The 60,075-nt window shown below is 33.9% G+C and overlaps 1 protein-coding gene across 2 annotated transcripts; it reads left to right on the top strand.

The window, feature by feature from the left end:
* Positions 1 to 7,153: 7,153 nt before the first annotated feature.
* On the top strand, positions 7,154 to 43,238 carry LOC145693225 (protein timeless-like; the record flags this gene model as incomplete). 2 transcript variants are annotated; one of them, XM_081769017.1, is given in 12 exon segments in its annotated part: positions 7,154 to 7,280; positions 8,956 to 9,055; positions 9,911 to 10,103; positions 15,198 to 15,396; positions 15,637 to 15,776; positions 20,538 to 20,661; positions 21,938 to 22,094; positions 22,808 to 22,954; positions 24,351 to 24,551; positions 27,769 to 27,913; positions 29,026 to 29,127; positions 41,201 to 43,238. In XM_081769017.1, coding segments are annotated over 12 exon segments (1,915 nt in total), but the record flags the coding sequence as incomplete, so codon positions are not given.
* Between the last annotated feature and the right edge of the window lie 16,837 nt (positions 43,239 to 60,075).

The following is a 60,075-nucleotide window of genomic DNA, read 5'->3' as shown; positions in this document are numbered from 1 at the left end:
CTTCCGTTCTGTTTTTCATTTCACATGTTCACATTTTTTTGGAGGATATGTTGTCTCTGTATCCACTATGCACAATTTTTCCAAATCTCAACTCGTGAACTAATATTTCCGTAGCATGATATCTGCAACCAATCTTCTCACACAACTCCTGTAGTAAATGACGATTCTCTCTGTAATAGCTCACAAATTCTCGGTTTTCATCCATCATTGCTGTAGCAAGTGTGCCACTTTGATGTTTATCTATCACTGAGCTTTTATCCTCCCGAAATTTCTTCATCCATTCTTTAAATTTAATTGTGTCTTCTCCATATGTTGTCTATAGCCTGATATGGATCACCAGAGCTGGCAAGAACTGGGCCAAGATCTTCGTTTTTCTCTGCCATCCAAATTGTTTATTTAGTTATCTGCTAATAAAAAAGTGTGCGTATAATAACACATCATATTACATGTGTTGGAAATTTCATTGCATTCTGATTATATGTATATATAAAATCACTATAGTGGACTTATGAATTTCGTGATGGCCTTTGTATATAATCTTTATAACAAACTACATAAATTGTGCCAAAAATGAACGTTCTTATACAGTGCGTAGAACCACACCTTTCCTTATCTTTTTATATGTTTTAATTTTTCCTTGTTTTGTTCTAAATTTCCCTTCGTTTTTTGCTTTCATTTATGCTTTTCTGCCTTTTCCAGCAGGTCCTAAGCACTAGTGGCAGTCACTTGTTTGATCAGAAGTTCCTTGTGGCTGCCACTCGTGAGGCCCTGATCGCGAGAAGCCTCCTTTCAATCAAAGTAAATTTCGATCCAAGCCTCCTCAGCCTGCCGACGTCTCTAGGAAGCAGTCGGCAGCTGTTTAGGTGGCCTTGTCAGTCAGCGATGAGATGCCCTTTGCTTCTAAATTTCCTGATGGAATCAAATTGTAAGAAACATTCTTTTTAAACCAGAAAAAAAAAACTTTTAAAAAATAATAATTTGAAACACAAGAAATAAGCATCAAAATTATAAATAATTTGGTCATCCTTTCGCGTTGAATCAATAAGATCATTATCATAGATTAATGAGGCTCTGTGGTGTAAGTAAAGCATTACTTAATATATGTTGACCCTTATAGGTAGGTATATGTGTCTGAGCATGTACATTGTATGTATATCTTATCTCAGTTTTCTACCTGAAAGCAGATTCTAATCCATGTAGTCAAAGTAGTAGCCAGGTAATCTAGAGTAGGGTGGCCAGTTGCTTTCCCTAAATTATATATATATTTATATATAATGTAAAAACTGTGTACAGTCATGTTCATGGAAACTTGATAACCCACCGTCTTTTTAGTATCTTTTTCGAATTAAAATTCATAGGGAAGATTGCAACAAACTTAAGTGTGTATTTGTTGCGTCTTTGAGGCATTTCTTGAAAGTTTTTATCTGGGCATTTGTGCCTATGTATGACAATGAAAATGTTGCAAAATGGTGTGGTTTTAAGTTCTTTTTCAACATGACTTAATGGTTCTCTTCTTAATACTTCAAGTTCATTGTGTGCTTAAAGCTAGTACTTTTGTTGCGCTTTTTCGAAGTTTATAAGTACATGTAGTACTATTGATTTCTATATTATTTAATGTTAGGGAGTATATGGTATCAAATACAAAATAATTTTAATTAATGTAAAATTATATCCCCCCCCCCCATAGTTTATCATGATACACTGTCTTAATTAAAATGTACATCGATATATATAGCACATGTTAATTAAAGCAAGAGATGGGTTTAGCAAAATCAGATTTTGTAGATAATCATTATATTTTGTAGATAGTAAATATTTATATGACGAATTAGATATTTTAAACTTATAGTGCAGTAAGTAGTACAGAATATCCAGTTTTATGCAGTAAATGAAAAATAAAATAATTTATGTGAGGGAACTGAATCTGGAAAATCCTGCAGATATGGGGACTTAGTCGTTGTATAACGTTGAATGGATAGTAAGCCTTCATGCACGCTGTCAAGAGGGTGAAATTATTTATTACACATAAATTTATTATTTCCCTATAGTTATAGTTATAGATATAAAAGATGCTTTTCTTTTGTATGCATCTTTTACTGGGCCAAGACTTATAGATACAATAAAATAATGGAAACCTGTAATTCTGGTGAAAACATAAGGATGTAAACGTGCAGATAAGCAGGAGGGTTGGAAAGAAAAAGAGCGAAGGAGAATTAAAAAAGCTCTGAATGTTGTATAAGGAAAAGAACATGTTTAGGTTTCAGAAGGGAGGACTGCTGAAGAAGAATTTTACGTTTTTAATGTATGTACAAGTATAAGATTGACTCACAGAAAATTACACGCATAAGAAGAAATTTAAGTTTTTATTGTATCTTCATAAGACCTGACTCAGAGAAATTACACACACAAAAATAATTTCACATTTTTATTGTATCTACACTACTTATAAGACTTGGCTTAGAGAAAATAATAATAATACATTTTTATTGTACCTACAAGACTTGGCTCAGGAAAAATCACACACATAAGAAGAATTTTACGCTTTTATAGTATCTCCATAAGATCTGACTCAGAGAAATTATACACACAAGAAAAGTTTTACGTTTTTATTCTATTTATGTCTTGACTCAGTAAATTCATACATTTACAATTATATGACAGTATTAACACATGGTAAAACCAGTGTGATTTGGATATAATAAAAAAAAATCAGCATTATTGCTTCCGAAATTTTAATAACATGTTAAAATGTATATGCTTATTAATCCAAGGTACTTCTATAATATCTGTTCTAACACCATGAGTGTAATTGAACACTCGCTGTAGAAAACAATGTAAGTGCCAAACACAACAATTCTGTAACAGTAGAGACAAAAGATAGGAAATTGTGCCCAAGCGTCAAAAAATAGAAAATATATTGCTTAGAAATACAACCTAGCATATAACCAAGTATGAGAATCTAAGTAAGGTATAAACATTAAAAAAATAAAATAAGTGAAAGAATTTCAAGGTGGCACTTACATTGTTTTTTACAGCGAGTCTTCAATTAATTATTTATTACGGATATATGTAAACTACAATTGACAGATTTATATAAATACATGCTAACCAACAGATGTGTAACTCAAGTATAAGCAAAGTAGACCAATAGATAAGTGAAGGATATTACTTTCGATATCGTGAACTATTTTTTAAGACGTCATAGTTCGGATATGTATTGTCCATTATTTCAATATTTCACTTTTTTTATTGAAATTTTTCAGTGTAATGAAAATCTGAACTATTTAATTTTATTGATTTACTTTCTCGTAATATAATTTCAACTTCCTACTCACAGTTTTTCTTGAATTTATTTAATTTTGTTTTGATTTATCAGTTATTGATATTTATAGTTTTTCTAATATTCAGCGATATTCTTTGTGTTAGTGCTCTATTTTCATATAATAAAGCCAAACAGCGTTATATTGTATTAATTTATTTTAGTTTTCATTTTATTGATTATTGCTTCGTTTTATTTGAATATTTTTTAGTTTCGTAGTAAATTTTGTCTGTGCTAAGCAAGTAACAGTTCCTAAAATTAAACATTAATTTGTATTTTTTACTTGCTTTATTGAAATTCACATGTATTATATTATTATTATTATTATTATTATTATTATTATTATTATTATTATTATTATTATTATTATTATTATTATTATTATTATTATTATTATTAAACTTAATTTATTAAGTAAGCGCCAATGTATCTATGTAGATTGGACAAACTGAATCATCACCAAGTTTTTCTTTCTTTCTTGCCTTAAAATTGAAATTTATAATAAATTCAAACATAACATTGAAGATAAAAGGACGCCAGTAACTATGATTGCGAATAAACACGAAGTTTAAGAGATTTCACTCGTTTTGATATATATATAGTTCACTCTTATTCTGGTAAAAAAGTTAAGGGCAAATTACTTGTGATTCATCCTATACGTATCTTTCGTAGCATTTACTTACAATATATTCGTACGTAAAACTACAAGTCATGCAAAACAGGAATAAACATATTATTAGCTAAGAAAAAATACTATATGAACATGTGGATCAAGAAACACTTGAGATTTTGATTTAAAAAAAAAAACAGCTAAAATATGTTTTTCAATTATGCAAAATCAAGTTTCTCGCTAATTATTTAGCATGTTTATCAGACAGTAAATTAGGGGTTTGGCCTGTTGTGAAAAATGCTAAATGGTCATTAGTTAGGTTATATCATTTAGTGTTTTTCACAACAGGGCCAGGAAGTAACATTTTATGATTCTGAAGGTCACTTGTAATCTTAGGGCTGCAGGTTTCACACCTTTGCACTAGATTAAATATGAATTGTATTCCAAATTAATCTTTGACATTATTTAGTTAAATACTAACACATTTCTCTGAGAAAATGTTATCTTTCTTCCTTTTTTTATATAATTTTTTAAATGACATTTTCTTGTTAAAACTTGAATTAGGCACTTCTTAGAAAAAATAATTAGTGTTCAATTTAATTTAATATAAGATTATCTACAGCGATTGTGTCAAAATTGTTTCGGAATTCCGTTAGTACTGTTAAAAAAAAGTACAATTAAGTAACAAAATTCATGGGATACCTACCTAATAACATGTGAAACCCGTCGAGCACGGCGAAGTGCACCAATGCGATGTGGCAGGGACATGACAAGTTAGTGGTAAACAGCTGGAAGGGTGTGCAGCTATGCAATTTCTCATATGCATTGCAATACAGTGCTAAATGTATGAAAAAAGGACGAAATAAATACAATACAATACAATACAATTCAGTAGTTATTGCTGGTAGAGGATTGTGGGTACGAATAGCCTGTTGGGTGATATCCCACTATCCTCGATAAGGTTAATGTCCGCAGATGTAGGAGGGCAAATGCGTTGTAACTGGTTAGAATATTTCTCAAACTAGTCGCACACCGTTGCATTCTGGTGACATAACACATTATCATACTGAAAAATTTCATTGTTGGCAAGATACACGAAGTCCATAAAAAGCTGAAAATGATCACCAAGCAGCTGAATATAGTGTTGATTGGTCAATGTGCGGTTCAACTGAACCACAGAATCAAACAGACAATATGAACAAGCCGCAAACCACAAACCATTACGAATTCATCACCAGCTTGGAAAGTGTCTTATTAACGACTTGGATCCATGATTTCAAGAGGTCTGGGCCTACCACTCTACCATCCACTCGAACCAACTGGAGCCGTGACTTATCTGGCCAGACTGCACGTTACCAATCTTCTAAAGCCAAATCCACGTGTTCCCGAGTCCACGTGAGTCGGTGCTATCGATGATCAGTGCTTAGTAACAGCATTAGTGTCAGTTTTTGGTTGCAATACTCCATGGAAGTCTAATTACGCTATATTGACCTCTGAAAGACGTTGGCGAAACGTCTTGCATTGGTTCGTGCTGTAAGTGCATGTACTATTGCATGTCGATTTGCCCAGACGTTGTCGCTTGCGATTATTTAGGACATGTGGGCGGCCATTGTGTTGTTCCTGCTGGACCGTAATGCCTCCAATGGGTACCCACGGTCCACCCTTGATACTATGGCAAGAGAAAAATTCAATGTTCGGAGGACTTCTGAAATCGATGTTTCATTCGTTTAGCACCAACTATCGTCCCGCGCTCAAAGGCCGATAATTCCGTCGGGATGCCATCACCACAGTACACGACGTTTTACTACACTCACAAAAGTTCAACTGAATCAGCTTTGTGCCGTTTGACTGATCTTCCGTGAAGTTATCGCGACGTCAGCTGGATTTCTCTCGCTATCCCACGACTTTTGGCACTTAAGTGTAATTCTCAGTAATAAATAATTGAGTTCCTATTGGGAAAATCTTTCATTTGTTCCAAATGAGTGGCAACCATAAATATTTTAGCTAGGTTGCTAATTGAATAAATCTCACACATACAAAATGAAAAACCTTTACTGTATATTTACAATGTGTTATTAAAGATCATTAAATTTTTCAAATAAAATGTGAAGTGTTCATATATGAATACCGAGAAACTCAATTAATAAGTTCGTTCATTTTAGAAATGAATGTAGAAATTGTATAGCTGTAATTCTACCCACTTGTGGGTTTTGTTGTACAATTATCTGTTCGTAATACCATTACTATCTGTTTTTGAACGTAAATTGAGTATAAATCAATAGTCGCTTATTAGGGGAGTTCAAGCTATTATTGTAAACGAGAAATGATTGTCAAGTGTATGTGTTTGTATATTATTGATTCAAAGACAATACTGTCAGTTCACGGTAAACCTTACCTAGGTATTTTAATAGATAATTATTAAGAATAAATTTGTAACCTACGTTGTCTTCTTTTGGTAATAGAGTTTTACAGCATTATGTAATTAAGACCGACTTGAGGGTTCTTGGTAGAAAAAAAATATGTTTTTAGATTACTTAGAAAGCTTCATTTTGATTTTGATGTTCTTTTTGATCTTCAAAGAACAATCTTGTTTCTGTGTTCTCAGAAATTGTTAACATTTTAAATTTTGTGTTTTATTCATTTCTTGTCTAAAATACAAACATAAGTATAAAAATCAGGGAAGATATGTGAATTTTTACGCAAAAAATATGCAGCAATTCTAGAGTACCAATTGAAAATTGTTGATAATAAAATTCTTCTTTAGTTGAAGTATGTCCGGATAAGAGACAACAGTTGATTTCAATCTTTCAAGTTCAACAAACTACGAATTGATGCTCTAGTATATAGACTCTCTAGCCTTATTAAAATTTCACTATCTTATCTCGTTTTCATCTTTATCTTCATATCTTCGAGCAGGCGAATAAAAGATGAATGAATGTAAGTTCTACGAATTCCGAGAACATCAAGATAAGATCGTTCTTTCATTATTATTTCTTTAAGCTGTATTTTGATGTTATTCCATAGTTATTAATGGCAACCCTTTTGCAGTTATTGTTACTAGACTTGAGTTTGTCTAATATAACATAGAATTTTGGTGATATTTAAATAGCAAAAATTGTGTTGGCTAAGATGACTTCTTATTTTCTAAGCAAGCAAATCATTAAGAATAAATGGATGTCTTTAGTACATGTGTATAATGTTTTCCTGTTTCTTCTATTCCTTAGTCCAGTGCTTTCCTTTGATGTTGTGTCATATCTTACATTTGAGGGAGTGAACTTATGCGAACAATTAGAATTAGCATATCAACAACAAGAAACAGATCTCAAACCATGTTTGCGTAGGATGCATTTGGTAAGTCTTTGTAATCAGTAAATACTTACCTAAGATTTCCATCAGGTCAAGGGTAAGATTTAATTTTTTTCTACAATTAATTAAAAGTTTACTTTCAAATAATTTTTGAATATGTTATTAATTTTAAAAAAATATTTGGAATTTTTTTAACAAGTGTGGATGATAACTAAATGGCTATGACCATATAGAAAATTGTTTTGTTATAGTAAACTTTCGATTATTGTATGAAGTAAGTTGAAAATATCGTAGAAGTCTCAAGATTATTGTATGAAGTAAGTTGAAAATATCGTAGAAGTCTCAATGGGACTTGCAATTTTTCACCATCATTTACCATCGAGTTTTCAGTCACTTCCTTAATTACCATTCTCAAAATTTCAACTGGTTAGATGACTGTCTTTTTAGTGTGTATAAATTGACATGCAAATGCATTGAAGTATATATAGCCAATCCTACAGTCACATCGAAACAAAATGCGAATGCTACACATACTTGAAACAACCAAAAAATTCTTAAATAATGTTCACCAGAAACAGGACAAAATTTGGCTTTAATTCAAATAATACGTATGAGCAGTAGTGATACAGTATTTATAGTAAAGGAGGCAATTGAGACCAAATATGGCCCTATCTACATCAATAAGAAAAGCATACTACAATTCATCGCTATTTGGAATCATCTATTTCGCCTTTACGGGGTTCACCTATTAGTCAACCCAAGCGAAAAATGGTTCATATTCATCAGACAGTTGAAGCCTTGTGAATGGTAACTGAAGAAGTCATCGAAAGATAGAAGGCAAATTATTTTCAAAGACCGCTGAGTTTCCGCAAAGACTAATATAAGTTCATTTGACGTAGAAATGCTAATTTCTTCAATGTATTAAATATAATGTACTTCTTTTCTGAATTAATTTTTAAATATATATTCACGATGAGGCTGCTTAGTTTCCGGAACAATTGACTGGAAATGTGCCGCCGTGTTCAATTTGCTAGAAAGCATAAATATTATCATGTGCAGCTAGAAATGGTGAGGTGGGAGAGCTGAAGGGTACGGTCCTCTAGATTTTCTCTTAGATTTATATATATATATATATATATTAAAAAAAAAAAGTCAAAAGACATGCCCCTCTTCCATTCAATGCTAACTTCAGGTCTAAGTATGAGCGCTCTGTCTTAAAATGTGTCGATTTTTGTGTTAAAATTGTTACAATCAGTTTAACGAAGTTGGGAAATTTTTGGACTGAGTAAATAAAAGTAGACTTAAGTTAGGAAACTTTTGGACTGAGTAAACAAAACTAGACTTAATTAATCTATTTCTACTACTGATGTAACAGTTGTAAGAAAGATAATGAATATTTACACGATTTTCTATGAAATAAAGACGAACTTGACAGGACAGAACTACAGCTAGTAAATAAGCATAATTGTAAATTAAGTCTTAATTATCTAAAAAAAAAATCTTTAATTCTTCTTCTTATTATTAAATCACTGCGAAAAAAACACGATTCCGTTATCTCTTGCGTAGTTTATTGCGTAATTTACTATAAGATTAACGTATTTATTTTGATTGAATTTAACTTTAAAAATTAAGTGATAATAGTAATATCTACTAATTTACGAAAAACATATTATGATTTAACAATACTTTAATACTGATTTCGTTAATTATATTTCCACAGGTTGTAACTGCTATACGGGAATTTGTTCAAGCTGTAGATACTTACAAGAGGATTGCACACTTAAGCAGGGAAGACAAGGAACGCCTTCAGGAATTACAAGGTACGTTTATACACTTGACAGTCACGTTTTCTCACGGCCCTTTATTACCACTGTCTTCTTTTCGTTTTATTGATACCGGAAAAATCTCTGACAAGAAATTAATATTTCCAGTCTTTCATTCTTTTAGTGTACGAGAATAAGGAAAAAGCAATAAAATATGTATTCGAAAAGTACTGTTTTCACTCTGGTAGTATGCCAGAATAAAGAAAGCACGATAATAAACTCTCAGAAAAAAATACCGTTTCCGTTATCACTCTTTCAGTATACCAGAATAAGAAATGAACCAAAAAAAAAAAGTTCTTACAAAAATTTACCATTTTCACTGTGTTTACTATTTTAGTATACCAGAATAAGGAAAGGACCATAAAAAAAAAATTGCAAAAATTAACATTTCCACTGTTTCCATTTTTTGAGATTGGCTAGATTGTGGTAACATCTTTATCACAACATAAGATACGTGCCAACTTAATTGACGTTTGGCGTGAAATAATGGAAGTGTGAAGAGCTGTTGCGATGAGAAATAAGCTTTGTTCGGGGCGATTGCTGAGATATAATTACAAACTTTTCCTCTCACTGAGAACTACAGCAAAAACAATAAATAAAAAACGAACACTGATATCATAACATGTGTGTTATTGGTATAAATCAGTGATGACCAATCTGTAATGTGCTGCAGGCCAGGACAAACTTGATAGGTCAGGCAAATTAAAAATAAATAGGTAAACAAAAATTAAACATGTAATGATGATAGTGTAACAACGGTGTGAATCTTATATTGTGAATTTTCATTTTCTAAGATTTTTTCCTACAACTTATTTATTTTATTTTTTTTTTTTCATTTTATTTTATTTACAGTACAAATTGGAACAACAGAGAATCTACGATGTCTGTTTGTTCTTCTACTAAGGCATTACAATCCTAGATATCAAAGTAAACAGTATCTTCAAGATTTGGTAGCCACGAATCATATTCTTTTGTTATTTTTGGAAGGTGTCAGCAGATTACCTGATTATAAAGGATCCTTTAACATGATGGAACATATCAAACAGTAAGTATAATATGATATTACTTTACCTAGCTATATTAGTAAGGCTAAGATATTTTGTTTTGAGATATTTAAGTCGTATAAATTAGTTGCAATTTCATGTTAACGTAAATATAACAACTGCCAAAGGGATAACTTATACACAAGATGTGAATAATGTGAATTACTGCCTAAACACTAGATATTATGCCCAGCTTGAATGCTTCGTTTTCCCTCTCAACGATTGAAGCCCGATCATTAAAAGGAACACAAGATGTTCTGAGCTAGTAAAAGTAAATATTTACTGTAATATTTGATATAATAATAGAGGATAAAGTTAAACAGTTAAAATCAATTTTTGTGAGAAAATGCTATAAGAAAAGTACAAACGTGATTGTACTCTCAAAAAAGTTAAATACTGTTTTGAAATCAAGAAGGAACATTTTAAATGATAATTTCAGCCTTACTGTGATTTCACGATTTGCGGGGAATATGAGCTCCAATCAATTATTGCATAAAATTGCTTGAATTTGCAAAAGAAAATATTTTAAAATAAATGTAAACTTATTAGATATATTCCATATGTATGATAAATTGCAGTAAAACCACACCTTACGAACAAAGAGGAAATAACTATCAAGTAAACGTTGTTTCTCTTTCCTATTCCAATGTTCTTATGACATTTCCTTCGTAAACTTATATTTAACGAATAGTGATCAACCTTGATTTTTAACCTTTAAATCGCACACGCTTCAAAACCCTGCGTCTCGTAAACTACGAAGCTATTTAAGCCGATTTCATAGGGTTGGAAAAAAATCGTAACTTTTAATATTTGGTTTAGCTGGAGTCAAGTATTTTGGCCTCTTTGTTCTTTCCATTCTTCAAAGGTGATATCAGAAGCCATTCGAGCTCTTTGCGTGCGATAATAAACAGAATTGACAGTAGTACAAAAGTTACTGTGGTCGTATTTCGAAAATGAAATATTCATAATTGGGTGTCTACATTACGAAAACGAAATGTTCGTGATTTAACGGTTAAATAGCTTAATAATATTGAAGATGATGCAAGGAAGAATAAAATAAAAGCTCAATAATTGCAATTTGGACAAAACTGCCAACTTGAACTTTTCCTGATGAGCATATATTTGAATTATCATGTCAATATCTCTGAAATAGATTCTTTAACTAATTTCTGCTGACCGTATGATATTTTGTTTTTTACTTGTGAATTGCAACAATACTTTAATCACCTTCTTTTCAGACAAAAAGTAGCCCTTCATCTTTCTTCTTCTTGTTTGATCATTTGTTAATTTGCATCCTATTTAGAGAAGATGTTTCACAATAACTTTCGCAAATGGATATTACACATCATCGTAAGACGAAAGACGAAAGTTTATCTTGAACTTTGTTCAGAGATATCAGTGATCATCATAATTTAGCTGTATTAATATTTGGGAACTTAATGATTGTAAATACAACCCTTGGTTTATATATTTTCTCAGTTTTATGTTATATAACAGGAACGTTGTGCCTTGATGTAATTGGTATACAAAGGCATTCTACTTCTTCTTTTTGTTATTATTATTTCTATTCATGTGGAAGTGAGAATGCTACCCTGACAAGGTTGTATACCACCATACACCATACATAGATTTTAATGCGACTATATAGGGTGTTTCAAAACAACACCGACAACGTTTGGGAGGTGATTCCTAACACCAAGATAAGACAAAAAGTATAGACCAACCTCGGTGCACAAATGCTTCCTTTCGGAGTTACAGGCTGCCGAAAACATGAAAAAATGAACTTTAAAAGACCATAGCTCCAAAACTATGGGATCTACCGTAGTCGATCAAGACTTCACGTAGGAACTAATATGTGGGCTATCCAAAAATACATGTTTCAGAATCCTAAGGTACTCACGAAGCATTTTTTATAGAGAAAGTTTGGCTACGGGCATATAATTTGAAGTACTCTCCAACTATCTCCATAAAAATTGTTACGCAAGTACCGCAGGATTCTGAAACTTGGATATTTGGATAGGGCACGTACTAGTTCCTCAGTGAAGTCTTGACCCGACTACGGTAGGTCCCATAGTTTTGAAGCTATGGACCTTTAAAGTTCATTTTTCATGTTTTCAGCAGCCTATAACTCCGAAAGGAAGCACTTGTGCACCCAAGATAGTTTGTAGTTTTTGTCTTATCTTGGTGTCAGGAATCATCTCCCAAACGTTGTCGGTGTTGTTTTGAAACACACTGTATATTCTTTATCTACAAACACTAGTATTAGGTATAAGGAGAAGCATTATAATTTAAACCGCTTGTAGAGCAGTCTTATCGATAAACGCAAAAGGTACTCACTTTTGCTCCTTCAAATTATTATCGATTGTCTAAAACATTATATTAAACGTCAGCGCCAGCTGCCAGTTTTGCCAAGACTTAGATAAGGAAAGATATTTAGTAGGGATAGAGTGTAAAGAAATTAAATACTTACACTCATAACCAGAAACATCCTGCTGGTCCATAGAATACCCATCTTTAATCTTTGTTCTTCTTATTCAGTGATTGTTGACGGTGTTGAAGGTGCCAGTGATGTTAATTCCAATCTTTGTCCAAAGTGGCTATGCCCGAATTTTATTTTGATCTCCTCGTTCGAAAGAAAAAAAGTGTCGTGTGCCTTCACTGTCATCACCAACCAGTGAAGAAGAAGGAAGATTTAAGACGAATACTCTGTTGAACTTTAATATGTTTTTATTTATGAGTGTAAACATTTAATTTCCGTACATCCTATCCCTACTAAATTCCTCTTCTTACTTTAACTTTGACACTATTGATACTTGTCAACAAGAATTCGACATTTAATATAAATTGATGTAATACGATTTTCAGTTTTTAGTATTTATAAGTAAAAATTAACTATATCTGATATTTTGGATGTTCTTTTATTCCGACTTATAACCTTCTCCCAAGTATACATCAGAAGTGTTTACAATTTGAAAAAAAAAAAAGTATATCCAAGGAGAAAAGAAATGTCTAATTTTCTCTTATATTACTTTTCTCATTCATTTACTTCAGTGGCGTATTTACGATTTTGTTTCGGGGGGCTTTGCTAACTTTCGAAAGGGGGGGCTTTGCCTGAAAATGTGAAAATTCTGCAAGATATTTCATATAATTTACTATAGTAAGTAAGATTTCGGGGGGGGGGCTTAAGCCCGGAATCCCCCCTAAATACGCCACTGATTTACTTGTTCATTAAGTATGTAGAAGTGTAATATCTGAAATATACTTTGTTTTATATATACTGAAATATCTTTACAAATATACGCTCAACTAATTTTTAAAACTTATTGTTCTCATAACCTAACATTGTTAGGGTCATTAAGTTAAGAAGCTCAGGTGGCCAAGTCATGTAGTCAGAATGGAAAAAAGTAGTAGGAACGCTTTCAAAATTTTAACTGAAAACCCAATTGAAAAAAGATCATTTGGAAGATCTAGGTGCAGATAGAAGGTCAATATTAACCATTTGAAACAGTGGCGTTTTTAAGGGAGAACGTAGTCTTTCAGTTAACTGTTCATCCGAGCATCATGGTTTATACGTCGTTCTTTTAAGAATAAAATAAACTTTCAAGCGGGAGCAATTCCGCGAGTGTATGACGTACACGAAAACAGAGATTTGAGATAATTCAGAAAATCTCTTCTTCAAAATAACCTCTTTCGGAAAGTTTTGTGCCCCCTGGACCGGCCTTGGCTTCACATAACCAGATGCAATCTATCTTGAAATATACTCGTGTCCCTTCGTAACTCATGTGTGAAGTCACATTCCAATATCCTGAACAATTTTGAGGGACAACATATTTCTCAATCCTTCTTATAAATAACCACATCAAGCATTCAAATCAAAATAATTCAAATCACTTTCCCTATTCCAGCTTTCAAATTACAAACAAAACCTCGTGTTGGCAAAAATAAATAAATAACTAAAAATAAAAAAATGTAAAAACAAGCATCAAAAAGTCACAAAAAGAACAATAGAATCTTACAGCGACCACCGAGCACTTATATCTATGAAAACTAACTGGCAATGATTTCTTTCAACATAACTGCACTGCAAAGATAAAAGCTTTCTGACTCCTATGAGTAAATAGGGGGTTGAAGCGAGGAGAGCTGATAAGGGTCATTTTCTCATCTATGGTCATACACTGTGGACCTTATATCTGTCAGGCTTTCTTGGATCCTGCCTTTGATCCTTGCTTGAAAACGAAACAACCTAATATTTTTAGTCGTTTGAGAAACACGTGCAGATCACAAAAAAAAATATTTAACTGTGGCATCACCATCCCGCCCTTGTTTGTCAACAAACAATAGAGACATTTCTAGAAATCTTTAAAAAGTTACAAAAAAAAAAAAAAAAAAAAAAAAGACAGTTTCAATAAAGAACTTTGAGAGAGGGAGAGTAAGAGGCATATGCCCATATCATAACGTATGTGCTATGCCGTGTCAAAGGGTTAAGATGGATATTGGAAAAGTAGAAATACAAAGTAGGAACTGGATCCAGTTAACTAAGAACACAAGTCAATGGAGAGCTTTTGTGAATGCAACATTGAATTCTTTCTGTTACATAAGCCACATATTTAGCTAGTTAATTGTTCTCAGAACAACATATCCAGTTATACTTTCTTGTTAACGTGAACATCCTCAATTAATGTAAATGTAGTTCGGCATAATGGAATTTCTTTGATATAATTGAAATAGAAATGGAAATAGGTTATTAACATGACAGAAATATCTAGTTTTCGGCAAATAGTTAGTCTTATTGTTTTTCGCAAGAGTGACTCGTTCTATTGCTGGCCGGAGTTCGTGGTTTCGATCCCATTTTAAACTCACATCTCATATAACTTAATGCTGAAGAGAATCTCCTAAACACCCAGGTAGTCAATCTTATCTTATCGAACAATCGAAAGTAGCAGAGGTTAGAAAGAAACTTAAGAATACAAAGATATCATCATCGCTGTTGAATTTCCCTAAATCTTTTTACATTATGTGTTTAAGAAAATATTCAGATTATTTTCTAGTACAGTCGTGTGTGTCCTAAAATACGTTTTCATCTTCCCTATTTTCAGATTTGCAACAGCGGAAGTAATGCACCAGTATGGGAGATTACTAGAAGACTTTCAAAATAATGGACAGTTTATCAACGATTGCGTATTTACAATGATGCATCATATAGCTGGAGATTTGAGCCAAGTAGAAACTCTGTTTCAGCCAGTAATTTTGAGAGTTTTTTCTCAAATTTGGGAAATGGAATTTGAAATTTGTGACGTAAGTTTCATTTGTTGTAATTGTACACAGAGTGTATACAAAGTGTAAGATTATAATTTTTACATTAATATTATTTATTAGAGTCACATTTCTGAAATATACATATGTTTTCCAATTTTCTCTTGGTGTATCATTATTATTACTTAATTATTTGTAAACTTACACAAAAGACTAAGGTGAATATTTATTCAATTTGATATTTAAAATGAATCTAAGGAGGATTTATTTGTCGTTTTTCAGGATTGGGCCGATCTAGTAGAGTACGTTATTAACAAATTCATGAGTAGTACAAGGCACACGCCTCTTCCTCCACGTTTGTTCCCAGCCCAATTGAGACCTGAAGAGGTTGAGGATGGAAAGAAAACAAAAGACGCTGGGAGGTGAGTTCGTACATTAGTTGTATTTTTGAAATAAAGTAATTTATACTCTGAAAAAATTAGGTACTAAAGGAGTGATGGGATTCTCTTCTTAATATCACATTCAAAGTTTATAAGATGTATAATGTGGTAACTACTTGCTAATTCTAGAATCGAGTGTTAATTGTCAAATGCAAATTGCTTGCTCGTTTGTGTAAAGGATATTCTACGCTATTTTCGTGATTTGTGATGATTCAATTTTACAGTATTCATGTTTAGATTTCCTTTATGAATATATCGGTTTCTTAATTTACTTCAAAGCACGTACAGGTACTGCAAGCACTTATACTAATCAAAATATTTATTGTACTATATAATAATTCGTTGAATGGCTATTTTACTTTCGTATTATATTATCACTTAACAGTTGTGTTTACTAGATTTCTTTAAAGGTATATGTATTGTAAAAACTGCCTAATTCGGTCTCATTTTTCTTGAGTCTGCGTTTTCAGTAAGATAGGTTTACTTATCACTCTGTATGTTGGCCAACTGAGTATCTTAAAAATTTGCCGCATTGTTCCTATGTGCTTTATATTCATTTATATATGTTGAACATGGAACATTAGACTGCAAAATTAATTTATTCATTTCTTAGAAACCCTTTCAGAGCATATTTTAGTATTGTCAAGAAAGAAAAGGGAAACTTGTCTTTGAGAGTGACTTGTCCAAAAATGCAGGAAATAATTGTATCTATTGATGTTGCTTTTTCTTCTCACTATTTCGGTATGTACAATGAACAGGTTGGCATTATTAAGCTTTCTCATCTTATTTTGTAAATTCAAGATATTTGGTAGTCCAGTCAGGACTGATCTGTGAATGTCATTGATTTACTTCGTATATTTGAAACATTTTCCTTTTGGAGAATACATGTAAGAGATTTCTAACAAATAACGATCATATTCGTGTTACAAAGTGCGAAAACAAAATGAAAGCGTAAGTTCGATCTACTCCCGCTGTTTGCTGGAAGCCTTGATTAGTAGAGAAATGCGGGTGTTTGTAAAATTTGCAACTGAGATTTTCTCAGAGGAGAATGATGAAAATACTGATAGCCCACATTACGCATGAACGGAGATTTGGCATTTGGGGGGCGGGTACATTTTCCTCTGCGATACTCTCTGAAATAATCACTGGACGGAGGGTTAAAGAATATACCGTAGCATTTTGTAAGTAATTGAGGTGCTTGCTACAATAAGGAGTTAGCTCCAAATTCAGTGGTTTGCGGTACTTACCCGTTCTTTCTCCCTCTCCCCCTCTCCAACAGCTGTTATGAAGAAATGATTTGTCCTATTACAGGGTGGCGCGTATTGTATCTACCAACTTCAAATGAAAATACAAAGGTGTGTTATGCAAGTTTTAATGCAAAACTGTTATGGAATATAAGTATATGGACTGGCAATTTGTACACTGTACAACACTTGTCGAAGGAGCTCACTAAACTTTAAAAATAACGTCCTGTAAATGTCCGCCTTTTTCCTGGATGCACTGCTGCAGGCGACGTGGGAAGGCATTCATCACACGCATTAACGTATCCTGTGGAATGGAACTTATCACATGACGAATGGCAGTCTTCAGTTCGTCAATTGTCTTCACGCGATTGGCAAAGACCCTTTCCTTAACATATCCCCAGAGGAAGTAATCAGGAGCTGTTAAATCTGGGGAACGGGATGGCCATGAGACATCGCCAAATCGGGATATCACGCGGTTTGGAAATGTTTCTCTGAGTATAGACATACTTTGGCGTGCCGTGTGTGCCGTAGCACCGTCTTGCTGGAAATAAACGTTATTGATCACACCCCTTTCCTGCAATTCCGGAATGAGAAACGTCTGTAACATATGGCAGTAGCGGTCGGAATTTACAGTTGTTGCATGTCCGGCGTCATCCTCAAAAAAATAGGGACCAATAATGCCACACATTCCAACTGCACACCATACCACAACTTTTGGGCTACCTTGAGGCTTTTCATGTAATGAACGAGGATTCTCCTGAGACCAATACCGGAAGTTTTGCTTATTAACATACCCAGTCAGGTGGAAGATTGCTTCATCGGACATCAAAAGTTGTTGGAGGAACAGTGGATCTCGGTTAATCAACTCAAGAATGTTCTGGCAGTTATTGAGTCTGTTTTCCTTATCAATGGCTCTCAACTCTTGTACCACCTGCAGTTTATACGGATGGAACTTCAAATCACCCAGCAAACGACCCAATGAACGTCGTGTCAAATGTAATGTTCGTGCATGTTGCCGTGCTGAACGTTTGGGACTGCGTTCCATCGCTACGCGCACTCGTTCCAAGTTTACATTTGTTCGAACACTTCGTCCACGACCTGGTGATTTCCGGTTCACAACACTACCTGTGGCCCGCCACTGTCTCACCCATCTCAGAATACTGTGTCTCTCGGGTATAGCAACATGGCGATCATCACTGTTTCGTCGCAGTGCCCGCTGAGCCTCACTGACAGAACCGGTTCGGATAAAGGCTTCCACCGCCGCAATTCGCGTCTGCACAGACCACCGCTCCATGGTAAACTAATTGCCAGAGGCCCTGCTATTCAGTGCCGTAAGCATGCGCAGCATTCGTACGCGCATTTGATCAGGGTTGCCAACTGCAACTGGTAGATACAATACGCGCCACCCTGTAGTTCTTGAAATATCCATTAATTGGAGTAGACTATACTGTCCCAGCTGGAATAAAAATTGAATTTTTAAAACTTTTCTTTTATTTCCCCAAAAATAGTAAAAATGATGCTGATCCTTGTTGCAGCAAGGCCCTCAATTAGCATAACAAATAATTTTCCTGCATATTATTTATAAAATACAAACTAAAGATAGATAATAGTCACCACATTAGAAATAATTATATTATAAGGTATCTATTGAAGCTTTCCTGGCGACGTATTGTGAACAGGTCTTCTCGGGCTAGCAGCCAGGTAAATACTGTTATATCTTGAGACGTTTCGAGGGCTGACATCGTCCTCATCTTCAGGCGAATATGATGGTGCAATGGAGTGTATGGAATATATATACTCATGTATGTATGATTGGACTCTTCTGATTGGTGGTTGAAATGGCGGGATATGATTGGTGTCCATGTTTTACTCAGTTGGAATCCTGTGTCTCTGTTAAGATTCGTTTTTTCTTGTGTGATTGCAACGGCTTCTTTTATCCTCCTGTTCTAAACTCTTGAGCATTTTGCTATTATTTCGGCATCTGTGAACAAAATCTTATGTTGCTGTTTGATGCTATGTTCAGCCAGTCCGGATTTTTCTGGTTGGTTTAGTCTGATGTAACTTGCATCTGGCTTCAATGGTTCGTCCTGTTTGTCCAATATATGACTTACCACATTCACATGGAATGCGGTAAACTCCAGGAGTTTGGAGGCCCAGGTCATCTTTGGTTGATCGTATTACGTTTTTTATTTTTGCTGGAGGTTTGTGTATTGTCCTGATGTTGTACCTGGCAAATAGTCTGCTGAGCTTTCCAGAAGTGTTCCCGGTGTATGGGAGGCAGATTGTGTTCTTCCGTTCTTCATTCACAGTTTCTTCTGCACTTTTGTCCTTGTTGTCAGGGTCCTTCGTTCTGGTCCTTTTCAGGGCCATATTTATATCTCGCATTGAGTATCCATTCTGTAGCATGGCGCTGCGAAGGTGATTAAGTTCCTCTGTTAAACAATCCTTGTTGGAGATGGAGAATGCTCTATGTGCCAAAGTGTTGAGAACTCCAAGCCGTTGAGCTTTGTGATGGAAACTGTTTGCGTTCAGATATAAATCTGTATGTGTTGGTTTCCTGTATACCCTATGGCCTAGGCTGCCATCCGGTCTTCTGTATATCACGATGTCAAGAAATGGTAGACGTCTATCTTGTTCAACTTCCATCGTGAATTTAATATTCGGATGCTGGTTATTGAGATGCTGCAGGAATTCCTGTAAGGAGTCGCGTCCATGTGGCCAGATGGTGAAGGTGTCATCAACATATCTATAGAAATGTGTGGGTGCAAGTAGTGCTTTCTTCAGTGTTTCATGTTCAAAGTGTCCCATATAAAAATTGGCTACTGCAGGTGAGAGTGGAGAACCCATGGCGACGCCGTCTGTTTGCTCGTAGTACTGACCACGGTATAGAAAGAAGGTTGAAGTGAGAACATGTTGAAAGAGATCGAATATCTCAGGCCGGAAGTGTTTCCCAAGAAGCAGTAGTGTATCCTTAATCGGAACTCTGGTAAACAATGATACCACATCGAAACTAACCATAAGATCTTTGGAAGAGATCTTCATCGTCTTCAGGCTTTTTACAAACTCTGTTGAGTTTTTCACATGGTGTTCACACTTGCCCACGTATGGTTGGAGTAATGTTGTAAGATACTATATATTTCATACACTCCATACATGAGTATATATATATATTCCATACACTCCATTGCACCATCATATTCGCCTGAAAATGAGGACGATATCAGCCCTCGAAACGTCGCAAGATATAACAGTATTTACCTGGTTGCTAGCCCGAGAAGACCTGTTCACAATTATATTATAGACTATAATAGTGTACATTTTACTTCAAAATATAATTAATTTCTGTAAGCTTGCCAGTTTCTAATGAACCGATGGTAGGTTGTACTGTGCGACAAGAACTATTAGTTAAAAATAGCCTAGGGATTCAGGAATACCTTTTTAATAATGTAGTCTCTTGGATACGATTATGGAATTTATTTTATTTTATTTCTTCATTTAGATCAAAAGAGGATATGGAGAACCTGTATTGGTATTTCATGCACGGAGCAAAGAATGCTGACTGCGTGGAGCAAGTTGTGAAGCTCTATTCAGACAACGGAACTACGAACAGAGCTCGTATGGATGTAAGTACTGATAGAATCCTGCAATGATACTCGTACAGAACAAACGATGTTTATTACAATTATATATAAATAATATATATGTAAATAATAGTATTTACAAATTAAGCGTACTACTATTCTACAAACGCTTGATAATATTTTCGGCATGTAAAGAACATTTATAGGACTGAAAAGTTTCGTGAACTGAACTTACAGATGTAATATACCTTCATTTCAATTTTACTTTAGGTGCATCATAATGTGTAATATATGACATACCATCAGTACAAACATAATATATAATAGTTGCATTTGAAATAATGATTAAGAGTTTTTCGGAGCCCTACGGAGGAAACAAGGGGTATGATGATAGCAGTAGAAACTAAGAATGGGAAGGTAGTTAGTGAGAGGAGTGAAGTTTTACGAATAGGTTGAAGGCTTATATAGGAAGATTGATAGAATATGTTGAAGACCTGAATGAGAATAGAGATAGACCAAGTGGCCTAGATGTTGGAGTAGAAAATGAAGCACGCGAAGATGTTAAAGAATTTAATATTCTACAGGATGACTTTGAAAAAGTTATATCCGAGATTAGAAATGGTAAGGTAACTAGGACAGGATAGATAATATACCAATCAAATTCATTAAAAATATGGGAAACAAGAGCAAGAAAGAAATGTTCCGACTCTGCATTGAAATATATGAAACAAGACAGTGGCCAAAAGATTTCCTGAAAATGATCCCATGATACCGTTGGCTAAGGAATCGAACCCAAAGAAATTTGAAAACTAGAACTATTAGTCTCATATCGCATACAGGCAAAATTATGCTTTGAATACTGAATAGAGGATTGTATGGAAGAACAAATGAAGAAGATAAGAAGGGGATGAGGGCATAAGAATGCAATTTACTTATTAAGGGCGGTCGATGTAAGGTTTATAGAAAAAGGGAAAGAGATGTATATTGTATTTATTAATCTGGAAGTGACTTTTGAACGGTAAACTGGAAATTATTGTTGGGAGTTCCACAGAGGTTGATTCATTTAAACTCATGGCTGTAAAATTGCCAGGATGCAAACAACAGTACTTCGTTAGTCACGCAGTAGAGCAGCGTGATCGAGCGTTGTCTAGCTTAGAGTTATGAGAAAGTCACGTTCATTATTTGAGAATTTCGTAGCTCAAGTTAAGATGTTGTTAGTATAGAGGGTTTCAATGATCCTCAAAATGTTGTGGAATATTCATAAAAATTTTACTAGTAATGATAATCAAATTATATATGTATTCGTTTTATTTTTCAGAACTGTGATGATCAAAAAAATGTAACACAAGAATCAAGTACAAAAAATAGTCAAAAACAACCGTGCGTTATGATGGACTGTTCTGAAAATGGTATAGAGACAAACGATGGAGCAAAGAATACCTCACAAACAAGCGATGAAATAACGTTACTTAGAGGTAAGTCACTAACCAGTATAAATAAATTTGTAACAATGTTGATTTCTACGATATGTTTACTTTGCCCTACGAGAAGCGAAATTAATTTGTCTTAAAATAATCAGGTATGAGTTAGAAAAAATAAGCAGTTACATGTGATTTCGGTTTCTGTTATCTTTATAACTCAATAACAATAAAACAGCCCGTAAGTTAAAATAGTCTTATCCGTTCACTGTAGGTAATGCAATTCTATTACCGTTGCAGTATTTATTATATTACAATCAAGCCAAGATCAGGATTCTTTCTATTAACTTAAGTGTACTGACAGAAATGTAGTATATATATCTTCTCATATGAAATATCAGTCGTAAAATTTATTCTCTAAAGTTCGTACTTCCAGATCTCCTGCACGATTTCGATAGCTTATTAATTTATATCTAATAATGGGGAAATATTATGAAATGTATAATCAGAAAATCAGAATATTTAAGTATAGTTGTAAATTAAGTGTGCTCCAAAGATATAATTTGGGTCATAACATTTTTTTCAAATATTGACAGTTAAGAACATGTTTACAATATTTCTATTTTTTCTAAATATTTTCTAAAAGATTGTATTTTTTAGAGAAATTTATCGTAGTGAAATGAAATAACTCTTTGTTATCGTTCTACCAACTTAGTCATGACGTAGCATAGGTCTTATTGATTTTCTTTTCTCTATCGCTGTCATTTCAGAGCATCTGCTGAAGGAGAACAAAGGACGGGAAATCATGTGGCTGCAACAACAGCTTCTTGAAGCCTGTTATGTAAAATTAAATCAGGAGCACAAAGAATGCAAGAAATCGATACCCATAATGGAACCTATACCATACCATTATTCACGTATGTTATCTTTACTACTGTTCCTGTACCACTAACTTAAAAAAATATGATACCAAGGATTAAATAATAAACTTAGACTTTATTTTCATAAATTGATCAAAAGACTACTTGCTTTGCTTTCTTCTGTATTTCGAATTTGTTACTGATCGTCTATAGCAGAAGTTTATCTGCTTTTCCTGATAAAAGTACAGGAGTACAGTAGATAAGAGCAAGGTGCCTTTTCGTTTAGTTTATCTGTTTATTTTTTAAAGTAAAGACGAATTTTTAGGTAATTTATATTAACGATTCAGTATTGCATAATTTGAAATACTGGAAAAAAACTATAAGCAATTGAGAAGTTTTGCTGACCGAAAAAAATAATTTTGCTAACAAATTGATAGTGAATTTTATTGTTGAATTTAATAATGAATATACATTTAACAACATAAGCTTTAGAGCAGACCTATACATTTAATAATATCGGATATTCAGCATGTTATCCACTGGACAAAGCTTTAAATTATGCTTAGTTTTTCTTGTGACTTAATGCTTTTAATTTAATTTAAAATTACAAATCAGAAACAATTATTGAAACGTTTTTGCTTATATGTATTGCTATTTTCAAAAAGAATAGTTTCTGCGCAAAGACTTCATAGACGTCTTATTTTTACCATATTGTTAGTTCTTCTTGTGAATCTATAGTAGGTTATACTTATAATCCTACATCTTGATGACTTTCTTAATATATTCGTTCTTGCTTTTGTACAGTATAATTAAAGAAATCATAATTCTTTGTGTGTGGTTTTTGTTCCGAACATTTGTTTAAAAACAAGAAAGCAGTTCGTTGCAGTCTAACAGATATAATTCATTTTCTGGCTACGTACCGATATTTTGTCACATGTAGGGCTTTATTATGATCGGTGGAAAATAAAGAAATAATAAAGTAAAATGTTACCTTGTTTTACGTATCATTGTTTAACATGTTTTCTTAATTCATTGAATATAGTTTGACCTCTTCTTTGGTCATTGCCACAATTGATATTTTTAATTTTAAACTTTAAGATCAATAATTATGTAGATTATAAGCTTTGTAGTGATACATTACTGTTGTGAATAGCAATGTAAAACCCAATTATTACAAACATCTTAAAAGTCTGTAATAATGTAATTTACAATTATTCTTGAATATTAACAAATCAATAAATGAAGTCAATATCTAGTTTATTAAAATATTGCACATGGCATTTAATTCCTGATATCATACTAAGTTAGTTGAAAAAGGTAATTTATCTATACTTAATTAAAACATGTATGAACTTCTATACAAACATCTTACCGATATGATATTATGTGTTAATGTACCTTATATTTATGTTTTTTTTTTTTTTTTTTTTTTTTTTTAATTTTCTTTATATAGTAATGAAGCAATCGATACCTCTGGTCCAGTGGAACTCTGATCAAAAGAGCATATTCATGTATCAACCTTTTATATTGCTATTGCACAAATTGGGATTTCATTTGCCAGCTGACGTTGGAAAAGTCTTCGTCCGTATACCTAATTTTTGGACATCAGATGTATTATTCAGTGTTGCTCAGAAGCTTGGACCAATTAACAGCTGTAAGTCTTTCCTAATTTTATTACCATATACGATTGCATTTCCTTAAGTTAACTGTTTATAACTCTAATTTTCAGTATCTCAAAGTAATTTCGATGTCTTGAGAAGATAAGCTTTAATATTAATAACTTTGCTTTAACTCAAAATTCTGTTATTCGATTTTTTGTTAACCTGGAAGGTTTCATGTATCGGACGTCCATCGTTCATATAAGTTGAATTCCGAGAAATATTGTATTAGAAAGTAATACAAAACTGATATCTCTATTCTAGTGTAAGAAAAGATTTTGGAGGGGGTGCATTGCAAACTGAGTAAATCTCATTCTCTCTCTCCTCTGTTCTCCATTCTCCATCCTGAAAAGCAACAAGGTTGTACAAGAACAAAACGCAAAAATGACTGTCAAGTCTCCTTTCATAAGTTGTAAATTCCGGGTACCGATAGTTTGATTTGTGCTCCATAGTTAATCTCAATTAAAGAAGAATTATTCGTAAATTAAATTAATTTAAAAATTATGGTATTAGTGGTTATTGTTTTCTCACAAGAATAATTAGTCATTAATATTACTTGCATTAATACAGGGTGTTTGAAAAAGAACTCCCTAGTTTTAAGTATAAATTTAGTTGGGAAATGAATGAAAACTTACATCAATGAGTACATATCATGAAAGAGAATTCCTTCAAGTTTTGTTTAATGTAGGTAGACTTCAACGTGGGATCCATTTGTGGCTCTGCATACGTCGAGACGATATTCCACTTCTCGCCACGTATTCACCAACATTTCAGATGTAACTGTCCCAACCGCCGCGACGATTCTTTCCCGTAAATGATTGATGTCTCTGATCTTTTCACTGTATAAAACATGTTTTATGTGGCCCTAAAAGAAAAAAAAAGTCCAGTGGGGTTAAGTCTGGGCTTCGTGGTGGCCAAGCTACTAGGTCAGCCCTGCCTATCCACCTTCCTGGAAAGCGAGTGTCAAGAGCCGCACACACATGGTTACTGTAATGAAGTGGGGCGCCATCTTGTTGGAAAAACACAAGCCCATTTTCCGCCTCAATATCATCAATTTGGGGAAAGACGTAATGTGTCAGCATGTCATAGTAAACGTCCCCGTTTATTGTTTTTTTTTCTACAAAAATGAAAGGACCAATCACACGATCTTCCATCAAACCACACCAGATATTAAGTGTGGGAGAGTCACGTTGATGCTGAATAACTTCATGTGGATGCTTTTCCCCCCCCCCCCCAAATTCTGCAGTTATGACGATTAACTGTTCCACTGACATGAAATGTAGCCTCATCAGGAAAGAGAATCTTTTTTTTTTTTTTTTTTTTTTTTAATTGACATCATCAATTCTGTGTAGAAAGTCAGCAGCTAACTCATACCTTTTGATGTTCTAAGTAGGTTTAATTTCATGTAATTGCAATTTGTAGGCGCGCAACTTAAGTCTTTTACGCACAACATCATACACAGTACCTTTAGGCACTCCCAATTGTAGACTACGTCTGTCCAATGACTTCTTCGGGCTCCGAACACAAGAAACATGGATCTGTTCAACATCTTCAGAAGATCTCGGTCTACCTGGTGATTTTGCTTTTAAAACACTACCGGTTTCCTTGAAACACTTTAGCCAATGACGGATAGTTTTTGCTGTAGGTGGTTCACCACCATACTGACGTCTAAAATTACGTTGCACTGTTATAACGGACTCAGTTTTCAAGAACCAAATAACACACTGCGCTTTCTGTTGCGGAGTACATATTGTTGCTGAGTTACTTTGCACTGAACGCCTGCCTGGACTGAACTGAGGAAACAGAGGAAAAAAACAGCACTGGTGCCGTCTCAAGGTCAAGCAGACCTGCCAACTGTAGGGAGCCAAACTTGGAGAGTTGATGAATCAAACACCACAAACTAGAATAGTGTATGCCACTTTGTACAGATTCTAGGACACATTAAAACTAAGGAGTCCTTTTTCAAACACACTGTATAATATGTAGTAGTAGTAGTAGTGTCATAACGCTATCTGTAATGGTGCTGGTTGCTTTATTCTCTCTACCTCATAGTAGTTACTTCGTATACGATTGTCGATTTCTTCTAATGATATAATTAGATAAAATTTTTATTTCCTATATCTCGAATTTTCTAAAAACATTTTAAATTTCCGAAATCACTTTGGAATATATATATATATATATATATATATATATATATAGATTGAGAGAGAGAGAGACAAAGCACATAAGTAGATAACAAGAAAGATGTTCTCAATAATAAATAAAAAATACTTCTATTACTAAGATCAAACAGATTTTATCTTATTTAAAATGCTATGAACAAACACTGTTTTACAAGATATCATAAACTAATGTTGTTGTGTTTCATTGCTGTTGTTAAGTTCAAACAGTAATGAAACAAAACGACATTAGTGTATTAAATCTTGTAAAATTGGTGTTTTCAAGTTTCATTTATCAATAATTTTTAAGTGAAATAAGAAGACAGCTTTTATTGCTTCAAAGAGTTCAATTAAATATAATTGTCTGCTACTGATTAAAATCTGCTCTCAAATAGATCTATTCATAGGAAACATGTCAGGAATAGGAATATGTTTAATGAACTGGCTATACATAGAAACAAGTAGTGGTACTTTTGCTTAGAATAAAAACAAATGCTTTCAAAGAGTAATTACTCTTCATATAGCCCACAAAATTTGTTTCACATCATACTTGTTTGATAAGGAATGTATTGATTTACAAAGACGAAGCAAGATATATTGTATCTTGCCTGAAATAACTAGTTATATTAAGAACTGTTCTCCTACCAATGCAAATCTTCACTATTCAGTTATTTGTACTCTGATAAAATAACTTCCATATTCTGACAGTTCTTTTCGAGTTACACAGGATGAGTATCTCTGACAGTGCCACTTTCAGCTATTAAGCTTATTTAATTCGTTTTGCTAAACAATATGATATGTAAGCTGCCAGAAATGCAAGATATTTTAATCAGAGTAAGGTTGCCTGTTTTTGATGATAGTTCAGTGTTCTTTCTCTTCTCGATATTAACAAGTATTTGGAGAATATTCAGTAGTAATCAAATTATTGTTTATTTAAGCAGCTTTATAATTTTTTAAAATGAAAATTGTAAAACCAGTGTTCCTACATTTACATTTTCAAAAATACAAAGGAACTTGTTTTGACCTTTATATTTTAAACTTATTTTACCAGCCCAACTTAAATTTGATGCTAATTTCTCAAGAGTTCGTGATGAACCAAATATTAAAGCAACAGTAGAAGAATCTGAGTTGTCGGATACTCCGTTCAGTGTTCTCAAGTCAAAGCAGTCGTCTTCTGCAATAAGATTCATGCCTTTGTAAGTATTTTGTGAGATTAATGAATTATCCGTAAGCAAGAGAAAATAAAATAGCATCACTCAATTTATTTGGTAAAATAAGCATTTTAAAAATAATTTTGGGAGAACTAGTTAAATGAAATTCGACTTGAAACAATTCTCATTTTGTTCATGAATTCTCAGAATACATAATTTACTTCTGTCATAATTAGAGAAATATTTAGCAGAATTTAACATTGTGTTTATTTAATACTAGTTCTGTCATATTTTTTCTCTTTAGCTGAGTTTAAATTTATATGTATACAGAATTAATGTTTAGAATTTGTAAATTTAAATTGCAGGTACTTGTAATGTATCCTTGCTTCCATATTCTGTGAGACAAGGCTTATAGTATACATTATAAAAAATGCATTACTATTTATGTTCCGGAAACCTAATGAATAATGTATTTGTATGGTGTCTCTAAGCTTTGCCTCAGTGGAACGTGGATAAAAATTAAAACTAGCTGCTATATCTATATCTTTTATAATTAAGTTTGACGTAGATAGTAATCCTTTATTCTGATAAACATAAATCGTAAAATTTTAATGTATTGAATTTATGAAATTCCGTCGTGCTTTCAAGGAATAAATGCTACACTTATTAATAAGAAATACCTCAGAAATATTTTCTAGTAGCATCAGGTTAAGTTTTAGAAATATATAAAACTTTGTACAGTTCAATTTTCTTCAAAATTAGTAATTTATTTTATTAGCAGAATACACATCATAACAACATGTGAAACTGTACTTATAGTTGCTTTCAGCTATCAAATTACATTTGCATCAATTTGATATTGAGAGAAAGTTTTTAATTAAAAGAAAAAATGTGTTTGTAGAATTGACAGTTATATTCATGTCTCTAGTTATGAATATGATCACTATAAATAATGTTATATTGAATTGAGTTAAATACTGTTCCTCTCTAAGATGTGGAAAGGAACTAATCCCCTCAGTTAATATTTTTTACATTAGTTAAATAAAACTTCTACCTTCCAGCTAAATAAAATTGCATAACGTTGGCTGTATGTTGATTGTAAATTTACATAAAAATATTCATGAGATATATTGACACGTATTTATTGGATCCAATAGGCCCAATGCAACTTCAAATTGGCTTCAATTTGTTGTGCAGCCCCAAGTGTGTTCTCAAAGTTATGTACAGCCAGGTCCATCACATCAATCAACTATTTCGAGGTAATATGTTACGTGTTTTAAATGTATAAACGCACCAAATTTTAATCTCTTCTTTGTTTATGTATCTAATAACGTCGGCGGCTTATATGCTGCCATCTTCATCGAAGGATTTAGGAAGAATGGTTTGAAATTTAGGGTAACAAAATTTATCTTCAAATGCCTTTGAATCCTGCTTACTCAACAAAAATATTTATTGTATGTTATTGGTTTTTATCGGAGTTGCCAGATCATGTCAGACCATTTTAATTGATTTTACTTGTCAAAATATTATGTAGTCATTTATTTTGTAAGAAATTGGTTGTTGCTTACAATAAATATGTTACTGGTAGTATCATTCTTTCTTGAGTATGAAAAGTGCTTCAAATATACTTCTTTCTGTATACAAAAGCTATTTTTATAGCATACGTAAATCCGCAATAATGTGTTTGTGCAGAAATAAATGCTTTGATAGATCCGAAATTGCTGAATCTTTCTCTTTGGAATTTCCGAGATTTCTTTACTTTGGCCCCAAAGTTGCGTTTAGTCATTGCGCATTTATTTCATATGCGCATATAATTAAGTCATTTGCATTTTCATGTAAGTTTGTAAACTCCAGATTAAATATTATTTTCTACAAAGTAATATTTGAATTTTAAATACTTGTTTTGATCTATGTGATAATAGTCAGGAGCAAAGTGTCTCACCTCACTGTGCACAATGTCTATCACATGTGCCTCGGCTCCAACAGTTAGCACGAAGTCCCGTGTCAGTTTTCTCGAAGGGTGCATGGCATTGCATTAGTTGATAGGTGGCAGGTTATTTGCACAAGGAAGTCCTTAGATAACCATTCTTTATCTCGAAGAACATTCTCTGATATTAATTCCGGAGATACTTAATGTGGCCCAGAAGGTCGCCAGAGGGAGAATTTCCAGAAGTTGTTACCTTGAGTGTCACAGGTTCTTGGATCAGTAAGGATCACTACTGAGATTGACAGAATGCTGATAAATTATTCATTTAGTTTATTTTATTATAACAATTTATTTATTTATTTCCATAATATTTTCTTTATATTGCTTCCATTGTCCTGTTATTCCATCCTTATTGCTGTTATTGTATATGTACTTTTATTTTTGTGTATATCCATATATAGCGCATGCGTATTATGTATTGGATGTTTGTCAAAGTACATGGAATTCCTGTTATAGTATTGGTTAGTAATGCATGTTTATTATTATTATTATTATTATTGAAATAATACCATAATATACTAAAACAAGGTAATAACCGTTAAAATACTAGTAGTGCACCGTAATATTAAGCAAGATTTGTTAGATTAATCAAATGTTGGTTGCTATTATAATTAATCTGTACCAGAATCAGCAACCAAATAAGTCCCTTAAGTTAATTGTTACTTACATTTCCTCGATTTTACTGCATTGACTGTGATAAGAGTGACGTTTATATTATTTTGGTAATACAACCTGTAATTTTGAACATTGATGTGGACTAGGATCTTGAAACTTTGAAGAATTAGGCTTTAGGAAACATAGTCACAGGAGAAACACATTGCTAGATAACCTGTACTTATGTTTCATGTTATCAAGAAACTGTTGTTCGTAAAACCAAAAATTGTTAATCTTGTTAGAATAATGAAAAGATGTTACCTTACAAACCTTGGTAATACAACCTGTAATTTTGAACATTGATGTGGACTAGGATCTTGAAACTTTGAAGAATTAGGCTTTAGGAAACATAGTCACAGGAGAAACACATTGCTAGATAACCTGTACTTATGTTTCATGTTATCAAGAAACTGTTGTTCGTAAAACCAAAAATTGTTAATCTTGTTAGAATAATGAAAAGATGTTACCTTACAAAGGACTCTAATCGCTGCTGCCCTTTCACACTCTACCTACAAATCTTAGGTCGGTCAAATCTATGCTCAATAGAATTTCTGAAGTTCTTACTACTGCTGCAGATAAGTTGGCTCAGAATCTTCATGAATAATATTTATTTTCATATAGTTTCCAACAATTCGACACGTTATTTGTTCCGTGTTAATTCGTGAATTTTTTGTAGCAAAAATAAATTTCTTTCTTGTATTTTTTAAGTAATTGCTGACACAGAATTTAGTGTCTTAATCACCAATCGATTTAATATGGAACACACAGCGTAATGTTAATTGAGATAAAATTTTTAATGTGTAAGATAAAATTAGTGTGCAAGACAAGCTATGTAACAAATAATGAAACAATTCGATAAACTTAACTACGAGGGGAGGATCAAATATAAACGGGATTTTTGTCCCTCAACATCAACAGTTGGTAGGACTGGCCGCGCGCTTCTGCTATGTTGAAGCGGGACCGCTGGGAGTGGAGAGAACGTGCTGTTAGATATTTTCCGCCATTTCGTCAGTACCGCTCATGATGTCGGAGCAACAGGTGCACATAATTATAAAATTTCTTGCTCGTGAAGGAGTTACAGCGGCAGAAATTTGCTAGAGATTGACTGCACAGTTCGGGGACCAAACATTGTCAAGGACGCGTGTGTATGCCTGGCATAAAAGGTTCAAAGAAGGACGAGAACATGTGAAAAATCAGCAACACGATCGCCATCCTCGGACCAGCATTACGGACGAAAACATTCGTGCGGTTAAAGGCATTATTGACGACGATCGACGAGTAACAGTATCAGAAGTTGCAGAACAAGTCTAAATCAGCTATGGGAGTTATCAAGCAATTATCAAAAACGAACTACAGTTTCATAAAATGTGTTCCAGATGGGTCCCTCACTTTTTGACCGAAACTCGGAAGTTGAGACGTTTGGAGGTCTGTCAGAGGCTTAAAGCAAGGTTTGCGGAAGAAGGTGATGCATTTTTGAGTTGGATCGTTACCTGCGACGAAACATGAGTTCACCACTACACTCCTGAATCCATTAAAGAGTGTCGGAGGAAAGGGGAGGCAGCACCAGTAAAAGCCAAGACTCGACTCTCAGCTGACAAGGTTCTTTCAGCCGTTTTTTCGATCGGCGATGCATTTTGCTGATTGACTTTTTACATGAGCGACGCACAATAAATGCTGAATACTACTGCGAGCTGTTGAATAAGGTGAGAGTTGCATATCGCCGCAAAAGACGAGACCAATCGATTCGACAGATCCTCCTCCTGCACGACAATGCGCGACCCCATACTGCAGCTCGGACTGTCTCGAAGCTACAGGAAATGCACTGGACATCTGGACTACACTTGAACATCTTCCTTACAGCCCGAACTTATCGCCCTGCGATTTCCATTTGTTCGGACCGCTTAAAGATATTACGGTGCTGGGCTCGATCCGTGTACCTTCCTGACTGAGACTTTTGTCCCTGTGAAGGGCTTAGCCATTCTATTACGGTTCTGGGTTCGAGCAGCATAGTGCTGCATGGTGCACACCGTCCTCAACCGGCCTCCGCAGAGAACTCCCTATTCCTCGCCCTCAAATAATACAGCTTTACACCATTTTATTTGTGGGTTCGGAAAGTTTGTTCACGCGACGACTGTTTGAGGAAGACGCGATACACCTCACCGTTACGGTCCAGATTCGGACGGATCACCTGGGTGAAGACCTAAGGCGTATTACGAAAATAGACGAGAGCATCATCTACTTTCATGAATCGAACACAAGTTATCCAACAATCACGTTCCCGTTACGTCATGCAATCTGTGAAAGAAAAACTGACAAAATTACATCTTATTGTGCCATTTATTGGAAATAAACAAACGTACCTGAAATAAACAAACTTTTCTTACACTTGTCGCCCCATTTGTGTAACGAATTCGTAAGTATACTTTTTACCACTCACTTCAATATTTGCTGTCCGCCATGGCTTATAGAATAGTGTGATCACATTTTAGTTGAGACACTATATATCCGTCGAATCCACTCACAAAAATCGTCCTTTCTTCCGATATTGAGAATTTAACAGACAGTCATCCCAAGTGAACGCAGTGACAAAGTTATGTTCTTGTTTCTGATAAAGAATTGACTTATTTCTACCAAATTTTATGTTAGTCGCTGATTATATGACCATTGTCTTCGGGTACCACCCGCCAAGTTCCTTTTTTCACCTTTAATCTTGATCACTCAACCTCGTTGTTATGAAATATTACTTAGGGTCGATTTACTTTAATAATGTTTTATTTCAAAACTACCAAAACATCCACATTAACAGCACTGTTTTTAATGGGTGATTACGCGATATCACGAATATTAAAGTTTTCTTAAAAAAGAATATTACTATTTATATTCTTCAAAATGTTTTGGGTTCAGGATTCAGCGTTATTCTAAAATTTTAGCTGAGTCATTCATAGCACACACACACACCAACACACATTGAAGTCCAACTAAAAACTCCATTCTTTCCTTTTTCTCTTCTTCTATCTGACTTTTAGTACCACCAGGCGGCAGCACGATCAACAAGAAGCATACACCACACAAAGTGTACGAATTCAGATAAACGTCACATAATGCTCTAACGCAGAATTTGCGTTTATACGAAAAATATTTTAAGCAGAATTTTGGTACAGTTACAAAGAAGCACTAGGAGGGCAACGGTTTGAAGATGACGAGAGTGTGGAAGAATTCGGACGCAACTGGCTGGTGACACGACCCTGTTCTTTTTACGATGAGGGCATCAGAAAGCTGGCCATACGCTGGGACAAATGCATTTCCAAAGGAGGAAACTACGTGGAAAAATAAATTATAATTGCTTTGTGGTATTTAATAAATGAATTTACATAAAAAATAAAATCCCGTTTATATATGATCCACCCTTGAAGAAAATAAGACATCAACTTACAAAATTACGACATAAGAAGAAATAAACAAAGAGTATCGTATGGAAAAAAGAGTAAAATTTGGAAGGCAGCGCAAAGCGGAGCATTATAAGAGAAACTGCAATCCATTTTTGGTCGATGTTAAAATTGGTTTTAATTTTGTTAGTTACAATATATGTGTGTGTGCTTCTATGTGCTCTATTGACGTCATAACCATTTTGTTTTCATAAATATGGTCATATGAAAATACAGTATAGAGAATACACAAATGATTTTTATTTACGAATTCAAACTGGGTCATTCTGCATAGCAAGCCGTAAAAAACATTAACAGTATTTTTGGGCCAGGAATTGCGATTAAACCAACATTCGCTGTTGGTGTGTCAAATTTCGTTTCGGTGACACAGCATTACAAAATGACTTTTGTAGGCACCGACCAACATCATGTTCGAATGAACTCCTCAGGAACACTGTGGAACGGACCCTTGGAGAAGTGTTCGTGCTATTGCAGACGAGTTAGGCATACACCATATTATTGTCGTTCGGCGTTTCCATGAAATTGGTAGGTTAAAAAAAAAAAAAAAAAAAAAAAAAAAAAAAAAAAAACTGAATGCATGGATGCCACATGAGTTGATAACCGCCGAGAAAGTTTCCTCCATTGTATTGTTATTTCAGATCAAAAACGAATCTTCTAGTAATCGTAAACGGTTAGGAGAAGCATAATCAACATTTAGAACTGTTTCTTAACGCCATCTTTCCACCCACAGAAGGTGTTGTTGATGCTATGATGGTCTGTGGTGGAGAGATCCATCATGTCTTTCTCAGGCAGGGTGAAATTATCAATGCAGATCGTTACAATGATGAACTACATGAAAGACTCCACAAGCATAAATTTATGTTCAAAAGGCATGGTGTCCTCATTTTGAATCCACATATGTCGCACAAAGGACGGTGCAAGCTTTTCATGAGTTGCATAGCGAGAGTTTGGCTACGGACATATAATTTGAAGTACTCACAAACTACCTCTATAAGAATTGTTACGGAAGTACCCGAAGAATTCTGAAACACGAATATTTGGACAGGACACATATTAGTTCCTAAGTGAAGTCTTGACCCGACTGCGGTAGGTCTCATACTTTCGGATCTATGGACCCTTAAATTTAATTTTTTTCATGTTTTCGGCAGCCTATAACTTCGAAGCACTTGTGCACCCAGGTTCGTCTATACTTTTTGTCTTATTTTAGTGTCAAGAATTACCTCCTAAACGTTGTTGGTGTTTTGTAACACCCTGTTTACTCAAGTTTGGCGTAGAAGTCCCAGTTATTCATTTAATGTACCTTATTTTTCTAACTTTACCCTAAATTTTACGTAGAGATCTATGTTGTTATTAAACTGTAATTGTTCAGTTTTAGATATAAAAAGATTATCGTGGAGAGAGTAAAAATATTTTCTATATTTAAATTAAATATATTTCTGGCAACTCTGATGGAAATGAATAACGTACACCGAATATGTGTCGAGCAGCATTGATGATAAGTAAGAACATTTATTACATATTTGTTCTTATCTTTCGTAACGCCTTCAATTCGAAACACATTCTTCCTAGATGTTCCGAAAGAGACGACATAGTGTAAGTCGCCGAAATTATTATGCTGCATGACCAAAGAAGAGAAATAAATTTTGGCGAGTTTATATATTTCGAGGTACGCAAAGAAATTGTGTTCAAGCGTTAAAAACATTCAAGCATGTTTACGAGAAAAAGTATTAGACGTTTGCCAGGAGGTTCGTACATATTCTACATGATTAAATATTGTCATTGAATTTGTAATGATATTTAAGTTCTATATTGTTTGTTTTTGAAACACACACTGTTTTAAGTGGTATGATATGTTTTGTTATTTGAAATACACTATTATCTAAATATTTATGTCTTACATGTCATGCTAAAATTAGTATTTCAGCTAAAATTCTAAAAGGGCTCTGTAAAATTATCGAGTTTACTTTAGTGATAGTTTGGTAATTATCTGTGTATGTATATGCATGAATAAATGGGGGAAATGAACTGAAAAGTAGAATAAGATTGCTTCGAATGTGTAAGTAATATTAAAGTAATATAGTATTTATTTATTCGTAGTTTACTTATGTATGTTCAGTAATTGTTCTTTTCTTCTCTGTCTCTTTGTGAATTATTTATAATTCCTCCATTGAACTTTCTCAGCTTTCAAATCTCTGAAAGCCAATTTGCACCGGACCTAACTTCCTCAATTACTCCTCTTTTCTGAAATATTTTTTTTCTTCGTCTTCTTCCCTTTTATGTCTGGTGAAACATTACTGAGTTAGCTTATGGATGATAAAGTGAAATCGCATAGCAGAGTAAATCAATTATCATAGTTATCTGTTATTCCTGATATGAGATCAGTTAATACTTATCTGATACCCCTTAGATTTTAACAAGAAGATACAGTTATTGGCTTCAGCTTTCACGCTTGTTTAATGACTAGCACACAGGAATCTTTGGTGCATTGCATTCCCGGATTCGATTTTCGGTGGGAAAGCACTGAATTTGAACACATTACTTTAATTCGGTTATCCACCTTAAACTCTAGGTTCACGTTTCATATAGCCTTGGTGCTGAAAATGGACACTACAAACTTCAACAAATAACAAATTTTCCAATTTCCAAAGTGAAGAGCACTATCAGAGATAAAAAGGTAAAAAAAGAAGATAGAACAGAATTCAATACGTGGATATACGATCTTTCACAAAAATAACTAAAGCACAAATAAAATCGCTATTGAAAGCTTGTCTCACATAATATCCTCGTGTTAAGAGATGTCAAACATAACTTGTAATAGTCGAACTATGTGGATTTACCGTAACCCAAAAATGAAAGTTCAGTCTATAAGAAATTCAGTGTCGACTCTTGAGGGAAATCACATCGGTAAAGCTTAGAAGTTTATCGTTACAAGTTAACGGAAGAAAAGAATTAGGACAATACGTAAGTTTCTTTCCTTTAACTTGTAAGATAACATTTCAATTTTTACCGATGCGACTTCCCTCAAGACCTATCCCTAAAGAGGAGGATTTAGGATTTAGATTTCTGGGCTTCCGGCATTTATGGCCATTTAGCCCGTCGCGCATGAGGGATGACGTCCCTCGGCGAGCACAGTACCCGGAGAAAGGGAAAGACGAAAGCGGCCAGGGATCTATAAGTAGGCATCATCCCGACATTTGTCTGGAGTGAATGAGGAAAATCCAGGAAAACATCATTCAGAATGGCTGGCCTGAAAAAGCTTTTTACACTTTTCAACCTAGTGCCCCCACCAGGAATCGAACCCAGGACCGCTCGCACCGAAGGTGAGGACGTTAGCGACTACACTACGCAAGACCACCCTATCCCTGACGAATGTTAATCTGTATATAATTAAGAAAACCTTATAAGTATCATGTACTCATTGCTTGTTATATACCTTAAGTGATATTTCTTTGTCATCCGTGTATTATACAGTGTTAAAAAAGGTAATTTCGTACCCAAAACTTTCAACAAATAAAGATTGAAAGGTCGTCTCCGTTTGATGCTAAAACATAAATATCAACATGCCACAAGTTTCGTAAAGCTATTGCTTTAAACGCACAGACGTACCAACTGGGTTAAAACAACTTGTATCTGTAAAAAGGGTGACGCGTTAGCTCAGTGATAGAGCGTTCTCCATTTGTACATGGGGTTCCTGGTTATCCCAGACAATAAGTTTGTGAGGGACAACGTCGTATTAATGGGCTTTCTTGTGATTATTCCGCTTCCCCTCAAATAATCATACCACTAATTTCTTTTTCGTAATCATTCATTTCATTAATATTGGCATTGTACACACAAAACGCCAGTTCGGCCTCCGCATCAGTGGCGGCGTAAGGCAAACTGGGGCCAGGGGCCAGCGAAGTAGATCGGGGCCCCTTCTCGAACAATCATGATTTATATACTGCTATTTTTGACATTCATTTGCATAATCATTCTTCCTGTTTACTCCTCCTTCCCCCTTTCCCATTGGCGTGTATGTTTAAACCATCTTAATTTGGGATATATTAAATAAATGGGGGTGAAATTCAGCATTCCTCTATATTTTTATAATGTTCAGAATCGCCTTTAGGCTGGTATCTAAAAATAAAACCGGACCTAATTTTTAAACAAAGGACACGATAGATAAAAGATTATAGATACAATTGTAAATGAAACTACAACCCACGCCAGGAATAACATAATCTTAAGAACAAACAAAACGCAACAACAAAGAATCCATAATTTATCCTACACCTATCCTGTACTATCCTAGTTTAAACATGTAATGTAATTAGATGGAATAGTGGAAGTAATCTCCTAATAATACATTTAGAGACAAATTTACGAACAAAATGTAACAATGAGTTGATATTGAAAAAATTGCGAATAATTTAACCGATGCGATTTCTAAATGAAAGCTCCTAGAATTTTCTTGTTCGGTTCTCGCCTGTGGTGTTTTCCCTGTTCAATTTCTCATATGGTTAAGTTTTATTCATGGTTTCTCATCTGTCTGAGTTTACGCCAAATGGGTTTTATTTGATTATATTTTTCTCCTAAAACTAGCCCCATTCACTTTAACATTCGGTTTCTCTCTAATGATCATACATGATACTTAAACACTTTTTTTTTTTTTTTTTTTAAGCGAACTATTAGTAAATAGTGGCTAGAATACATTTCTCTCTTGCATGTCTTTTTCATTTATCTTTTACTAGGTTTCTCTGTAGTGATAATATACGATCTATTTAGTCCCACTGTTTTAGCCGAAAAATCAATGAACAGTTAAGCACTAGAATGTTCCTCTCCAGCTTGTCTTTCTGGATCAAAAGATCCAATATATTTCAATCAAAAATTTTCTTGTAGGCCTTATATCTGGCCAACTGCATATAGTGTGTCCTAACCCAAACTATTACTTAAACTCAGTATGGTGTGCTTGTTCTGAGAAAAAAAAAAAAAAAACTCAATTTAGATACCGTTCAAAAATTTTGTGCCCCCTGATCCAAAACTAATTATTGGCCAAGACCTCAATCTTTTGATGCATTTTTTGGATCATTCCTAAACTTTTTGTTTACTATTGTTTCCAGATTTCACAATTGATTTATGATTACATTACTTTGTATTTAATAATTCAATCATATTTATATTCTGTCACTTATGACTATTTCCATTACCACCCACTAACACACTTAGTATTAGAAAATATTATGACAAGAAAACATGGATACACTGAGTAATTGTGGATATATCATAGATTAAATATGTGAACTCAGAATTCTACTACGGGTAGAATCTACTTTTCATTACCACCCATCACCAGTTAATTGATAGATTTTTACGGCTTTTTATTATACTTTTGGCACCTTTGTAATTTTATTGTCTTAAGTTGAAACTACTTTCGACGATAGTTCCACTACCTTATTAGCCTATTCCACCAGCATTCAGAATACTACCTTTCATGCTCTGGTAGCTGTGAAAGTTTCAACTATATTATAAAAATCCAAAGTAGATGCTATTTCATTTTCGATGGAAAGAATGGCCAGATTCGTGAGTCTTTCTTGATTCATTTTGAAGAGCAAGTATGATTGTATCAGCTTCATTTTGCTGGAAGACCTTTCACGTGATGCGACAGACACGGACAGTGTGATCAAAATCTGAAGAGCGGTTGCCAAACTTTTGTAAGCTTCAAGCCCCATTGAAGGCATATTTCAGTATGCCTTGTGGGGAAAAGTTAAGTTGTTCTTTAGCTTTCTGAGCACATCTTAGTGAACGGATTATATTCTTACATTCCTGAAATAATTCTACAGCATCCAGATCATTTGGGTAGAACAAAGCCAAATAAGAGCAATATGCTTTTAGCCTTTCCTCGCTCTCAACATGTAGCTGCTGCACAAAGTTGGCAAAGTAAAAGAATAGTTCTATTTTATTTTCATCTAAATATAGAAGGAAGTATTATAACATATAATTCACGTAAATTATTTTTTCTTTTGAATATTTGAACATTTCTTTTCTTATTGAACATTTTCTTCACTCTAAATTTGTGGGCTGAAGTGTAAATTCATACGCCAAAACACAAAAGCAAAGAAGGGGAAACCAGCTAAGGAAAAGGATTTCGCTCGCTGAAAATTAGACTTGTGAAGGACAAAAGAAACAAGACAGAAGTAAAATAAGTGAATCAGGACTATAGCGTCACCTTAATAAAGCATTATGTACATTGATCACTTCTTTGTGCCCTTCCCTTGAACTGATAAATAAATAAATATATAAACCGTGATATTTTAGAAGCAGGCTAGCAAACGGGGCCCATTACTTGCATCATAAGACCTTAGAATGAAAATAGCACAATATACTTCGATTTTTCTTTTATTATATTTTAATCTAAGCTCAGCTTTTTCCTTTAAATTTCCCTGAGGTTGTTGAACAGAGTGAAACTTTTATTTTATTCATATTGTATTACACATACGTTTTTTCCTTTAAATTTTTTTGGGGCCTCAAAAGAGTGAAACTTTTATTTCATTTATTTTTCACCTACATTCAGCTTTTTTCTTTAATTTTTAGGGGCCCCAAAAAAGTGAAACGTTTATTATTTTTTCACCTACATTCAGAGCCTTTTCCTTTAAATTTCTTTGGGGCCCCCAAGGTAATAAAATTTTTATTTTATTTATTTTAAATCTACATTGTTTTTTTTTTTTTTTTTTAATTTCTTTGCGGGTCTGCAAGAGAGTGAAGCCCTAAGCTATAGCTTGTTTAGTTTATACGGAAATCCGGCACTGATTAGTTTTATTCGGCAGATACTTCTGTTATTTCATCTGTTATTTGGTGTAATATTGATGGACAATTAATTGCGTTTCCTTTTAGGGAAGGTGTGGATTATAAACCTTGACGGCCCTTGTAAGGCTCATGCTAACAAGTTTCTTTAGTAATTATTTTTTATCTACCGTCCGAGGGCCCCCACAAAGTGGGGCCCGGGGCGGGGGCACCGCTCGCCCCGCCCTTACGCCGCCACTGCTCCGCATAGCATAATGCTTCTTTTTCTATATGAATTCTTTATTTCAAAATATTCATTTATCTGGTTCATATTTGTACCACTTACAAGATTTTTTTATCATTCACTCTGTGCACAGTTTTCGCCTAATATCCCAAATTAAACCTCCATCCCGCCATCTTAATTTTATTTGAATAATTATTTTTAAATCAGTTAATTAAAAATTAACAACAACTTTTAACTTGCAGGTTGATTTCTCCCACCATCCCTCCAATAAAAATTAGCGAGGCTATTGCACCAGAGATGAGAAATTTCCTTTCTCCAGAACCTCTAGTAAGCCAATCGACCAATGGAATTCCAGAAGATCAGGAAGATGCTGAATTGACGCCTGAGCTAAATAGTATCGGGAGTGCAGATGAGTCAGTAGCCTCTGATTTAACTAGGATGTATGTAAGTGATGAAGAAAAATGTGATGTTCTACCAACTCCACAGAACTTTCCGTTTAATAAAAGTATGGATATATCATAATATATGTTGTGTTTTAAAAATAATGTGTGAAAAGTTAAAGAAAAAAAAGCTCAGTCAGTCTTTAATCTATACTAAATCTGGAATAGATTAAGTAAGATTTTGAAAGAAGGGATCGAGCGGAAGATCACAGAGGCTGAGCAGAGAAGTTGAAAAACAAAATAATGTTCCTTACAACAGATACCAAGGAACAGAAGCTTTTCAGACCGTTGAACGAAGTTAGAAAATTTATTAAGCCTACGACGCAGTATTAACATTAAGACACAATATTAATATTTATTCCGTTTAAAAATTTCTAAAACTAACGAACAACGAGAAAAAGAAGCACAGTAAGATCACTGGGTTGAAAATAAATTTTGTTAGAAAAGTTGAAAAGTTCAAGTAGATTCAGAGATTTTGGATACCATTATCAACGTATACATGTGTTTATTGAATTACGTATTAAAAAGAGAATTTTAGAAGTATAATAGAAAGGAAAAATGATACTCTACAACACATTAAAAAATAATCGCGAAGATTACAAAGAAAAGAATATAGTCAAGATCTTGGCGTATTGTTGCAGCAGAGAGAGAGAGAAAAATACCATTAACGGATTACATATAATTTAAGTTTCTTTTATTATTATATTTAGTTAAAGGAGAATTAATCTTTACATCGAATCTCAATTTGGATTATAATGTTATGCCTCATGGTAGTGGCAAGACATACATAAAATGAAATGATGTTTCATAAATTGCTGTAAATTAAAGATTGAAATGAATATTTAAACAACACAGATGATAACTAAAATAACTAAAATACTACTAAGGCCTCTGAATATCTTATTGAAAAGTTAGCTCATTACAAGCGGGAGTCTTAGGAGATGTCATAGACATACGTTTGGGAGACTGACAAAGGGCTTCTAACATATCAGCGCTGGTTATTTATTAAATATTCAGGCAAAACAGAAAGATGTTTGATATTTTTATATACATATTTGAAAAACATATATTATATTGATACTTAAGAAAATTGAAGCACACGGTATGAATTGTGGAATTAGTTCTAAAATAATGTATTTTGAAGAAAATGTATACTTTCTATGTGTACTTGCGAAATATATGCATATACTTCTATATACTTATGTTCATTGGTATTCTATGAATAGTAAGAAGGTAATGTATATTAGTAACAATTCTTTGGTTATGAAATAGTGATAGAAAAAAGTGAAATGTAGATTTGGTATGATTTTATGTAGTGTTACGTAAAAAATAACAACATAATTTAACATATGATCGATACATAATTTTACATATGTATTTAAAATATGTAAAAATTATTTGATAAATTATTAAATTAAGCAATTTTTTTAAAAAAAAAACAGGCACGAACAATATTTATAAATTTTGGTTTTGATAATGGCAAGATGTGAGATATGCAATTGTTGATGTTATTTTTTTATATATTTTTCTTTGTCATAATGTTTTGATGTTTATTAATAATGTTTACAATGAGATTGTTTTAAATATTACTTTTCTAATCCTGTTTTGTAATAGTATACAATTCAATCATCTATCACTGATTCAAAGCCAATGTAACGATAAAAAGAAAATTAAAAATAACTAAATAGGTTTTTCTGAAGAAAAAGGATTGGTTTATTTTAATTAACGTAGATTACAAAATAGAAACATGGTGTTTGTGAAGGTACATTTATTTGGATGTTGAATGTTATGTGTTATTTCTGTAAGTAATTTTATGAAAATATATGTACATGAACAAGAATTAATTGCCTTTTATTTATTATTATTATTTTATATTTTGTAAGTGTTGTTTTCGTTAACATGAAAAGTTCGTGTGTTTATGTACGTAGATGCAAACTCTACAAGTTTTAACGGGGTAAATAGGTTTCATAGAGATTTACGCTTCAACAATTTTATCTTTCTTACTCTCAAGTCCTTATTAAAACTTGAAAATAATTTTTAATCATGTTATATAAGTTTTGAAATAATATTTACCATGCCAATATTAAACTTACTAATAAATATAATAAATTAAAACTTATTACCAAATATCGTATATTTATACTTCTCGACAACAACTAACTGCCTTAAACATTGGCTTATTAGTTAGATTCGTCAATATAAATACACTCTGTACGGATTTTCTGGATGATCAGTAGGGCAACCCAGAAGCATTAAAAGCATAAAAAGCATAACAGCAATTTACACATATGGTTGGTACCTTGAACATGGTTATGGCTGTCTAAGGGTCCAGAAGCAACTAAATTTAAAAGCATAATAAAGCATAATTTTAGAAAATAAAGCATAAAGTATAATTTAGAATATATAGCACAGTTTTTGGAAAAGTCTTAACTACAAGTTTAACATACTGTATTAATATTTTTTTAAAAAAAAAACAATACTTACAACGTAAAATCTTTGAGAACATAACAATGCAACAATGAGAAGCTTATTTTTATTTCTGTAAAATTTTCGGTGTAATCGTTTAAAGTGGAGAGAAGAAGAAAGGAAAAGAAGAAAACTTTCTGCCAACAATGAATAAACAATAGTTTTCTTCTAAGTGTAGCTGCGGAGTTCTGTGAGAAAAAGTTGAAGCAACATTTAAAGATTTTATAGTTAGTCCACCCCACCCCTTAATTCAGAGAAGTGTAGATTCAAAATGTACAAAAATGAGCTCAAAAACTCCACACTATATTGTTATGTGTACCTCTTGACATTGCGCACTTCCTGTACTTATATATATATATATATATATATATATATATATATATATATATATATATATATATATATATATATATATATATATATATAAACTGACTCGAGTAATGTATATCTTTTTACAGTGCCTTAAGTAGAATGTTCATTAAATTTAAAAGTAACTGGTTTTATAAAATATTAATAAATAGATCAAGATATTTAGAATATTTAATATATATATAGTAAATACGATTAATGTAAAACAATGATAGAAATTAACAATAAAGCATAATTTGGAAAAATAAAGCATAATTAAACAAAAACTAAAGCATAATGTGGGTTGGTCTAATGATCAGTTAATTGTGTTCAGTTATTGAAATTTCAAGTTCATATCATTTAACCCAAACTGGTAGTCAAAACGGCTTATAAGTTTGCACACTAATCTGATTTTCAATTAATTACAGTCGAAAGCGTTTCTAGCGGCGTCGGTTTTAATGTATTACTTTGTATAAGGACGAAACCTAGCAGTCCCGTATAAATCTTATATAAACATTGTATTTAGAAACTCTCTTAGTACAACATCGCTTATTACGACATATATAGAATTACGTATTTTTATTACATTTTCGGATAATGTATCGACGATAACGTCCAATATTAAATTTTGTTTGTTGCGCATTTGGGGATTGCTGACAACAATGTAATGCTTATTTTCAAACTTAGGTTTGCAGTAAATTGTAGTTTCCAAATCAATCAAGAGAAACATCGCTGTGAAGATGTCGCAAAAGAAAAGGAAATCCTTTAGCTTCGTTGGTTTGAATTCAAGAGAAGTCACACATAATATGGTATTAGAACATGGAGAATCAACTGTCAGCATCGCGAAGGAATTGAGTTTATCATACTAAACAATTTCTACAATTTGCAAAGACAGCCTCTTCTCGAACAAACTTCTTTAAAAATTAGGTGGAACAGATAATTTGAGAAAAATTGAGCACGAAGATATTGAAGAAGCTTTACTTAAGATAGTTTAAGCAACAAAGAACAAATAATGTGCCGATGAATGGACCTGCTCTTCAAGCGAAACCAATGACTTTGCAATGCAACCCGAACTTCAATTATTCTTCCTCTTGAATACAATGCTTCCGAATTCGTCATGATACTGTCGCCGAGAAAATTTATGGCGAAGCTGTCAGTGCACCTGATGGCGTAACAGACGAGTGGGTCTTTAAGAACTGATCTCTTTGTGTGAAGGTTACCAACCAGATGATATATTCAAGGTGGAGAAAATTGGCATTTTTTACAACATGACCTTAGATAAAGGCATTGAAAATTAAATATGTCCGGGTAGGAAATTTTCTAACACAAGAATCACTGTTATGATTGGTGCAAATATGATATAATGAAAAAGATCTTATATAAACACTGTATTTAGAAACTCTCTTAGTACAACATCGCTTATTACGACATATATAAAATTACGTATTTTTATTACATTTTCGGATAATGTATCGACGATAACGTCCAATGTTAAATTTTGTTTGTTGCGCATTTGGGGATTGCTGACAACAATGTAATGCTTATTTTCAAACTTTGGTTTCCAGTAAATTGTAGTTTCCAAATCAATCAAGAGAAACATCGCTGTGAAGATGTCGAATAAATACATTGTTGTGATTGGAAGCAGACATGTCTTTCGCGTTCTGCGCAATTCTCTTCGTTTAGTGCAGGTGAAGTGAGGTTTTGTGCTCTTTGTTATGAAGTAAAGTGTGGTTGAAGTTCTGATGGGACTTTTGGTGAAATAAGTTTTCGAATCGCTTCAGTGGTTCAGATGATTGACTGAAAATTTGCTATTTTCAAATTGCTATTTAATGGTCGTTAATGGATTTCAATTAATGGTCGTTATTTTTCCAACATTGTTACATTTCCAACAATGTAGTTGGGTGTAATTTAAATTTAAAATTCAAATTTAAAATTTTATAATAACTATGGAGGATGATCGTGACTCTTCTAATGATACCAGTAATCCTTTCACTGGCATTAGTGATGATATCAATAAAGACTGCAGGGCCATTAATGCAGATTTCTCGCATGTAAGCAACGCATCAGGATCAAAATTCAACCAAAGAAATCAAACCCAAAATGATACCACATTAAACATGAGCATTGATTTTTCAAACAGGCCTAACGAGACTACCTGTAAGCTTTGCAACAAATTATGTGTTAGTTTAAAAGGCCTAGCAATTCATAATAGCAGGTGCCATTATGATATCAATAAAACCAAATCATGCTCGCTTTCACGGAAGTCGCAACCATCCACTGACAATGTCGATCACCCAAGAAAAATTTTGATCTCCAAATGCAATAAGGTTCTAGCAAGATTAAAGTCTTCTACTCCAATGTTGCGCAGGGTACCTCGAGGGGCTAGAGCTACAGTGGCAGACTCTCTGTGTGAGGTATTGCAACAGATTGTACGTACAAATGACTCAGAAGCTTGGATGGATCTCTTCTTTTTTCCTTACGTTACACTGTGTGTGCCATCAAAAGCTGACAAAGTGAATAATTTAACATCATGGGTTAAACAAAGAGTGCGATGTTGGTCTGATTCTCGTTGCGAAGCCCTTCCTAACCACAGTAAAAAATCCTTCAAAGCTCGACGACCAGTAAATTCCACTTTTAACATTAAGAATGTCGAGAACAAATTAGTAGATGGTGATGTCCGCAACGCAGTACGGCTTCTCATCTCAGAAGATACTATAGCTTCTCTGAATGGATTTGTATTAGAAGCATTAAAAGAGAAACACCCGGCTCACAGCCACCCTTTTGAACCTCCCGATCTCATTGAGCCCAGTATGAGCCCAGTGCCTAGAGTATCAGCTGACGAGTTTACGAAGGCACTTAAATCATTTCCTTCCGGGTCATCAGGAGGTATGGACAGTCTCCGTCCTTCAATATTAAAGGACCTCCTACTCTCCCAAGACTGCAAAGGTAAAGAACACCTGACTAACGCCATCTGTGAATTTCTCCACTTGATTATTTCGGGTGATGTGCCCATGGAAATTAGACCTATTTTCTTTGGAGCATCACTAATAGCTTTGAGGAAGAAAATTGGCGGCATTCGTCCCATCGCAGTAGGCAATGTGTGGAGGAGATTATCAGCCAAAATAATTTGCCATAGAATTAGAGAACCTCTAACACTTTTTCTATCCCCACACCAACTGGGAGTTTGCGTCTCACATGGAGCAGAAGCAGCAGTCCACGCTGCTCGTATGTACTACTCTTTTCCACACCATCAGGAGAAAGTGTTTCTGAAGATAGACTTTAGAAACGCATTCAACGAGCTGAATCGTGATTCTATGCTCATACAGGTAAAAAACAATTTTCCATCAATTTATCGATACGTACATCAGTGCTACTCGCAACCGAGCAACTTATACTTAGGAGATGAAATAATCCTCTCTCAGCGTGGCGTACAACAAGGCGACCCTCTTGGCCCTGGTTTGTTCGCACTAACTTTACAATCCATCGTTAATAGTATCAATACAGAACTGAACATATGGTATTTGGATGACAGGACTATAGCTGGAGACAAGGATACAGTACTAGAGACATTAGAAATGATCCGTAGACGGGCTAAGGAGATCGGATTGCAAATGAATTTCTCCAAATGTGAGGTCAGCTTTCTCGGAGTTTCCAATGAGCAGTCTAATAATCTCTTCAAGCTGTTTGACGAAGCCGCGCCTGGGATTCAAAGAATTTCGACAGATGACGCCAGCTTATTAGGAGCAGCATTATCTAATGAGGCAAGACGAACAATATTAAAAGACAAAATTTCTAAATTAGAATTCTTCTTTACACGTCTTTCCTTGATTTCAGCTCACTCTGCCTTTTACCTACTACGTGCCTCATTGTCCATGCCAAGGCTGCTATACTTTCTTCGCTGTGCTCCTTCTTGGCGGGATGCTGATCTACTGGAATGCTATGACAACACCTTGAAAACCGGTCTAGAATCTATCCTGAATTGTTCACTCAACAATAACTCTTGGCTGCAGGCGTCCCTTCCTGTTAACCACGGAGGTCTCGGCATTCGTCGCGCCATGGATCTGGCTATTTCATCCTTTCTGTCTTCATTCTATGGCGCTAAGCCATTGATCGAGACCATTCTCCAACAAGATCTTAGCCTAGTATCGGATTCGGATGTCAACGATAGCATTGCTAAGTGGTCATCTATAGTGGGATCAGATCCCCCTGACCTTGATAAGAGAGGACTACAATCCTCTTGGGACGATCCTCTTATAAATCATCACTTTTCAGCTCTGCTTCAGTCATCCGATAACCCAGAAGATAAGGCCAGACTTCTAGCTACATCATCTCCAGAAGCAGGCGCTTGGCTCCATGCTATCCCGTCACCTTCTTTAGGATTACATCTTCCCAATGACAGTTTTCGAATTGCCAGTGCACTGCGTTTGGGAGCAGATGTTTGCGAGCAACACAGATGTCCTGCCTGTAGAAGTGTCGTAGACAAGAAGGGCCTTCATGGACTCTCCTGTGCCAATAGTGCGGGCAGACATTCACGCCACTCCAGCGTCAACGACATTATCATGAGGGCACTTTCAGCATGAGTTCCTTCTATATGTGAACCGTTGGGATGCAGTCGTGCAGACGGCAAGAGGCCAGATGGTATGACTCTAATACCGTGGAAGAAAGGAAAAGCACTTCTATGGGATTTTACTTGTTCCGACACCTTCGCCCCTTCAAATATACATTCTTCCTCAGCACAAGCTGGCAACGTGGCTGCTCGCCGGGAAACAGAAAAGCGCAGGAAATATAGCAATTTACTCGACAAATATCATTTTGTCGCTATAGCTGTCGAATCGGGTGGTTCATGGGGTCCCGAAGGCCTTAACTTTATAAAAGAAGTTGGTCATCGCATTCGTTTATCGTCAGGAGATGCTAGAGCAATCTCATTTCTACTGCAACGCATAAGCATGGCAGTACAAAGAGGGAACGTTGCATCAGTTTTGGGAACGCTACCCTCTGGTAAGGAACTGGAGGAGATCTTTTGTTTGTAATCTCGACGAAGGTTTGAGGATGCTGTTGTGAGGCTTATCACAATAACGTGTATTAGTGAATAATTATATTTTAATAATCTGTAAAATGTAAATTGTGCACTGTTCAAGGAATGTAATATTTTGTAGTTTTGCCAGCGGACTTAATGCAAAGTGGGATCTTATTGTTGTCTAATTTCTAATTTTAATTAACTTTGAATGTTACAAGTTTGAATGAGGCCGTCGGTTTTAACAATATTTCATTGTTAAATTTTAATGTAAATAATTAGGCAAAAATTACTTTGTTGTTACAATACATATATATAATTTGATAGTGTTGATTAAGATAATATTTACATAATTACTTATGTCCTGAAGTGATTATATATAACTAATTAAATTCCAGTACATTTTAAATAAAAGAAAATAAATGAAAAAGAAAAAGCTTTTAGTGATTGGCAAATCCAGAAAACCAAAATGTTTTACTCCTTACCTGAAGTTCATGAAAAGAAATGTCATGACATCGGGAATTTTTGAGAAGTGGTTGCATAACTGGGACTCTCAGCTGAAATCAAAGTAATGAAAAATTCTTTACCTGGTCGATAATTGTGCTACTCATCCTGTAGTCGACAATCTAAAATACATAAAGCTTATGTTTTTGCTTCCAACAGCCACTTCAGTTTTTTACAATCTATGAGCCAGTAGAGGAAACTTCAAGTGATGAATAGGTTGCAAAAGAAACAGTTGTCAACATTTTTGATATTAGTGATATTGGAAGCATGAAAAAATGTTACTCAAATGGCCATTGTCAATTCTTTTAAATATGCAGGTTTCATGGATCTTTTTTCACCATCCCATGATGAGGGCGACACATTTTTGGCAATAACTGATTGTCTTGATGATGAAGATGAGGAGTATGACATTCTTCTGGCACGATTAGTGTAAGAACTTGGTCCATCTGTGTTAACTTATGAAATAAAGGACTTTAGCGAGGTAGATAACAACCTTATCGGGTGCACCTCGGGAAGTGAAGAAATTGTAGCTGACATCCAAAGCCAACAGATGATTGACGAAAATGAAAACGAACAAGAAGAGTTTGTGGTTACAACGACTCACCAAAAGTAGTCGTCAACCCTGGTTCGGCTAATAATATAAGTAAATCTTTAGTGGCAGTAATCGTTTACACCTTAAAATATCTTCCGTAATTATATTCACTAGTATTATCACCTTTTCTACGGAAATTACAAGTCCATGATAAGTGTTAGATAATTTATTCGTTGATTCTCTTTTAACGTATATTCACACAAATTGTCTTGCAATCATACATGTTAATTATATATCTATAAACAACTACATAGCAACCACTTATACAATAATAATGTATATTTCTTACATATCTTAAAAACATTCTTCTTTTGTTATCTTTAGTTAACATTATATCAGGTATAGTGCTTGTGTAGAAGCACTTTCTGCCCAAGATACAAGTAATTATAGACCGATACAAAGTATCTCGTTGTATAAAATGTCGCCCGATGATGGGACTCGATATAAAAGTTATAAGGTACCTTGACTTTTATATTTAAGAACTACTGGTCCGTTTATAATGATGGCATAAGAATAGTGCTATTCTTTACATTTTGATCGCACCTCATATGTCATTTTGTTCAATTATTTTATATAGATACATTTATATTAAAACATTCATCATTCCATTGTCATTTACCTTTGACAATAAAGTTCCAACGCAAATCAATATAATAAAAATAGCCTTTGTGTTTAATCAATTATGAATCGACGTATAATTCTTCACATCAACAAGACAGAATTAAAAAAAAAATCATTTGGAAATTATCATTGGTTAATGAGAATTAAAGAAAATTAAATTAAGTAAAAATCAAAAATTAAATGTAACCTACGTTCGGACGAGCAAAAAGAAGAAAATAAACTTATTTTTACACAAACAGAAGTCCCCCTTTTTTTTCTTTTCTTTTAGTCCTCTTTAATCTTATTAATTTGAGCAAGGATGTCAGGTGTAACTAATTTTTTCACTAGACACATCCATTTTTCTCTTGTATACTGGGTAGGTCTCCAAACCTTCAACTCATCTATATTACGAAGTCCAATTGACGTACCCGTCTTAGCGTTCAACAATTCAAAAACTTTAGGGTTTATTTCCTTGAAACATAAATAAGGACCTGAGAAAATGTCACAAAATTTATAAATCTTCTTTAACAACGCATTACTTTGTGAATGTTGTTTAACAAAAACTAAGTCATTGATCTTTATCCGATATTTTCCTTCTTGTAAAGACTCTAGTTGAGAATTACGTTTCAAAAATTTGTTGTGTCTTCGAATTTTTACCATATTCACTAAACTCGAAGAATCTACGATTGTCGAATCTTCTAACTTGACATTAAAATGTTGTTCCACAGGGAAAATCAAATCAGAACCGTTATGTACATTAGCAGGAGACACGCCCAGTGTCTGATATCGAATGATTCAAAAGATACGTGATTTGATTGACATGCTTAATCCATTCGGCATGCTTATCTTTACAAAAGTGTCGAAACAACATACCAAAATTACGATGCACATTTTCTACAACAGAGCTGCTAGGATGGTACGGAGTTACGAAATGAATTTTAATGTTAGCCTTGTTCATTGCTTTAATAAACATATCACTTTTGAACTGTGAACCATTATCACATAATATGTGTTCGATAGGACCACAATGTGGAATGTATACGTTCAAGATTTTATTTATGATAGCAGTGGACGTTGCTCTACGCAGAGGATAAGCTACTACATAGCGCGAAAAGATATCCATAGTAGTAAGTAGATAAGTTTCTCCGGTAGCTGCTCGTGGTAACGGTCCATATAGATCGATAGATAAGAACGAATGTGGTCTCTCTGGCGTTATTGAGAGCATAGGTTTTTGTACAGCCTGGTAGTTATGTTTGATTCGCATACATTCAATACAGTCCTTGATATGATTTTTGATTTGAGCTCTCATTCCTCTCCAATAAAAAGATTTATTAATCAAGGCACATACTTTTACATAACCAAAATGGCCAAAATCGTCATGATAAGCTTTTAATATGCGGGTTGTCAACGTAGGTGGAATGCAAATTTTGTTTCTAGACTTGAATTTAAAATCTTTAATAAGTAGAATTCCATTGGATAATTTAAATCTGGAATTCCATTGTTTGGGGCAATTACATTCCGCACTGCATGAAGACAAATGTTCCATGATTTGGTTGTATTCATGATAATTCATTTGATGTTCTCTTAGATCTTCCATTGAAATGGTAGCTATTTCATCCTGTAAGACCTTAAATTCGTTGATGGACAAGATATGTTGTTCTTCTCCAGGAAACAGACGTGATAAGGTATCTACGGGTCCATTATCTACTCCTTTAATGTGTTGTACTTCGAAATCATAAGACTGAAGCTCTAACGACCAACGAAGTAATCTGTTATTATATCCCTGTATGCTGTTAAGGTATCGTAATGAATTATGGTCGGTAAGTACTATGAAATGGCATCCACTGAGATATGGAGCAAATTTGTGTGTCGCAAAACGTACGGCCAAAAGTTCGATTTCTGTCGTGGTGTATCCTTTTTCAGCTTTCTTTAAAGTACGGCTAGCGCAATGGATAACGGCCGGTTCCTTGATGGTTGGATTTGGTTGCCAAAGCACTGCAGAGATTCCAAGTTGAGAACCGTCACACTGGACATAGAAAGGAATATCATATCGAGGGTGATTCAAATGGATGTTTCGCTTGACGCTCTCCTTCAACTTATTAAAACTATGCTCTTGAATTGGACCCCATTGCCATGGTACTCCTTTATTTATAATCATAAATAAAGGTTGGGCTATCTCAGCAAATCGCGGGATGGCTTTGCGAAACCAATTGAAGAGCCCTAATACTTGCCGTGTCTGTTTCACATTTAATGGCGCAGGCAGATCCTCTATGGCTTGTACTTTAGATTGACTGAACTGTAAACCAGATGCATCAATTTGGTAGCCTAGGAACTCTATAGAATTTTGTAGAAATTTGGATTTCTGTAGGTTGATAGTAAGACCCGAACTTTCCAATCTATCTAAAACTATATCTAAATACTTCAAGTATTCATGCGGATTTTTTCCCATTATCAAGATGTCATCAGCGTAGGTTATCACGTTGCTGCGTAAGTCTTGACCTAAGACTTTATTTAAGCAGGAAGCTAACGCCGCACTACCATTGATAAGCCCAAAGACTACACGGTTGTACTCATATAAGTGACCTTCAAAACTGAATGCCGTGTACGGTTTCGAATCCTCATGCAATTCGACCTGATTATAAGCCAGTACTAGATCTAAATTTCCGAATACTGCATTCCCTTGTAAAGAGGCTAATATTTCTTCCACTGGAGGATACCTCACTTGTTCCAAATCAATATGACAATTCGTGCGTCTCAAATCCAAAACCACACGTAAAGAACCATTTTTCTTAGGAACTACATGTAATGGATTAAGGTGAATGCTTCGTGAAGGCCTAATGATCCCATCTCTTAACATATCTGTAATTTGCTGACGTACATTTTCCCTGTATCGGTAGGGAATTATATAGGGCTTAGTCACAATAGGTTTGTCTGTTTTAACCTTAAAAGAATAAACAAAATCCTTACAACACCCAGGACGTTCTGAAAAGACATTTTTATGTTTATATAATATATCCTTAAAGTGAGTTTTTACTGTATCATCTATAAAATCAAGACTACTTTCAAGTGACTTAACACACTCAGAAAACAATACATCATCTTTTGAATTCATCAAATTTTGTGTGACTCGCGTTAGTTGATCATTTAATTTATCACTTTCTGAACTTACAGAAACATTATTCAATACATTAGGAACATTATTATATTGACAAGCAATATCGTCAGATTTAGGAAGAAGTTTCTGAACGATTTCCTGAGGTATGCCGGGTATAGTTAACGTTTGATTTCTGAAATCGAGCATGACACGCAACTGAGACAGTAAATCTAAACCAATAATTAATTTTTCATTCAGTTCCTTTATCACTAGAATAGGAATTGACATTTCAAAATCTTGAATAGCTATTGTCACACGAGTAATTCCGGCTACTCTCTTTTTATGTTTACCAGTAAAATCGACTATAATGAGATTCTCAGCCTTTTGTAATTTAGAATTCGAATAATCACTAGTAATTGCTTTCCATGACGAATATGACAATAACGAGGCGTTTGCGCCTGTATCCAATAAAGCTCCTGTGCTTAACCCATTTATTTTGACAGGTATTTTTGCTGTACTGTATGATTTTAAAAATACAAAGTTTTCTTCAACATCAAAACCATCATTGACATTATCATCTTTGGACCAACAACGATTTACTACAGGCATAAATTGATACTGACATCTATTGACTGCTATTTCCGAATCATTATTTACAGATACGTCATGTAAAAGGTCGTTCTCATCATTAACATGAACACGTAAATTTGAAGATAAATGTTCATAAGAATCAATAGCTGATATGGGTTTGACATTATCGCATAAATTTGAAGATAAATGTTCATGAGAATCTATAGCTGATATGGGTTTAGCCCCTACCACATCAGCTGCAGTCAGTTTAAATTCATACTCGTATATGGTTCCAATAAAGTACATTGTACCGCACAATCATGATTATGTCCCGCATTGTTATTCTGTACAGGAATTGTGTCATTATCTTGGTTTTGATACGAAGCGCCATCTCTTGAATTACGATTACGTCTATCCATGTAGTTTACTGTATTTCTGGAATTTCGCCATGTATTTCGTCTATTTTTGAATCTACTTTGATTATATGGTCTGACATAAGGATTGTCACGATTGGTTAGGTTAGGTGGATTCCCAACATATCTTTGCCTATTTTGCTCGTTCTGATTGTTTAAATTTGCTCGAATTAGGTTATGTTCCGTATTGTCTGCATTACGGATATTTAGATTCCGAACAGGTACAAGGTGATCTGAATTGTTTTTAATTTTACCTACTCTCGCTTGATGATTCAGTGCATGGTATTGAGTTTCATAACATTGGACAAGCATTAATAAGTGATTAAAACTCATGCACTGCGTAGAAAACAGGATCTGTTGTAATTTAAACGGTAGTAGATTTCGAATAGATGCAATCACTCTAGATTCCGATTGCAACGGATTTACGACTTTTAATTCGTTATACGTATTTACAACAAAATCAACAACAGATTTGTGCAAACGAGGATTAAAAGGTTGGTTTCTAATCGTGGCATCTCGGTTTGCAAGTAAAAAGTCGTTTTCGTAATTTGCAATCAGCGCGGCTTTGAATTCCTCATATGTATTGACGTGATCTCGTACTGCTTTAAACCATAAAGAACATGGTGGGAGTAATAAATGAGGGATTAGTTTCATATATTGCGATTTATCTATACACATTATACTGCACTCATCTTGAAATTTTTCTAGGAAAGAAGTAGCATTTTCATTATTTACCACTGAACTTACTCATAGCACGTATTTCGCTCATCTTTACACTTAACTTTACATTCCTTTCACCATTTCGTGTTCGTGTTGAGTGACAATTTCTACCTACTGCATTATGCGTGGTTCCACCATCTCTTTTACGCCCATCTGTATTCCTTGGATGAATTCTTTCCAAAATAATGTCCTCATCGGATGGATTACTTGAAGAAGAGATAACGTAAGGTCCACGTTGATCTGCTGCAGGTGAATGCGAGGTCATCTCTTGTGAGCAAGGGAACTCCAAACGATCATTAACCATGTTGTTGTGATATGCGTTGTCCTTAGTTTGTAACGTCCTAATTTCCTCTTGTAAGGTAGATATCAATTGAGTATTTGCACGTATTTGGTTAGAATTATCAGTGACCTGAATCTTTTGCTGACGAACAGAAGATTCTATTACTTCCAAATCCTTTTTTACACAATTGACTTCTTGGATCACATGGTTGTAATTATCCTGACAATCTTCAGATAATCTTTTTAGCTTTTCATCAAACTGTAATGTGATGTCTCTCACCGCCTGGATAACAGATTGTTTCGTCTCTTCTGATTTTTGATCTATTTGCTCTAATCTTCTACTCAATTCTTCTGACTTTTGATCTATGTGCTCTAATCCTTTACTCAATTCGTTGGACATCTGAGCCAAATTTTGCTTCATGGCTTCTAAATCGTCTTTTCGGCTTTGTTCCTGTCGCTGTAATGCCATTAAAATTTTGTCTTCTAATGTCAACATTTCGGGTGTAGTGGGAGCTATATTTTGCTCGTTGTTAACACTGTCAACAGTTTCATTCTCTACTATCTCACCGATCATAATTTGTCTTGTGATAACTCTGCCACTTCGGAGAATAGTTGAGTTCGTATTCATGAACCTTCTTACAGAGGTAAATTCACCCTTACTTTAGACTTCGGAATCTGAATTTACAAGAATCCCGGGTGAGGTAAACCAAAAATTTTACAACGACTCACCAAAGGTAGTCGTCAAGCCTGGTTCGGCTAATAATATAAGTAAATCTTTAGTGGCAGTAATCGTTTACACCTTAAAATATCTTCCGTAATTATATTCACTAATATTATCACCTTTTCTACGGAAATTACAAGTCCATGATAAGTGTTAGATAATTTATTCGTTGATTCTCTTTTAACGTATATTCACACAAATTGTCTTGCAATCATACATGTTAATTATATATCTATAAACAACTACATAGCAACCACTTATACAATAATAATGTATATTTCTTACATATCTTAAAAACATTCTTATTTTGTTATCTTTAGTTAACATTATATCAGGTATAGTGCTTGTGTAGAAGCACTTTCTGCCCAAGATACAAGTAATTATAGACCGATACAAAGTATCTCGTTGTATGGTGACATCGCTTAATGAAGCTCTTAGTGCAATGACAACTTTACAGATTTCTTATTTTCAGAAAAGAGTTTAGTATAAAAGACAGTAATGAGACAACAATAATACATCATCAAATACAAAATGTGTACACACTTCTTAAGTGCAAAAGCCAAAGGTAACTGATTATATTAAGTAGTACTGTGTTGTTTTTAGAGTTAAAGTAACTGGCTAAAAAAACTAAACAATACCGTCCTGTAGTTATTTATTTATTTATTTATTCATGTTTCGTTCAAGTGACCACAGTATTTGTACATCTGTACATGTGGTATAGAACGTGTCAATATATTTCTATGTCAAAATAACAAATATATTTTACATATACCTTATTATTACTGCAGCTAAATCAGTGAATTTACGGATAATATGTCCATTTAGTTTTACATACTACACTATAAATATTATACACACTAACTTTAAGAGTACTGATATATATAATTATTTATGTATTTACTTATGATATTAACTACTATGATAACTTCAGTGTTAAGTTTGAAGTTTCCAGCCCTTCGTAGGCTTTTAGCTTTACAAGTTTCTGTCTCGTGTATGTTCAAAATATTCCGAAACAGAATAAAACAATGATTCAGTAAGTAATTTGTTAGCCCTTATTTGAAACTTTTATCTGATTTTGAGACTTTTATAGTGTTTGATAATTTATTGCAAATTAATATCGCTGTATACTCAACCTTTTTTGTAGTGTGTTGTATTTTGTATAGAAATAGCAAAATCCTTTTAATTTTTGATATTGTAGGTATGTACGTCACTGTTGCATTCAAGCGTTACTTTGATATATATTTTTTCTGAAGATGCTGTTCGAAATATGTACAGACAACGTAGTAGAAGAATTTTAAGTTCTCTAAATATTCTATTGTGTATATGAAGCTCTCGATTTGCCACCTTCAATTGTTTGTATTACTCTCTTTTGGATCTTAAATAGTATCATACTTTGCGTTGCATATCCCATATAAAGATAGCGCTTCAAACTGACTGTATGTTTCCCTCGCAGCTGTCTTGGAGCATACAGAAATGGCTGATGATAAGTGCCAAACCCCTATAAGTGACACACCTTTTGCATTTCAGTGTTGTAACATGTAACAGTTATGCATATTAACATACACATATCCTCATAGAGTATTTCAAGGTACCGTGGAGTAATTGTGCTAGCTGTCACGTCCCTTCTGTTCTGACTATCGTGCAGCGGCGTCATTTCTTATTTTACTTGGGGAGTAAGACTCCCAGTGACCTACTGGTAAATGTTTCACGTTTTTGATTGATATATTAATTAGTGATGAGCAAATGCAAGACCAAGACGCGGGTGGTCTTGATCTTGGTCTTGCACATCCAGTCTTGGTCTTGGTCTTGGTCTTGGTCTTGCACACCCAGTGTTGGTCTTGGTCTTGCTGCAAGAGTCTTCCAAGTCTTGCTTTTAAGAAATCTTATGGTTTTTATACGTAAATTTTACTCTGAATAACTTCTACAATGCGCCAATAGTAACGGAAATACAATGTATGTTTCTATATGAAATATAGTTTACCTTCGTGTAAGTATGATGATAATATACAACATAGGTGATAACCTTTATTTTTTTCAATGGGTCCCCACGCTTCACTATTTACAAGATAAATTACAACGTTTCGTAATCTTTTTATATTTTTAACAGATTCAATACTCCACTGTTTCCCAAATTGGGGAGACGCATGAAAGAAAATCAAGAGGGCACAGATTACTGAAAAACCATAAATTGCTAAATTATTTTTACACTCTAAAGGCGTCAGATAATTTTTATTTTCAACCAAGATTACCTAATCTTTGTATTGAACAAACTTCCAATTAAATACTGAGATTTTATTTTACTGATTACAATATGTACTCTATGGAACAGAAACATGGACAATACGCAAAAGTTATGAAAAAAATATTGGAGGCTTTCGATAAAAGGAGAGAATTAGCTGGGTTGAACGGAAAACGAATGAGAAGGTGTTAGAAATAGTAGCAGTAGAGGAGAAAAGAAGAATTTTAGATGTAATTAAGAGGAGAAAAAGGAACTGGTTGGGAGATTGGCTGAGGAGGAACTTTATTATGAGGGACATGCTAGAGGATATGGCTGAAAGAAAGAAAGGGAGGAGGCAAAAGAGACTGTAGTTGAAGGAAGGTATTAAAACAAAAAATTGCTACGTCAAGATGAAGAGACTAGCTGAGGGCCACCTTATAACGAAGCTTCTGAGTTGCAACAAGTGACCTGCCAATAATGGCAGAATAGCTATGATGATGATATGTTAGCAATATTGGTAAAAAAAAAAAAAAAAAAAAAAAAAAAAAAAAAAAAAAAAAAGAGGAGAGAAAAATTAAAATAATAACGATTATAATCAAACCTCTTAATATTTTAGTAGGCTATACTTTGAGTAAAAACTGAAAACGTCTCAACTGTCCATGTCTTTTGTCTAATCTCAATTTACACACATACTTTGACCTATATTAGAAATACAAAAACACAGCATCAGACTCCAAGTTATTTGAAATAACAGTAGAAAATCACTCTCATTCGTGAATATGGATTATTTATTGTTATATAATGTCATATTGCTCAATCCTCGTGTGCCATATACCTGAGTAGGCTAAAAGTTATATTGATAAACAATTATTCAACGTATAAGCATCCGTCCATGAAATCAAACTTGCGGTCACATACACAAGTTTTTGTCAATGTCATGAAAACGTTATTTCGATATTATTATTATTATTATTATTATTATTATTATTATTATTATTATTATTATTATTATTATTATTATTATTATTTATTTTATTTTTTTATTTTATTTTATTTTATTTATTTATTTTTTTTTTTGAGCACACATTAGAAATTTAAACGGATTCTTGATCCTTGGAGCCAAGACCATATCCTTGTA

This window comes from Thermobia domestica, chromosome 8, assembly GCF_964235325.1.
Source record: "Thermobia domestica chromosome 8, izTheDome1.hap1.1, whole genome shotgun sequence".
Classification (NCBI taxonomy): domain Eukaryota; kingdom Metazoa; phylum Arthropoda; class Insecta; order Zygentoma; family Lepismatidae; genus Thermobia; species Thermobia domestica.
Note: the sequence above shows the minus strand (reverse complement) of the source record. Positions and strands in the feature narration are given on the sequence as shown.